The sequence below is a fragment of the Mus caroli genome, unplaced genomic scaffold, assembly GCF_978045245.1.
Source record: "Mus caroli unplaced genomic scaffold, Mus_caroli_1 scaffold_2, whole genome shotgun sequence".
Lineage (NCBI taxonomy): Eukaryota > Metazoa > Chordata > Mammalia > Rodentia > Muridae > Mus > Mus caroli.
Genome location: NW_028227257.1, coordinates 47,887,385 through 47,958,826, shown reverse-complemented (window position 1 = coordinate 47,958,826; position 71,442 = coordinate 47,887,385). Strand labels below are relative to the sequence as shown.

Below are 71,442 nucleotides of genomic sequence, written 5' to 3'. Positions count from 1 at the left end.
TTCTTAGTCACTACCTTGGCAGTTTCAGACTTGGTGGGAAAGGCCTCTACCCACCCTGAAAAAGTGTCTACAAATACCAGCAGGTACTTGTTACCATACATTCCTGGTTTAATTTCAGTAAAATCTACTTCCCAGTAAACTCCTGGGCGATCCCCCCGTTGTCTCTTTCCTTGTTCTTTATAAGGCCGGGCAGCATTAGTGAGCGCACAAGCTCGACAGGACTCTACTACCTGTTGCACCACCTTATTTAATTCTTGGACCTGATATCTAGAATTTTTAATAAGTCTCAAGAGTTTGTCAACCCCTAAATGGGTGAATTGATGCAGTTTCTGGACAAATTCTCTTCCTTCTCTGGCAGGTAGCTTGATACGCGCTTGGGAAAAATAGGGAAGCTGGTCCGCAGTCCAGATGAGCTCCCTGATATCATATTCTTCTTTTTGGTCCTGTCGTGCCTCTTGACGAGGTTCTGGCGTGGGCTCGCCTCCCTCTACCAAGACTGCTGTTTCTAGAGCAGCTTGCTTTTGACAGAATATACAATTGCAATTAGGATGAGTCACTGGTGAGGGTCCTGATGAAGGCCCACTCCTTCCTGTCAAAGCCATCACCCCCTGGGCTGCCTGCTTTGCTGCTACATCAGCCATCTGGTTTCCTTGGGCCACAGGATCCTGACCTTTTTGGTGTCCCGGACAATGGATAATGGCCACTTTCTTTGGCATATGTATAGCCTCTAAGAGGGCTAGAATCTCTTCTTTGTTTTTAATGTCTTTTCCTGCCGAGGTAAGTAGCCCCCTCTGTTGGTAGATGGCCCCATGGATATGAGCTGTAGCAAAAGCATATCGGCTGTCAGTGTAAATGTTAATTGCCTTACCTTCAGCCAACCGCAGGGCTTGGGTTAGTGCCATAAGTTCAGCCTTCTGAGCCGAAGTTCCTTCTGGAAGACTACTCGCCCAAATTACCTGTTTTCCATCTACTATCGCCGCTCCTGCTTTCCTTTTTCCCTCCACCACAAAGCTGCTGCCATCTGTGTACCAGGCAGGCACACCCGGCCAAGGCTGATCAGTTAGATCTCTCCTCGTTCCAGTTTCCTCAGCCAAGATATCAGCACATTGATGTACAGGAGTGGAGTCATCCGCCAAGGGGAGGAGGGTAGCAGGATTGAGGATAGCAGGTGGAGCAAAAGTTACTCGATCATTTAGCAACAAACTCTGGTAATGGGTCATCCGAGCATTAGTCATCCACCGGTCAGGGGGCTGACGTACAATACTCTCCAGAGCATGGGGGGCGATCACAGTCACATGCTGACCCAGAGTAAGTTTGTCAGCGTCTTTAACAAGCAGAGCCACTGCAGCAATGGCCTTCAGGCAAGAAGGCCAGCCGCTGGCAACTGGGTCGAGCTTTTTAGATAAATAGGCCACTGGCCGCTTCCAGGGCCCCAGAGTCTGAGCCAAAACCCCACGAGCTATTCCAGCCCGCTCATCAACATATAGGGTGAAAGGCTTAGTCAGATCTGGCAAAGCCAGAGCGGGGGCTGCAAGCAGGGCTGCCTTTATGCTGTCAAAGGCTTTTTGGTGTTCCTCAGTCCAAGTGAATGGGACTTTTTCTTTAGTAAGTGGATATAGAGGGGCTGCCAGTGTTGCGAACCCTGGTATCCAGAGTCTGCAGAAGCCCGCTGTCCCCAGAAACTCACGTACTTGGCGCGGGGTGGTAGGGGTTGGGATCAGCATCACAGTTTGTTTTCTGGCCTCAGTGAGCCACCGCTTTCCTTCCCGGAGAGTGTACCCTAAGTAGGTCACCTCAGTACGGCATAGCTGGGCTTTCTTTGCTGATACCCGATACCCCAACTCACCCAGTTCATTCAGGAGCCTCTTGGTTCCTTCAAGACACAGTTCCTGTGTTGAGGCTGCAATTAGCAAGTCATCTACATACTGTAAGAGAGAAATCTGAGGATTCTGCGCCCTGAAAGGTGCAAGGTCACGGTGAAGTGCTTCATCAAAAAGAGTGGGGGAGTTCTTGAATCCTTGGGGCAACCTTGTCCAGGTTAGCTGACCTGTATATCCTCCTTCTGGGTCCCTCCACTCAAAAGCGAACAGTGGCTGGCTATTAGGGTGTAATCGGAGGCAGAAAAAGGCATCTTTCAAGTCCAGAACAGTGTACCAAGTCCGCTCTGGTGGGAGGGAACTTAATAAGTTGTAAGGATTTGGAACAGTAGGGTGAATGTCCTGCACTCTCTTATTAACCTCTCTTAAATCTTGCACTGGTCGATAATCATTAGTCCCAGGCTTCCGCACTGGCAGGAGAGGAGTGTTCCAAGGAGATTGGCAAGGCACCAAAATTCCTTGCTCTATCAGTCTCTGAATATGCGGCCGGATGCCTTCTTTAGCTTCCTTACTCATAGGGTACTGCTTGATCGAGACGGGGGAGGCATCGGCTTTTAACTCTACCACGACCGGAGGCACTTGTTTAGCTAATCCCATTCCTGCCTGCTCAGCCCATACTTCAGAAAAAGCGGACAGCCATTCAGGGTCTGGTAACTGTTTAGGACCCTGCTCATGGAGGCGATATTCTTCTTCTAAATTTAAAACCAGGCATGCTATAGGGGTCTCTCCCCAGGTGACTTCTGGTCCCTTTGAGGTGAACTGGACTTGTGCTTTAAGTTTAGTCAACAGGTCTCGTCCCAGAAGGGGCGCAGGGCATTCAGGAATTACAAGAAAAGAGTGAGTTACTTGATTTTTTCCTACTTCCAAAACTCTCTTAGTAGTCCAGGGGTAAAATTTACTGCCAGTAGCTCCTATTACCATAGTCTTTTTGCTTCCTAATTGTCCTAACGGTTTAGTCAAAACTGAGTGTTCTGCTCCTGTGTCTATTAAAAAATTAACAGGAGTCCCCTCCACAGAAAGTGTCACCCTAGGCTCAGGGAGGGGATCCGAGCCCCGACTTCCCTAGTCTTCTTTCATAGCCAACACCTTGGGTTCTCTCGGCTTCTTTTTGGGGCAATCTTTAGCCCAATGTCCCTTTTCTCTACAGAATGCACACTGGTCTTTTTCAAGTGGAAGTTTCTGTTCTCTTGGAGGTCTTCTTGCCCTGTTGCCCAGGTACCCTAACTGTTCTTTTTCTGCCTTTTTTGCACCTACTACTGTGGCCAAAATTCTGGTTAAATTTCTCTCCTGGCAGCGATCACGCCGATTCTCTCTCTCTTCCATCTCTTTCTTTTCTCTCTCTTGCTTTTCTTCTTCTGTCTCTCTCTTATGATATACTTTTTCAGCTTCCTTTACTAAATCCTGCAAAGTATAATCTTGGAGCCCCTCTAGTCTCTGCAGCCTTTTCTTAATATCAGAGGCAGACTGACCAATGAAAGCCATAGCCACAGCTGCTTTTTGACCCTCTGAAGAGGGATCAAACGGTGTATATCTCCTGTAAGCCTCCATTAGTCGCTCTAAGAAAACAGAGGGCGGCTCCACTGGACCCTGAAGGACCTCTCTTACCTTGGCCAAATTAGTAGGTCGCCTTGCGGCCCCTTTGAGCCCCGCCACTAGAGTCCGGCGGTAGACCGTGAGACGCTCCCTACCTTCCGCAGTGTTATAGTCCCAATTAGGACGAGTCAAAGGAAAGGATTCATCTATGAGATTGGGGAGGTTAGTGGGGGTCCCGTCTTGTCCCAGGACATTCTTCCTGGCTTCCAGCAGAATTCTTTCTCTCTCTTCCGTGGTGAAAAGGACCTGCAAAAGCTGCTGACAATCATCCCAAGTGGGTTGATGGGAGAACATAAGTGATTCAAGGAGCCCAATAAGCCCAGAGGGGTTTTCTGAGAAAGGAGAGTGGTTAGTTTTCCAATTGTATAAATCCGCAGAGGAAAAAGGCCAGTATTGCAAAGGAATGAGATCATTAGGTCCTGGCGCTGGCCCCCCCACATGTGCTCTAAGTGGCAAGGCGACTGTTGAGTCCGGTCCTCCCTCCTCCCCGGGACTCCGGCCTCGGCGGCTCCTAGTTCCCCCCGCCGGTCCCTGAGCCCCTCTCACTATTGGTCCCTGCGGCGGGGCAGCCGCAGGCGGCTGCTGGGGAGGAGGGTAAGGGGGAGGTTGGGAATCCATCCAGAGGAGGTCGTCAACCTCCGGATAAATCTTGGGGGGTGCTGAGGGACTGGATTTTTCGGCTGCATCAGACTGAACAACTGCAGCTGTCAGTTTCGAAGAATTTGGAATCCAAGGCTTGACCCATGGAGGTGGTAACTGAACAAGATTCTGCCAAGTCACGATGTAGGGGATCTGATCAGGGTGACCTCCTTCTTCCTGAAAAAGCGATCAGTGACAAGTCAAAAGCACCCTCTGGTGGCCAGCCCACTCCAAATGTCGGCCACTCAGAGGTACAGAAAGTTTGCCAAGGACCCTTTTTAACCTCCACCGACTGGTTATGAGCTCTGACCCTCATCTCTCCCCAATGCTCCAGGGTTAGAGACAGGGGAGAGGAGGCAGATTGTCCCATTTCTAGAATAATAGCAAACACAACAAGAGCAGACGCAAGACTTGAGACACCACAGGCAACTTACAGAATCAGATTGGCCTCTCCAAGGCCGACAGATTGAGACCTTCCTGGTCTCCAGTGGGGTCCACCAAGCGTCCTTGGTCCTCCCCTATCTCACCTGGGACGTCTCCCAGGGGCAGATCGGACGGTGGACACCTGGGCACGTCTGCTCCTTATCCACTCCCGCTCTCCCTCCCGGAGTGCGGTCTCTGGTGCTCGTACTGAGCACAGAGCGTCACGCAAAACCAGAACAGCGATCGCTCATACAGAATGGCCTTCCTGGCCTCTCAGAAACTAACAGAACACAGACACCAGACCAAAGCAGAACAGTAAATCTTACTTCTGAGTGGGTCCAGGACTTCTGGGTGGACGCGCTGATTCCCGGCCAACGCACCAAATGAAAGACTCTAAAACTCCCAAAGGGAGACACTCACTCAAGCCCCGGGTCAGCCGCGCACCCAAGAAGACACTGGGACCGAACTCAGGATGTAGAGAGCAAGATTTTATGAAGCAGCAACAAGCAAGCACATGGACCGGAGGCCTCTGGGGTCGAAACTCATGCACTCAACAAGATGCAGAGGAGCTTCGACCCTTTGCCCAGATTTGTCACAGGCTTTTGTAGGAGAAGGGCAAGGGGAGAAGTACAAGTTTTACGTCACCAAGGTGTTCTGCCAAGGGGCTTTACATAACCAAGGGGTCGTGTCCTATATTTTAGCAATGTACTCGATCTATTGGAACATTCTGGGATAGTACCAGGAGGCCCCTATCTCAAAAATGTTCTTGGCATAGTCTTCAGTTAGGAGGGGTAGGACTAGGTTTTTTCCAGGAGACCCCTTATCTAAAAAATGTTCCTGGAGCAGTTTCCAATTGGGAGGGGGTACCTTGGGGTAAAAAGTTCAGGAGTGCTCCGGGAACAGTCTCCGGATGGGAGGGGTAAGAGAGTTCAGGAAAAGTTCAGGTGTTCAGTAATTTTACTCTTTCAACACCTTGAGCATCATATGGGGCCAGAAAATAAAAGAAGTGCCATGAACAAATAGACACAAACAAATGCATAGTGACAGCTTGGATCTTGGAAGTCCTCAGCCCATGGTGCCATTGAGAGGTAGTAATCTTTAGAGGCTGGTACCTAGTAGAAGGAAGTTAGGTCACTGCGGATGCGCCCTTGGAGGCAGTAACAGAATCCTGCCTATTTCTACCCTAGCCACCGTGAGAGGAATGGCATTCTCAGCCCTGTGCCTCCCTTCCCCATTGGTGGGCCCACAGGCCCAAGAGCAGTAGGGCCAACCTTCAAGGACTGAGAGACAAAACAAACCCTCTGACTTATAAATCAGTTATTTCAGGATGTTGTCATAGCAACGGAAAACTAGCACACCCATATTCACAGGTCTGTGCCAAAGAAACATTAAGGGGGCATCCCCAGTAACCAAACCAGAACAGCCTGAGCCATGAAACAAAGCAGTGCTGAGTGCAAACCCATCACAAACATGAGTGAGTCCCTAGTAATGTGAGCAAGTCAAGTCAGAAGGAGACAGGAATCTCCCAGGCAGAGGAACTGCAAGCATTCTACGCAAGTGCCTCTCCATCCTGAGGCTGGCACAAGTGCCTCTCCATCCTGAGGGTGGAGGTTCCCGAGACATTCACAGCTCCACTTAGGAAGTGTGGGACAAGCTGACGACAGAGGACAGAGCAGCTTCAGAGTGGAGGGACAGCCAGCAGGACCTCAGCAGGTGGTCAGGATCAAGAGCAGCAGCCATAAATCCTGCCCAGGTTCTCCTGGCACAGAGAACACTACCCGTCCCTGTGGCTTCTTCCTAAAAATCCACACTCCTGGTCTAAGAACACATCAGATAGCCAAGGAGAGAGTCACAAAGCTCTCCTCCAACCCCCTAAGCCATCTACAATGAGGAAAGCATCCAGGCTCAAAGGAGTCTGGGAAGACATGACAATAAGAACTGCATCATCCCTGGCTCCATCTGTAACCAGTTGCCTCATCAATGTGGGGGAGCCTGAGAGTATGGAAACTCTGTACTGTCTCTGATTTTTCTCCAAGTGTAAAATCATTCAAAGCAACAACAACAACAACAACAAAAATCCTCTAAACAACACAAGCAGTGGGGGTGGAGGGTGTGAGGAGATGCTAGAGAGCTAGCTCAGTGGTTAAGAGGACGCAAGTTCTGATCCCAACATCTATATTAGGTGTCTCACAACCACACGTAACTCAACTCCCAGAGAACCTGATGCCCTCAGCCTCCACTGGCACCTGCCTTCAAGTGCACACAGACATAAACATGCATACATAATTTTAAAAAGTAAAAAATACATCTTGGGGAAAAAAAAAGCAACCAACAAGGTAAGGAAATGCTTGCAGAACATGAAAGACAGCAGATGATTGTCCAGCCAGCAAAAGGAACTTCCATTACTGGGTTGGGTGGGCAGGGCAGTGTGTAAGGACACATGACAGTGTGTTTATACAAAGCTTGAACGATTAGATATAAGTCAACAAGGGTAAACTTTTAAGACAATTAGAGAAGGAGAAAGGCATACCTTTTGCTGTGGGGTAAAAGAAAATGCAAATAAAAGACGAGGAGAGATCCACACCCACAGTCCTCAAGACTCAAGAGACTGAGGCAGGAGGAACTAGAAAAACTCAGCCCCAAAAACAAATAATAAGAAAGCAGGCAGTGATTGGTGACTATCCCATGGCCAGTAAGCACACGAGAGGGCAGTCAGTCTCATTCAAAGACAAATTAAATCTACAATGAGTGCCACTACACACCAAAATGTCTGATACCGATACATGAGGAAGATGAAGGATATGTCATACACAGATATAAGAGTCACGACTACAAAAGACACATTAAAATGTTAAACTATGGGCTGGAGAGATAGCTCAGCGGTTAAGAGCACTGGCTGTTCTTCTAAAGGTCCTGAGTTCAATTCCCAGCAATCACATGGTGGCTCACAACCTTCTGTTATGGGATCTGATACCCTCTTCTGGTGTGTCTGAAGATAGTGACGGCGTACTCATATACATGCAATATATAAATTTTTTTTAAAATGTTGAACTATGCACAGTGGCCACAACATAGAAGTAGCCAAAAGACCCAGGCATAGAAGGATTACTGTAATGATTATGATAGATAGATAGATAGATAGATAGATAGATAGATGATAGATAGATAGATAGATAGATAGATAGATAGATAGATAGATAGATAATAGATATATAGATGGAAGATGGGTAGATGATAGATAGATAACAGTATCTTGTGTGGCAAGTGGAACTGTGTCACCAGACAGAAAAACTGGTAAGGTCGAACAGATTAAAGAACCCTGACAATTCTCACAATTGAGAACAATGGTAAGCATTTGCATCAGCTCCCAACCAGATTACTGTCCTGGAGCCACAACCCTCCACTAGGAAGACCATGACAACTGCTCACAGAGCACAGAGTCCAGAGTACTCTGTGTTAACGAGGTATCTAGACGCACCCCCCCCCATTCTTAGTCTACATTCAGCCTCCTCTGAAGTGTGTCTCACTGTCGCACGAGCTGGCACCCTATGGAAGCAAGGAAGAAACATATCCTAGTGCCCCGTGTTTTATCTTCCCGAGCACATCCCTGTACCTCAGCAGTGAGGCAGAATGCAGACCCACAGTAGGGTTACTGTTGCTATAATTAAAGATCAAGACCAAAGGCAACTCGGGGAAGAAAGGCTTCATTTCACTCACTGTTCCATAGAACAGTTCATCATCAAAAGCAGAGGGCAGGAACTCAAGCAGGACAGGAACCTGAAGGCAGGAGCTGATGCAGAAGCCATGGAGGGGTGCTGCTTACGGGCTTGCTCATCATGGCTTGCTCAGCCTGCTTTCTTGTAGATCCTATAGATGCCTAGGGGTGGCATCACCCACTGTGGTGGTTTGAATGAGACTGCCCCCCCATACGCTCATATAGTTGAATGCTTAGTCATCAGGGACTGACACTACTTAAAAGATGACGAGGTGTGGCCTCCTTGGAGTAGTTGTGGCCTTGTGGGAGGAAGTGTGTCACTGGGGGTGGGTTTGGGGGTTTCAAAAGCCCAAGCCTGTTTCCCAGTGTCTCTCTCTTCCTGCTGCCTGAGATTCAGATAAAGAACTCTCAGCACTTCTCCAGCACCGTGTTTGCCTGCCTACCGCTATGCTTCCCATTCTGATTAAGCCTCTGAAACTGTAAGCCAGCCCCAGTTAAATGTTTTCTTTTGTAAGAATTGCCATGGTCATGGTGTCTCTCTACAGTAACTTAGAAACCCTAAGTTAACCACAATGGGCTGGGCCCTCCCATCAATCACTAATTAAGAAAAATGCCATATATAACATCAGGATATCGGAGGGCAGTTCCAGCGAGGATTCTGTATTGATGGTGTAACAGAAGCCATAAGCCTCGAACTGGACCAATGACTCACTGAAGTGTGGACAAAGAGTATATTGTGGGACACACTGTGACACCGCTTCCGCAATAAGATGTTTTGTATGCTTTTTGTTTTGTTTTGTTTTTTATTTTCTTTGCGGGGTGGAGGGGTGTTACAAGGGCAGAGGGTAGGTGCAAAGGGACAGGCAGATGAGAGAGACTGGGGTGCATTTGTGAAATTCACAAAGAATCAATAAAAAGTCAAAAAAAAAAAAAAAGGAAAATGCCTTACAGTTGAATCTTTTTTTTTTTTTCAACTGTACAGTAGCTTTATTGGTTTTTCAAGACAGGGTTTCTCTGTGTAGCCTGAACTCAGAAATTCGCCTGCCTCTGCTTCCCAAGTGCTGGGATTAAAGGCGTGTGCCACCACTCCTCGGCTACAGCTGGATCTTATAAAGGCATTTTCTTAATTGAGACTCCCCTCTTCCTGATGACTCTAGATTGTGTCAGGTAGACATAAAACTAGCCAAGACAGACAGACAGACAGACAGATTTGATATATAGCATATAGATGGATAGATGGATAGATAGATAGATAGATAGATAGATAGATAGATAGATAGATAGATAGATAGTAGGGTCCATGTCTAAGAAGCTTAGGGGTAGACTTTCATTTTCTGACCCTGAATCCTCACTATGTAGTCCAAGCTGGCCTTGAACTAGGATCTCTGCCTCAGTCTCTCAAAGTTAGGATAACAGGTGTGGGCCAACGTGCCTGCCTAAGTGTAGGTACCAGTACCCTGAAATGACAGAAATGAGAACAGTCCCATAACATGATGGCGCAAACCTATAATACCAGCCCCAGGGAGGTAGAGGCAGGATTAGCAGCTCAAAGGCAGCCTGAGTTACTACACACACACACACACACACACACACACACACACACACAAAAGAAACAAAAAGGCAAGCAGAATAGTGGCTTCCTGCGGGGGTGGAGCATAACCTGTGAGAGGAGGACAAGCTTTGCCTCTGTGTGCTTACCCAGACAGAGACACAGAAAAACATAGCGACCTGAAGATGAACTTGCATTACGACCTGAAGCTTCACGCAGGCTGTAATTTAGATCTGGAATGTCCTGTGGAAGCCCTGTCAGAAGCTTGGTCCTTGTTAGATAAAGGAGAGGCAGCAAGAGGGTTAGTGTGGGGAAAGAACTGACACAAAATCCTTTTAGGAATGGGTTTTAAAACCTGGGAGGAGCTTCTTTAATGCAACAGCAGGAGGTGGCAGACTGCGGAAGGGAAACCCCTCTTGCTTTCTCTGTCTGGGCCTGAGAACCAGAGTCCATCTGGTGTTTAACCCTCCCACACTTAAAAATAAATAAGCTAAAGAGCAGTAGCCTGGGAGCAAGAGTCAGGGTGATGTGGTCCTGGGACACAGAAGTTCCTGTGTGGCTCTAAGGTCAACAGCTGAGGTCTACTGGAGACAGGGAACCTCTATAGAGAGGCTTACTACAGGGGGTCACCCCTAAACAAATCATTTCCATGCTGAATCTCCTCCTCCTCTGTCAGGTATTACATAGGAGCCACCATGACTCCCCAACACCCTTCAGCTCTAGACTATATAGAGATGAAAGGATGAAGGACCAAGGCTAAGGCACTGACTGTCCATCCATTGACTTTAAAACTATTAGCCAAAATTGTGAGGCATCAGCAAAGGCAAGGTCTCAACAGGTTCCACAAGCTTCCTCCAAGATCAGTGTATCTTGTTGCACAGTGCTGTTTATAAAAGTAACTTTTATTCACCAGATGTAATTGGCATCTCACAGGCTTACTGCTGAATAAACTCACCCTTTCTAGTCCTTTCTGAGCTAGAACTCTGGCTGGTTCAACTCTCCTATTCTGGATCAAACTCCTCTCCAAGCTGACTGATTCAAATTGGCTTCTCTCAGCTTCTGATTGAATTGCTCTGCCTGGAAGGACTACCTCTGAACTCTGAACTGAACTGCTCTGAACTCAGCTGCTTTGCCCCAAACTGAATGGAGTTCAACTGTACTCAACTGAACTGCCCTTCACACCTGACTCATTCAGCCCTGCTCTTAAGTAGCCTCTCTTTCCTGTCTGTTCTCATGAGAGTTGGGCATAGCCTATCTCTGACTCATTCTGTTAAATCTTTCTCTGATTCTTCACTTTGTCTGCCCCTCAATTAAACATCGCTTTCAAACATGGCTGCTTCCTTCTACTAACTAACTTTACCTTCATTGTTTGGGATTACAGATGTGTACGAAGGGAGTGTCTGTATTCCAACCAGTGGGATTAAAAGTGTGTCATTCCAGCCAAATCACACAGACAAAAAGGTCTATAGAGGTTCCCTGTTTGCCAGAGCAGCCCTGTTACTGGATTAAAATTCCTCTACAACTGTTGCTTCTGCTGAGGGCAAGGTCAGCCTTAAGCAGGTCCCAAAGCACCAAGCCACACTGCTTCATGCACTTGGCTTGCTTAAAGACACTGGTGGGTTATGGACGTGGCTCAGTGGGTAAAACAATTGTCATAAAAACAGGAAGACCTGGGTTCAAATACCCGGAAACATCTAAAAATCTGGCATGGTAGTGTGTGTCTGTCCCTGTTTCTCTACATGAGATAGAAGTGGGACCTTTCAGGAAGCGGGTGCAGCCACATGGGCCAAGATGGCGCCCTGGCCCATTGCCAGGCCCCGTGAATCCCACATGTTTACTGCCTTGCCCTAACATGTGCAGTGAAACTGCATGCATAAGCTGCCTGCCAAGTTAGATTATTCCTCGTGATCCGGATCTGTCAACCTATCTGTGACCGACCTGAGCTTGTGCCCGATTCATGCATGGAGTGTGTGTGATTCTGATTGGATGAGGTGGTGTGGAGGGAGATGAGGTCAGCTGCCACTACTTATAAGAATAATCTTTGCCCCAAGTAAAAGAAGAAGCTGCTGCATGAACCTGTCTTGGTGTTCGTGTCGTTCTTGTCTCAGTGGGTCGGAGACTGTGGCAGGACCTGAGAACCCCTGAGAACTCAAAAGCCAGCTAGTCAACCAGTTCAGATGTCAACCAGTTCAGAGGTTTAGTCCATGATCATCATAGTGGGAAGCATGGTGGCATACAGGCAGACATGGTGTGGGAGAGAGGTGCCGTTGAGTTCTACATCTTGATCTGCAGGCAACAGAAGTGAATGCCATGCTAGGCTTAGCTTGAGCATCTGAGAGTTCAAAATCCATTCCCACAATGACACACTTCCACCTACAAGGTCACACCCACTCCAAGGCCACATCTCCTAATAGTACCACCCCCATGGGCCTGAGGGAGTCATTTTCTTTCAAACCACACAGTCACATTCATATTTTACTACCACATTTTGTTTCCTCCTTTAAGTATCATTTACATTTATTTATTTATTTATTTATTTATTTATTTATTTATCGTGTGTATTATCATGTATAAGTGTGCATGCACATGACACATCCTGCATGTGGAGATAGGGACTCATGTTGAGGGAGTCATTCCTCTCCTTTCCTATTACAGGCTCTGGAGACTCAAACTCCTATCATCGGGATTGGAGACAAAGCACCTTTCATTGTTGAGCCATTTTACTTGCCCCTTGTTTCTTCTCTTTAATAAACTTTATTGCTTTCTACTCTCTACCAGGAAGGCTAAAAGATGTGCTGGAATTTCCCAGCAAGTGTGGGAAGTAGAGAGGGAAAGGAGATGCCCTCTGCCTGTGCACCTGCCCTCCCCCTCCTCAAATCAGGACAGTGAAGAAGGCAAGAGCCCTGACTGAAGGTCTGGAGATGCCAAATCTGCAAGGATGCTATCTGTCATAGGTAGTATGGCTGGTCTTTGTACTTGTTAAGCCTCTCTCTCTCTCTCTCTCTCTCTCTCTCTCTCTCTCTCTCTCTCTCTCTCTCTCTCTCTCTTTCACACACACACACACACACACACACACACACGCGCGCATGCGTGCCTCTCAGGGGAAACTGGACACCTTCTCTCTTGCAGGCTCTGCCAGTTGCATGAGACCTGACAGGCTAGCTGAAGAGTGGGCTGAGGTGTTTCACAAGCTCTGTTAATGGCCATGAATGGCTCTGAATGAAGAAGCATGGTTGGGGTTCCCAGGGATCATTCCAAATACAGTTCTGTTGCAACCACAATGGTTTCTTTCTTTGTTCAGCCCTACAAGTGTTCTCCATGTTTTTCAGTACATTTGTGTCATGAAATGAACCACCTTCTGTCCTTTATCACTTCGATTCAAAACCCAAACTTCCCAACAGCATCCATACAAGATGGGGTCCATCCCACAGCAAAGCCTGAGGCAGGATTCAAACACAAAATGCTCTGTGTGGGAGCACAGGGAGGAGGAGGAGGCAGGGATGGTATCAAGCTGCAGGAGGCCCCTTTGAGAGAATGCACAACATACCTCAGACTCCCCAGCCAGGAGCAAGAGAACTTTACTCACCAGCAAGCCTGCCACACAGGGTAGGGTGGCTCTGGCCTGCTTCAAGTGGCTCCAGACAGAGCAGGGGCAAACACAGAGACAAAGAGACAGAGACAGAGACAGAGACAGAGACAGAGACAGAGACAGAGACAGAGACAGAGACAGAGACAGGGACAGAGACAGGCAGGGGCTTCTCCTGTGGTCCCCAGGTAGGACTGGTGTGCTGAGGGAGATCTGACAGAGCTATTGGGTAGGGGTCCTTAGCTTCCTACAGATATGTAGAAGGAAGAGCAAGGTTTGGCTGGCCTTGAGCTCTGTCCTCTTATTTTGAAGAATGAAAAACCCTAAAACTACACAGAGAAATTCAAGTTCACAAGCTATCTCCCCAGTTCATAGCACAGAGTCCTTCTCCTATGCTTATATGGTAATATGGAGAAGCCTCATTTCTCAAGGCAAAAGTTCCAGTGGCCGGCCAGTCGCTTCTGCCAGGGAAACAGCTTCAGCCCAAACAGGAGGTGAGGATGAAGGTGTCCGTCCTGAGGAAACAGAAGGCAGACTTTCTCAAGCACCATTGTTCTTGAGTCTCCAGCACGCCAAGGCGATGTGGGGGCCAGCTGAAGGACACCCTGGCTCCGGCTTTTGTCACTGTTTCCTGATATTGGCAAGATTAGGGCTGGCGGGAAAGGAAACCCACCGAACACAGAGACAGAGGAAAGTCCGAGGCCCCCTGGGGAGAAGTTGCAGCTGGCCCAGCAGTTCCTGTACTGTGCAGAGGAATGACAACTATGAGAGCAAGCCTTTGCCTGGGAATGTAGTAAAGGTGACATCACTGTCAAAGTAGGCACCAGCTCAGAAGGCAAGGGCTGAGTTCCGCAGATGGGCGTTTCCCACATGTCTTTAAAACTCTTGTCTAAAACCCTGTTCAGAACTTCTGGATAGGCGGATGTGGGGGCACCCACTCCCCCACTGCTTCTTAATACATTTCACTACTCCCAGCTCCTCTAAAGGAGAGTGTTTGGAGGCCAGGTCCACACAGGTAGGATAATATGAAACTGTCAGGATGAGCCTAGATCCAACATCAGGATCCTTTCAAGAGAACAGTCTGTGCTTCGGTGTCCCCGCAGAGAAGGATATTGAGGTTCTCAAAGCCAAAGAGCAGTTAAGGGAGTTAGAGATTGACAAGACAGAGCCCACGTCCCCAGCCATCTCAGAACCCAGCATCCACACTGAAAGCATTCTTCATGGGTACCGGTGCTTACTCATAAATGAGCAGTATCATTAACTTGTGGGGTGTGTGTGTGTGTGTGTGTTGGTATGTGCATGTGCACGTATGTGAGTACTCACGTGTGCAAGTCTGTGCATATGAAGGCCAGAGGACAACCCCACGTGTCCTTCCTTAAGCTTTCCTTGGAAGCCATCCACTGTTTTGTTTAAGACAGTGTCTGTCTCTCACTGGTCTGGACCTCACCAAGTAGGCTCAGCTGGCTGGCCAATAAGTCACAGAGGTTCACTGCTCTCTGCCTGACCAGCACAGGGATTGCAAGCATTGACCACCAACCCCAGCATTGTCTGTACAGGTTTTGGTGATTGAACTCAGGACTTCATGTTTTCCTGACCAACTGAGCTATCTCCTCAGCCTTCGGGGGGAGGGGGGGTTGCGATAATTCTTGAGTCTTTTCAGGGTTGTGAGGATTTTAGTCTAAAACCAATAATGAGAGCAGTAGTTGCTGCCAGTTGAGGAAAACAGCATGAAGAGTCTCCGCATAGCCCTCACGAGACGAGAATAAATTCTGCATACATTAGGTCAGTGAAGAAAGGGAGGTGGGCAGCATAGGTCACAGCCTCACATTAAAGGAATCAAGATTTGAGCCTGAGAATTCAGACTCAGGAAACACCAAAAGAACTGAGAGACTTAGCACGCACGCCTTTAATCCCGTGCTTAGGCAGAGGCAGGCGGATCGCTGAGAGTACAAAATCACCTGGTCTGTATAGTGACTTCCACACCATCCAAGGTGACCTTGTTTCAAATTAAAAAAAAAAAAAAAAAAAAAAAAAGAAGCAAGGAAGGAAAAGATGGCAGGAGAAGGAGGAAAGAATGAACAAATGAACGAATGAACAAAAGAAGAAAGGGAAAATACCGAAGTGCAAAATGCACCAGAAATACGTCAAAAACTATGTCCAAACCCACTGAACTCAGGAAAGCATAGTTCAAGGTGGGAAGCTATCACATTTTCCCCCTCACCTTATGCAAAATAGTATGGGACAAATAGACAAACCAAGTAAGGACATCAGGGTAAAAGACATGGTCTACCTAGGCTACAATCATGAGTATGAGAGCCTAGAATCCACGTCAATTTGGGCTACATAATGAAAAATCACACACAAACACACAAACACACGCACATGCACACACGGGCGCGCGTACAGGCTAACCTTGCCCATCACTGGTAGAGCTAGGAAGCAGATGTTATGCAGTCATCGTCACCACCAGAGGGCATCCTAACATCAACCAGGACAGGCAAGGGTCCATCTCTAGTCCCTCTCACAGAAAGATGCAGGGAGTTTTTGTTTGTTTGTTTGTTTGTTTGTTTGTGTTTTCATAAGCCACTGCCTAGCCAGACTGAAGAGAGGCCAATCTTCCCTTAGTTCCTTCCGGGAGAGACAATGACCTTGAAACTCTCCTAGAGCTTCTGTCTCGTGTCCTGCCTCCACAGGTGCCCTCTGGAGATGAGTTATTTAGGACCTCCCCTAATGCATGCTGGGAGAACCTCAGCCCAAGGCTCTGCCTGAACAGAAGTTGATGTTGAAATGTGCCCCGGAGACACATAAACTGACTCACACTCATCCTTCATCCAGAACTCCAGACAGAACAAGAAAGATGTTTGGTCTTTCTACTGTGTGCCATCTCCCGAGGGAAGTGCTCCAAGATGTCACAATTTAGCATAATGATGTCACAATACAGTATTATCATGGAACACTGTTGCACTGTGATGTCACAATGACACACTGGTGCACTTTAATGTCAAAGGATAGCATGATAATAGCACAAAGGAGCAGTGTGACAACTCAATACCACATTATGATGTCACAGTAGCACACTGTTATAGAACAATAAACGCTGTGATGTCACTATCCAGCAATGCTGTCTGGGTGGGATGTTGTGGTGGCAAAAATGCAGCAGTGTGATGGCACAGTTCATTATTGTGAATTCACATGGAGCATTGTGATGTCACAGTCTAGCCCTTTGATGTCGCCATAGAGCACTGAGACACTGCACTAAAGCACCAGGATGGTATAGTGGAACTGAGCTGGGTGATACAGGTGTGATGGGGTGAAGATCATAAGAAAGAACTCTGGTAAATTCTTACCCAGAAGCCAAAGGAAGAGATCTGGCACTCCACCCCAGGGTAACATATAACTTGAATTCCATCCCACCAAGGGAAGCTCGTTTCTTATCCCACTGATCCTTGGATGAATTACCAGAGATATGTAGCCATACACTCATTCTATTGGGAAAACCTGTCATTCCTTCAGCACAGGCAAGAAAGGTGTCTTGAACAGAAGGAATACAGCCACGAGCGAAACAGAGAGAGCTGTGTTTTCTGGAAACTTCCACTATAGAGAAAGGAGCTGACAGTGAGCAAAGTGCTAGAGCTGTTGTGCATGGGTAAAGTGAACCAATGAGAAAGTGCTAGAGCTGTGTGCATGACTGAGGTGAACCAATGAGAAAGTGCTAGAGCTGTGCGCACGGCTGAAGAGAACCAATGAGAAAGTGCTAGAGCTGTGTGCATGACTGAGGTGAACCAATGAGAAAGTGCTAGAGCTGTGTGCACAGCTGAGGTGAACCTATGAGAAAGTGCTAGAGCTGTGTGCATGGCTGAGGTGAACCAATGAGAAAGTGCTAGAGCTGTGTGCACAGCTGAGGTGAACCTATGAGAAAGTGCTAGAGCTGTGTGCATGGCTGAGGTGAACCAATGAGAAAGTGCTAGAGCTGTGTGCATGGCTGAGGTGAACCAATGAGAAAGTGCTAGAGCTGTGTGCATGGCTGAGGTGAACCAATGAGAAAGTGCTAGAGCTGTGTGCATGGCTGAGGTGAACCAATGAGAAAGTGCTAGAGCTGTGTGCATGGCTGAGGTGAACCAATGAGAAAGTGCTAGAGCTGTGTGCATGGGTGAACTGAACCAATGAGAAAGTGCTAGAGCTGTGTGCATGGGTGAACTGAACCAATGAGAAAGTGCTAGAGCTGTGTGCATGGGTGAACTGAACCAATGAGAAAGTGCTAGAGCTGTGTGCATGGGTGAACTGAACCAATGAGAAAGATGATTGAGAAAAGGCTGGGTTTGGTACTGAAGTGTTGACTACATGGGGGTTTGTTCTGGTTGCCTGAGATAGTCTCACAATGAGTGTTGGGCTAGCCTCAAAACTCTATGTAACCTAGTCTCACTATCTCATACCTCGCATCCCAAGTGCAAGGATTATAGGTACTTGCCACTATTGTGGCAAACCCAGATATATCGTGAGCAGAGTACCTGGGGTAAGATGTCAAGATAGCTGAGTCCTGGACAGTGAGAATGAATTAGAATAAGTTGGCCGTGCCAATATCTGCTATCTCCTCCTGCAGTGGGGGTGTGGATAGACAGAGGAGCAAAATCACAGGTATGCAAGATGGGTTGAGGATCTGGGGAGGGGCTAAAATGAGGGTCCTGAAGACCACCTAGGAGTTCTAAGTTCATTCTAAGTACAGCTGGAGGCCACTGGGATTCAAGATGAAAGAAAGGTAGAAAGATTCCTTCCATGATCAATCTTGGGACTATATCCAGGCAGGGATGAAAGAAAGGCAAGGAAGCAGCCACAAAGTAGTAGTCTGGTCTGACCAAGCAATACCTTAGCCACAGGTAGGAAACACGACAGGGACCAGAGGGAACCAGAAAAGTAAGGAAATACAAGGCTTACTGAAAGCACCCCAAGGTCTGGGCTGCTCAGCAGGTAAACAGCAAGGTGTGCTCCCAAAATGATTCCCTGAGGCACCCCTAAAAAGTGAGTCAGAAGAAAAGGGGTAAGGTTGCAATCCATGAGATGGAAGGACACTGCCAGGGCCTGTGCTCTGTGAATGTCCCCCTCCTAGGGCTCCACAGAATGCTTTAAGGAGGCCTGGCAAACCAGAGCCCAGACACTGGGTTGGCCCCTACAGCACAAGGTGAAGGCAGCTTTTAGCAGCCACAGCCCATGCTGCAGACATAGTCCACCCTCACTGTGCTTAGAGGAAGGAAAGCTGCAGTGAGGTAGGATCGTCTTCATCAGGAGCATCCGGCTTATGCTATCCTAATGCTATGTTATGTGTTGTGCAAAGTTTATGGTTAATTCTAAGCTCACTAGGACTTAAGCCCTTGGGATCAGAGTCAAGACGTTAGGTATGCCTTGGGCATCTTTGTGACTCTTCTTCTGCCATTAGAATTCTTTATGAGGGAGAGCTGTCATTTGGAAGGGCAATGTAGGTTAGGGCTCACAGCAGGGTGTAAGTGGGCTTATGGAATTTGGAGCTTAGTAATTAGCTCATGGTTAATTATGCTTTAAATTTGTTGGTATTGGGAAGAGTTGAGGTTGAATCAATCATACATTAAATCATCATTATTAGGAAGTCAGGGCCTTCTGGTACAGGGGCAGTAGATCCCCAAGCAGATTTAAAGTCAAAGTATATAATCAGAGTTTTGCTTGAAGGGGCATGACTGTGTTAAACCACTAGTTAGTGATGCAGTCGGGATAGGATGTCGCCCATATGTCTGCTCCATTGCCTGTTGGGGCAATGCTAGGGTTATTGAGTCGTTAAAGTTTTTGAAGTTATTAGCTTTAACAACTTTGAGACTGAAAAATCTGTTGTTGGTCACTATGGCAACATTCCCATGAGAAACAGCCGAAAATGATGAAATTGTTATTTGGGCTCACGGTTTCAGAGGAGTCAATTGATGGTTGATTGGTTCCACTGCTCTGAGGCCTGTGATGAGACAGAACACCATAGCAGAAAGTGCATTGTGGAACAACTGCTCACCGTGTGATGGTCAGGGTTTCAACATCCCCTTCAAGCAGATATTGACCTGCCTGCTCCAGCCCTTCCCAATAGGGCCACAACCCTTTAGTATGGGAGTCTTTGGAGTGTGTTTAAGAACCAAATCACAGACCAGGCAGTAGTGATCCATATCTTTAATCCCAGCACCTGGTGGCAGAGGCCACCCTGGTCTACAGAGTTCTAGGACATCCAGGGATGCACAGAAAATCCCTCTCTGGAAAACAAAACACACGCTTGCGCACGCGCACACACACACACACACACAAGCATGTGCACATGCACACACACAAACAAAAACAAAACAAAAAACCCAAAGCAAAAAACAAACAAACAAACAGAAACAAATCAAATCATAACAGCTGAGCTCATTTAGAGTCTAGTTACATCAAAACTACATAAAGTCATTGGGGTTTAGGGAAATTTTGAACAATTAAAACAGTTCTGGTGTTTTAGTTGCTTAATGTTAAGTGTGAGAATTTTAGGCTCTTTTAGGATCTGTGGCCTCTGGGAATCTTTTCGGTTGTTAGATTACAGTCATTCACATAACGCTGAAATTTATGGACAGGTGTAATATATGATCTGGTAGAGTCTACTAGGACCCTTAGGATTCAGGGCTGTTCCTGGTAGTTTAGGGTCATGTGGAATAAGTTTGAGCTGAAGGATCTGAAATTAGATTGTTTGGAGATGGCTTAAGGTTCCTTTTAAAAGTTTTTTTAGATTTTCTTAAATGGGCATCTTGTATGAGTGTTTTGCCTGCATGCATGTTTGTGCACCATTAACATGCCTGTTGCCTGTGGAGGTCAGCAGAGAGTATCAGATCGCCTAGGACATAGAAGATGGGTGTGAACCACTACATGAAATCTGGGAAGTAAACCTGGCTCTCCTTCAAGAGTAAGTGTTCTTGACTGCTAAGCCATCCTTCCAGTATCATTGAAGGTCACTTTAGTGGGGACTACATTTACAATGTCAAAGTCTTTGTGCTTAAGGTGTGTTGCAGATGGCCCTGGGGAATTGTATTTGATGTTAATTCTGTTCTCCTATGAGGGGTTGTGAACAGAAATGAGTCAGCACTCCAGTGATTTCCTGTAAACCTGCTTCCCACCTAAATTTATAAATAAAGGCTAGAGCTGGTGATTGGGCGGAGAAAGGGGGGAAGGTGGAACTGAAGGTTTTGGAAGAGAGAGAGAGAGAGAGAGAGATGACTGGGGAGGAGGAAGAAGGAAAGTACCTGGTCTGGAGAAACTGCAAGTTCTAAGGGGTCTCTTATATGGGGAAGATGATAATGTCGTGGTAGATCTGCCTAATCTGGGCGCACAGCATGTATTCATATTGAGTTGTATTTTCATTGCCTGGGCTGATTTGGGTTGGAGATTTACTGCAACAAATATACATCTGGATATTCATTCATTCCTTATGCAAATATCACAGTTCCTACCCAAGGCCAGGTACTGCTCAAGGTATTTAGGACACCCTCATGAGTCTAGATGTTTAGCAGAAAGTGCATTTTCTGTCATTCACAAAGCTAGATGGAACTGATGACTGTGCTCAATCTAGAAACATCACGAGCAAGGGTTGAGCCCCATCAGAAAGGAGAGCTTGTGATGAGCTGGGAAAGATTGTTCCAGAAAGAAGGAGTGACAAGTTTGAATCTGGGAAGCAGGGGGTGTTGGGAGTGTTTGAGGGACAGCAAGCCCAGAGCGATGACACCACAATGGCTGTCTAGGAGGTGAGAAGGAACAGGGTGAGAAGGACAGGAGCTGGTGTTTAACGATTTAGATAGAATTGACTAGAGAACTTGGTTTCCTTCCTTCCTTCCTTCCTTCCTTCCTTCCTTCCTTCCTTCCTTCCTTCCTTCCTTCCTTCCTTCCTTCCCTCCTTCCTTACTCTCTCTTTCTTTCTTTCTTTCTTTCTTTCTTTCTTTCTTTCTTTATTTATTTATTTATTTATTTTGAGACCATTTAGGATACTGAATGTCACTAGGTTCTTAATATTTAGAATTGGTTTGTTTAAGGTTTGGGTGCCACTAAGACTTTTTGGGATGTTTGGTGTCATTTAGAAGGTTGCTACAGCAGAGGATTCTGGAATTCATCTGAGATTATTTAGAGCTATCAGTGTTAAGGACTTAAGGTCTTAAATTTTTAAGTTTTACAGTTAGGAGCTCTCCAGGACCTATATTGTTTTTTATTTTTTTATTCTTTTGTTTTTGTTTTTATTTTGTTTTGTTTTGTTTTGTTCTGTTTTGTTTTTTGAGACAGGGTTTCTCTGTATAGTCCTGGCTGTCCTGGAACTCACTCTGTAGACCAGGCTGGCCTCAAACTCAGAAATTCGCCTGCCTCTGCCTCCCAAGTGACTAGCTAGATTCTGTTCTGCTTTGGAGTATTGAGGTGCTGAACTCAGAGCCTCATGCAAGCACTCTACATTGAACTTCATCTCTAACCCAAAGTACTCATTAGAGGGATAGAGTCTTCTGTGTTGCCCAGGATAGCCTCAAAGTCATGGACTTAAGCAAACCTCCCACCTCAGCAGTAGTCAGGAACCACAGGCTGTGCCAGGTAGAGCTTCACACTGTATTTTACTTCTCTAAGGCTATTTAGGATATTTTTCAATTGTTGTGGGTTTTTCAAAGTTTTCCTTAAAAGAACTTTGGCCACTAGGGGTCATTTAGAGTCTCTTGGGGTTCTTTTGGACCATATAGGGTGGGATAATAGCATGCAGGCAGCTCAGTTTTCTTCGGTATACAATGTCTCAGTGTTCTGCATGAATTATGTGTCTTTGCTTAGGACTGTCTGAATCTGGATTTGTCTGAGAGGATTGTGTGGTGATGTGGTTCTTAAGTTTAGTGCATACAGAAAGGTACACAGGCAAGAACAAAGCTTGCCAGGAACTGTATTAGGAAGCCTACTGCAAAGACCCTGACCATCCTCCTTTGACACGGGCATAGGCATACACCTGCACACACACAAGAGCCTATGCCATATACACACAGACACCACACTTATACTCTACAGACATACAGAACATGCACAGGAACACACATGCGCACATACACACACATACACTCACACTCACACACTAATTTTAATCAAAGAAAAAAAATGAAAGCCAGCTTTAGGAGTTACATTCAAAACACCCTGAATCTGATGGCAATGTGTGCCTCAGGTTCATGGAGAGAAGCACGGGACTGTGCTGACCTAAACATCAGCATCTAGACAGAACTCTGAGAGAAATCTCCACCACCCTCTGCAGAATGAGGAGCCACCACAGCCCAGCAGGGTAGGGGCCAAGTTTCTGTTGTTTTTGTTACTCACTAAAGCTCAAAAACAGACATGAGGATCTGTGTGGAGTTTTATTTTTTCCCCAGAGTCCTTGAGGTTTTGAGGGTGGAAAATTCTAAGATCAGCTGGGTGACCCTCTGGCTATTTGTTGTTGGTTTAGTGTGCCCATCCAGAGTAAGCATCAGAAGGCATCCGAGTCGGCTATCAGATTCTATCTGGTAACTATGTGAGCCAGACCAGAAGTGATACCACAGCCTCTATCTCTCAGCTCTCTCCCAGTTCTTGAACTCATGACTCAGGTGCTCATGCAGGATGGGAGCATGGCCTATGTGCAAGGTCCATATTAGCGAGAATTGCCCACAAGAGGGCTTAGTCAGTTGGCATTACCTATGTGCCTAGTTCTCTTTTAATTTTTAATAGATTGGGGGGCGAGGGAAGAAAGAGATCTGCACCTTTGGACTTATAAACAGAAATTTTTATGTTAAAGCCTGTTGAATCAAAGCATAAAACATAACCCCAGCATTAGGTAATTGTTTTCATGGGCTTTTACATATCTGCCTACATTGATAGCAAGCATGATCTCATCACTTTATATAATAAGTGTTCTGGTTTCATTTCTGTTGCTGTGACAGAGACCCAAGTGAAAAGCAACTTAGGGGAGAAAAGGGTTACTTCACCATACAATTCTGGGCCACAGCTCTTCATTGTCAAGACAGGAGCCCAGTGTTGGATCTTGAAGGCAGACCTGCTTGCCATCCCATAGAGCATCATTTCTGACCAAAGGATGCAGCAGGAAAGAAGGAGAAAGCTGCTTATTAGCTGGCTCAGAAACTGCCTTATGCCGGGCGGTGGTGGCACACGCCTTTAATCCCAGCACTTGGGAGGCAGAGGCAGGCGGATTTCTGAGTTCGAGGCCAGCCTGGTCTACAAAATGAGTTCCAGGACAGCCAGGGCTATACAGAGAAACCCTGTCTCAAAAAAAACCAAAAAAAAAAAAAAAAAAAAGAAACTGCCTTATATTCAGGTACCTTTCTTATACAGCTCAGGACCACTTGCCTAGGGATGGGACCTCCCAGAGTGGGCTGGGCCTTCCTACATCAATTAACAATCAGAGAAATCCTGAACAGACACAACTGTAGATCATCTGATCCAGGCAATTCCTCAGTTGATGCTGTCCTCTCAGATAACTCTAAGATGTATTAGGTTGACAGTTAAAGTTCACCAGCACAATATTCTAACATCAATTTTTAAAATATGGTTGAATAGCTTTATAGTTTAATGTTAGGTGAACCATTATCATAAAAGTCATGAAAAACCTACTTGGTGTATTGAGATTACCTGAGTCTACAGATAGATGTAGGAAGCCTGCAACATTTCTAATCTATGGATAAAGTATAGATAAAGTATGGATAAAGTATAGATTCCCATTTTTTCAATTTAATTTTCTAATCTTTTATTAAAGTTTATACTTAGAAATATAATATTGTATACACTCTCATTGTTTTAGCAACTTTGAAGAATCATCTAGTGTTGACTCTGGTTCATCTCTAGCCTATTCATGAGCATTTTAAATTCAGCCTTTCCTTTCTGCTCTTCTTTTTAATGGATCAGAGATGTTGTTGGCGTTTCTAGTCTTATTTGTTCAAGAGCTTTGGACCAAACTGCTTCATTTTTGTGGCAATTTGTGTTATTGCCAAAATTTGGTTTAAGAACTTTAACCAAAAACCAAAATGATATTTTTTATATATAGTCCTTATCTTTAGGATCTTTACCTAGGATCATTTTGGATTAAAGAATGTACCAGACATTTATTTGGTATGTGTGGGAGTTCTCAAAAGTTTCTTCCCAAAATTATACCCCAGACATCTCCAAGACATAATTATCTTCCATTAGTTGGGCACACCCACGCTGTCCTGCTCATTCTGCCCCAATTTTGGCATCAGTTATCCTCCTAGAGCCCTGGTGCTGCTAACTCCAGAGTGTTATGTAGGTATGGGTAGGAACCATGACAACTCAAGAGGGGATTGGTGACTGGCAGGGGACATTCAGAGTCATGAGTTGCAGAATGACACTAATCTCTTATGTGATACGTGTTTGCCAAGTCTCCACTCATCCCGTGGGAGATCCTTTTATTTCGCTGTGGAGAAGAAGCTTTTCAGCCCATGTAGTCACACATAATTCCAGGTATTTGCTTTTGTTGTGCACACCTATTAGTGTCACTTCCAAAGGAGCTATCATTTAGAGGATCAACCAAATGGGAGAGAGATGGCTCCGTGGTTAAGAGCACTGGCTGCTCTTCCAAAGGGTCTGGGTTGGACTCTAAAGACCCCCACACCGCAGCTCACAGAAATCTATAACTCTGCTTCCAGCAGATCCAGTACCCTTTACTGGCCTCTGAAGGTACCAGGTATGCACATGATGTACATATATAAATGCAGATAAAATGCCCATACCCATAAAATTAATTGATATGTTAACAAATGCATCAATTCTAGAACTCAGTGTGATGGGTGTGGCTGCCAATACTATATTGTTTACTTGAAAATTTCCAGGAAAGTAGAGCTGAAGTGGTCTTCAACCCAGCCCCAAGACTGTTGGCATGTTAACTGCACAGGATCGGTGTGTTAATTCATCTTACTGTGGCAACCATTTCATGCTGGATATAAAATCAGTTTTATTGAGGTATAATTGATAGAAGTCGTATTCACTCACCCATGACTGGGATACTAGGCATGGCTGCTAATTCCCTGTGAAGTTCCTACCAGTGTGCTTTCAGTTTTAGAACTTATAAAGTTGACTTACACATTTATAAAGTATGTATTAGTAATGTGTAGCTTATGGAGAGTGAGTGTCTATACATGTAACTTACATGTGGTTTTGAATCATAAGTGATGACAGTTTGGGGCGGGGTTACGTGTTTTGGTTTTGGATCACTTTACAGGGAAATAGCAGTGGCGATTTTACTCAAGCTCATTTTTTGGGTAGCGTTTGCTTATACTCATAGATCACCGCAGTGACTCGCTCAGGAGCATCATAGACTTGCAGATAGAGTCTTGTACTCCACCTAGTGAGAACTGTAGCATGAAAAACAGACAGCACTAAATCAAACCCATTTCCACAAAGTACAGCACGAGCTGCCAGTTCCCTTACAGCTTGCTAATATTTGTTGGGTAATCTACACATTCTGACTTTCTGAGACCTACTGCCTGCCTGGACCCCAAAGAAACCATTTGTCTCTTGTCTATGTCACACACCTCTGTGACATACGATATAAAAGTCTGCTGCATTTGGGGGAAACATCATTAAAAATCTTGTCTTGGTTGTTTTCTTGTTCTAGGGAATAAATTATGGTAATTATTTATCCTTTGTGGCCAGGTTTCCAGGAAGACAACTGTTGATTGCATGTTTAAGCTTTATAAACCAACCATTCTCCTCCTTTGCGTTAGTCAGGGATCTCCAAATTGTGTGTGTGTGTGTGTGTGTGTGTGTGTGTGTGTGTGTGTGTAAGAGAGAGAGAGAAAGAGAGAGAGAGAATTCACAAGATATTAGGTGAGTAAGACACAAGTCAAACAATGTTGAAATGAGTGCTGGAGCAGACAGAGGAACTGGGAAGCAGGGTGGTAACAGGCTACATCTACAGCCACTACATTCGTGCAGCCTCTGTAGAGCATGTGGCAAATTCAAGATTGCCTTTGGGAAATTTGTGGGTTCAAATTTCCCACAGTTGGTTGAATCCAGTGATGTGGAATCTGTAGATAGAGAGGTCTGACTAATATTTACACATGCACACACACGCGTGTGCACACACACACACACACACTGATGAGGCCCACCCTCACTGTGAAGGGCAATCTACTCAAAGTCTACTGATTTAAGTATTAATTTCATCTAAAACAAACAAACACCTCAAAACAACATCTAGCATTTGACCAAACGTCTTGGACCACAGCCTAACCAAGTTGACAGTAGCCGCCAGCCACCCTGCACTCACACATTCAGCAGAGTGGAATTCAGATGTTAGACTGAAAGCCAAGCTCTGGGAGACCACTAAGTGGGTGCCACCAATGAAGTAGGACCAGGTTCCCACATCCTAGTTTATAGTTGAGAAAAATTAAGCATAGAAATAGATTCATGGACTTAACAGAATGGACTCATTCAGCATCCGAATGAGCCAGAGTGGACCTCAGGGTGACATCTAGTGCCACTCTGGCAGGTCTCAGCTCCTTCTACCATCAGAAACAGTTGGTGGTTTGAATGTGTCCCCCCAAGTTCACATGTTAGAACCTTGGTCCCCAGTGGCAGAAGGGCCTGGAGGGAACCGGGCCATTAGAACTCTGCCGTGGTGAGTATAATAAACTGCTCGTGGGATCATGGGATACTGTAGGAGCAGCTTAATTGTCAACACAAGCTCTCAAGCTCAGGAGCATCGTGTGCACTTGGCATGCACAGGGCCAAGTTCATCCCTGCTACCAACGAAACAGAACAGACATGTAAAACCAAGCTCTCTCCACTGTGCTTTTTACTATGGGGCTCCCCAAAGGCCCCACCAGCCACTAACTCCATGCTGGTAGACTTTACAGTCTCCAGTGCTTGAGCTAGATATAAACCTTCAACTCTTTGTACATTTCCTGTTCTCTGCTACTTTGTTATATAATACTAAATAGACTAAAAACATTACAGCTAATTCTGGGCACATTCAAACCCTAAACCCTGGGGGAAGGAAACAGGCTTGAGGTTTCTCAGCCTTCACCTTCCAACTGACGCCAGGAAGCAGAGCTCCCCTCCAAAGGCTCACGGAGCAGATCCACAGGGGCTCGCTTCCAAAAGTGCTTTATTTAAATAAGGTCTAAAACAGGTACATTACAAAAAAAATTAAAAGGCTACAAAACCATGGCTACCCATCAAGGTCCCATCCAATCATGTTAAGATTCCTAAGCACATCCGATTTTCAGTTCATAACCGACAGTTGAACCAAGTCATGTACCATTCCTAACAGGCAAGTTATGATGAAAAAAAAAAAAAAAAAAAAAAAAAAGACTCCACTCAACTAAGAGAAAAAAACTGAAGAAACACTAGTGGTAACCCCAGAACCCAGCAACCCTAGAACCCAGCAACCTGGAGACTGAGGCTTCTCCTAAGGCTTCTCAAAAGCTCACAGCTCAAGCACCTCTGTACTCAGGTTAATGGGAGCAGGAGCAAGGGGGAAAGGTGTACCCCAAGGTATGGCAACCACTGTCAATTATGTCTGAAGGAAGGGATGTCACATCCGGTTCATAGATGCTCTCTCATCTGGCCGAAGCCAGGCTTTACAGAAAACAACCTAGGTGATATGCTTTAAGATAGGCAGTGCTGTGGGGGTGAGCTAAGGGCAGCCTCCTGCCTCCTCCCTCACCAGGGCAAAGCTGACTCCTGTGGGACATTAAAACTCCTTTGGTCACTGGACATATTTCTTTCTTGGAAATGTATCCCTAACCCCAAACTTTCCATGTTACAAAGCTGCGTTTGTCCACGGTGTTAGCTGTGTGCCCTTCACCAGTAGCACAGGCATGACTGGTGTTTGTGCTTTGGGCCCCTTTCCAATTAACACCCCTACCCACTGTGAGGCATCTGCTCCCCACTAACAAGGTCACAGAGAAAGTCAACCTGTGCTTGGCCTCACCACCTCACTCAGGCAGAGGCTGGTGTTCTCGTCACTTGGTCACCTTGTAAAATAAGCCTCTGTGGGGGTGGGGGAGGGGAAGAGTCCAGAGGCAGCCAAGCCACTTTTCACATGCTGGATTAGCACCCCCACCACCGCCTTATGCGTTAGTCTTTTATTTCTCAGGATTTCAGGTCCATTGCACCCAATTACATAAGCCCACACTAATCGGTCTTGGAGTTCAAAGCTGTGAAGTGAGACCAGTGAGAAAATCCAGTCGCCACTGTTGAGGTCTGTGCTGCTGCGGCTATGTCAAAGGCTTCTAAAGTGCACGGGGTAGTGTGGTGCTTGGTGCAGGCGTCGGGAACCAGCCTCTGACACTCTAAGCAATCCCTCTATCACTGGGCTACACCACTGCTGCTTGCGTGTGTGTGTGTGTGTGTGTGTGTGTGTGTGTGTGTGTGTGTGTGTGTGTGTTTCTAGAGATTGAAGTCGGCTTTTCACACACACTAAGAAAATGTTCCACCACTGAGTCTCATCCCCGGCCAATTTCCTAAAACTCCTGCCCAGTTCTTGGGACATAAGACATGATCTCTAGGGAATGTGCCAAGATGGATTAGTGAACATGTACCCCAACTCCCTTTCAGAACCCCAGTCTTTAAAAGCTGTCTATCTTGGCACCACCATCTTGGAGAGCCTGGCAACCTGATGCCCAGCAACAGTCACATATTGACACTTACACAATGAGCTTTCATAAATCAGAAATAACTTCCCAGTTCGTGTGCTCCATGGAAAGCCCCCAGGCTCCCAAGGGAGAATTGTGGACCAACATAGGCTCTGAACATTCAAGATAAAGATAACAGGAAGAGAAATTATCCAAACCAAATTTTCTCAAGTATTTGCATTCACAAAGCTGTTCTTTGTCTGTCATAAAGGGACCCCCACCCCAGCTGCCCACTGCGTTCCGAGTTTACTGAAGTGTGCACTCATAAAGATACAGTCAGTATCTGTGCTCGGTTCTGTGCTTTGCTGTCTTTTGAGTCTAAGATAAAGACTCAGAACCACGGGTTTCCATCCCACTGCTCATGGGATGGATTGTGCTGTCCTAGAAGAAGAGCAAGGTTGCTAAGTGATACCCAGCAAAATGGCTGGCCACAAGCCATCTGTTTGAAAGCCCACAATGATATCACAGCTGTGAGCCTCTGAGGAGGGCAAAGGACAGTAACATTCCTACACTAGAACAGATCTGCTGCAGAGGTCCACCTTCCTTACAAGGCTCACTGGTCGGGGCCCCTCAGTCCCTCCACTGCTAGGGGCACTGGTCGGGACCCCTCAGTCCCTCCGCTGCTGTGCTTCTAGAGCTTTCTTGAGAGCAGGTAGGCGAGAACATCCTGTTGTAGCAAAACTCAGAGATGCTTGAGATATGGGCTGCTCCCCTTGCTTGGCTGAGTTTCATAGACCAGCAGCAAGCCCATCCATCCGTCCAAACTCAAATGGTACAAGCCACACAGGTGACCAGCTACATGACAGCATCCCGAATGGAGGGGTTACAGGATCATCCCTGCCCTTTCTGCCAATGAGGCTGGTTCTAAAAATCAGGAGCATGGCTTCTCAAAGGCTAAGCAAGCACCGTCCTCTCTGCCCACCCTCATGGAATACCCCAAAGAGCTTCCTGACTCCCTGTGTTGACTGAGCAACAGGACAGGTCTCCATTCTTGGAATCCATCTCCGTGTATCAGGTAAAGGAGCTTGCAAGTGTGCAGAGACCAGAAAGAAAGACATGCGACTTCAAACACACTGCTCCAACTCCACGTGGGAGATACTCTCACTAATGTGATGGTGGGCTAGGCTTAAAGGCGCCTGTCATCTCAGCTGGTGGCTTAAAAACTTTCCAGTGCCGTTATCCCAGCATACACCTGGCCCAGGCACATGAGCAGGTCAGGGTGAACTGAAGTGGCAGCTGGAGAGCAGAAACACCCAGAAGCCTCCACAAAGCCAAGAACGAAGGCAGAATCCATTCTTTCTAGGTTTCCATCCAGGACGGGGACGTTAATTGTGCTTTCTACATTGATAACCTTTCCAGTGCAAAAACTCATAGATTCATCATTGCATCCGCCCTGAGGTGATCTTGCTTTTTCCATTTCATTGGATTTGCCCCAAGGGCATGGGGCCACCCCTTGGCAAATGAGAAGAATCTCTGCTGTAAACCTTCAGACATTCCAAACGGTGAGCCTGCTGCCTCCTCTTCCCTGTCAAGCATGGCAGATCCGTGAGGCTGCCGTTGGCACTGGAGGAAGCCAAAAGCCTCAGTCACTCCCCTGTTCTTCCCACATAGGAGCAGCATGTGCGCCCACCTTGTGACACCTGCTGGCTGCTGGGAATTTAACCAAATGTAAGAACATCAGGGAGGCACGTGGACATGGTAAGTACATATACGCACGCTTGCATATGTGCACACATACACACACTCATGTATGCTCGCATACACATTGTGGGTCCTCCTTAGAACAAAAGTCCTTGAGAATGAGACAAAGAAGATCAGGGGCCCAGAGGTGGGGAGCTGTCTGCTGCTTCTGTGTCCTGCTGTAGGGAGCAGTGCTGGCTTTTGGAGGGCTGCAAGGTTCGTGTGAAAACGTTTCTGTGGAAGGATGCCTAGCTTCCCGTGGGTCTCCTCAGGTCAGCCTCGGCCCCTGGAGTGTCTGGACTGTCTTCATTCCCGTGGCTCAGATAGTCTCGGGGGTCTCTGCTATTTCCTCGAGCCTTTGCCGAATCATTAGCCGGAGCACGGTGTACCTGGGGACAAAGCATCCTGAAGTAGATGGCAGTCTGCAATATAACTCCTGTGCCTCTGCTGCCACCCATGCATCACTGGGACCAACCATCCTGCCCCTTAGCTGTCATCCTTAGCCACTCCCACCCACTTCGCATATCCTTCCATGCTAGGACGGCAGGAACTAAAGAGGTCAATTCCAAATGAGACTCTTATACACTAAGAGTTACAAAGAGTGGCAAACAGCGACTAGACACATGAGGTCACCAGCAACAGAGCCAGGTTCAGTGAGTGCTTACTATGCTGGAGATACTGAGCACAGTACTCTATGGAGGCACTGTGCACAGTACTCCACATGCAGGGAATCTCATGGACCTTCATCAAGGCTGGAACACACAATTACCAGTATTTCATCTTTTGGGGAAGCCTATTAAAATGGCATCCTCTTATGGGTCTGCCTACACCAGTGCCTGCTTTTGCAGAAGAGGCTCTAACAACCACAGAACACACAGCTTCCTATCTAATGGGAGAATTCATTTTCTGCCCAGAGTTTGTGAGCTGTGGCACTGCAGATGCCAGAGTGGGCATCATGGTACAGGCCCAGGCGGCAGACTCCCCATGCTCTGAGTTTACTACACAGCAAACGCTGTGTTCAATAATAGCTACTGCCATACTAAGTACTGATGGGAGCAAGTACAGATCTGGATTTATTCTCCAGCACCAGATTAACAGCTTCCCATTATCTCCACAAAAGAAGGCCTATTCTGTGACGAAAATGAAATATCAATCCCTCCCCAGAAAAAAGTTTTGCTAAATTCTTGAACTCAAAGGAAATTTCCAGAAGAGACACATCTAAAGGAAGGGAGGATGGGAATTTTTTTAGAGTGGACAGCTCAGGCAGTCACCACGATGCAGAACACCTCCCTACGATTCCCAGAACCTCTGTGTCTGAGCATTCTTTGCCTGAACTCCTTTGTCAGGTGTCCCAGGACCTGTGTTAACCCTCAAATGACCTCTAGACTTTGTCTTCAAATAACCTCAGACTCTGAACGTCTGAGGGAAAGGCAGCTTCCTGCTGGGGGCCTCATCACATTGATTGTCACATGGTTGAGATGGCACCCTGCCATCCTGTGAACAATGTGTGCCTTCTTCCAAAGGTTTGTGTGTGTGGAGCCTGGTGTCCATGTGGGGGTGCCTGGTAATAGTTAAATTAATATAGGCTCACAAGACTCCAGTTAGTTCTTAAAATAACAAGTTGTTCTCAAAAGCTCAGCCCAAGTCCCTCTCTTGGAGAGCTTCCTGCTTCGTATGTGGTTATCACAGTCTTGCCATCTGCCTTAAGGCCCTCACCAAAGCCAAGCAGACGTGGGCTGTGCGTGCTCTTGAACTGTGAGCACAACTTTCATTATGTGCTAAATAAACCTCTTTTCTTTTTCAATTACCCAGCCCCAAGTGTTTGGTTACAGAACAGACAATAGACTAGTATGTAGGAGAAAGTGAATTTCCTGTCTCTAAATCCAGATTCCAAAGAGATCTTAAGCCAACACATTCTTTTCCCAGAGTTCTTTCATAAAAGATATTTTGATATCTCATATCCAAATAAGCAGCTAACACAAGAAGCAGGGAAAAAGAAAACCGGTGTTCATGCCCTGTCTGAGATCTGGGTCTGTCAGTGGGCACACCCCCCAGCCCCGCTCCACCCGGACACCAGTCCCCACCAGCCAGCTCAATAATGGTGCTCGCTCACTTCTCGCTGGGACCCTGAAATCAGCCTGCACCCAGACACCATGCTCACTCACTTGCGCATCAGCTTTTCCACCTCCCGGTCTTCCTCCTCCTGGAGTTTCTGAATGAAGCTTTTAAGGACTGGCATCTCGAACTTTATATACTGGGCCACCTGGGGAGGGAGAGCAAATCCCGTTGTTACAAAATGTCTTTGCTATCACTCTCTTCAAGGTCACAAAGCCATCGGAAATCTATTTTCCCATTAACCCAGGATTTCCTTAGACAAGGGCCAGGCCTCTGTCTGTCCCAGGCTGGTCACATCTGCATGAGGAGGTCGGCATTTGCAGGACTCCACCTTCTTAGTTCTCAATTTCCCTTTCACTGTGGTGATCCTCAGCTCTAGTGACTTCAAACAGAGAAGTTTCCTTTCACACAGGGATTCAGAACCGAGGAAGAGCTGCTGGGACTGGGAGTGTAGCTGGTGGGCTCTAGGTTTGCCCCTGGGGCTGGGAGTGTAGCTGGTGGGCTCTAGGTCCCCCCCTCCTGCTGCCCGGGGCTGGTGGGGGGAGGCTCTAGGTTCCCTCCTGGGGTTGGGAGGATGGAGGTGGGCTCTAAGTTCCATCCCCAGAGCTGCAACAAAACAAAGACCAAAAGAAAAAAGAAAACAGAAAACAGAAAACAGAAAAAGAAAAAGAAAAAGAAAAAGAAAAAGAAAAAGAAAAAGAAAAAGAAAAAGAAAAAGAAAAAGAAAAAGAAAAAGAAAAAGAAAACGACTTTAATAATCTGCTTTGTTCTGCCCAGAGGGAATGTGATGAGTCATCATAGCCCAGCTTCAAGTCCCCAGTCTCTGGGCATTCAAATTGGCACTTGCTTCAGTGAAGTGACTGTCTCTGGCGAGTTGAAGAAACTCTTTCTCTATCCCCCACCCCCACCCCCAATCAGATCCTAGACTTACTCTCTCCACTTGTTAAGGGTGGGTTTTCTACTCTACCAGTGCTGAGTGTCACTAGGTGGCTTGCGAGGCCAGTGGAACTTCTGCAGACTTCACACTCTAAATCTGAGTGGAGGTTTCAAATGCATTTCCATGGTTAGGACTGGTTTCTTCTTTTAAAAACTGTTTACAGATTAATCAAGTGTGTGCATGTAATAATGCGTGTACATTTACATGTGAATGTGTACATGTGTGTTAACACAGGCACTCAAGTACTTGCATGGACCTTGGTGTGCAGGTCAGAAGAAAACCTTATCTTTCATCTTGTTTGAGACCGCCTCTTTGCTGTTTGCCACTGCATGTGACAGGCTAGGTGGCCCAAGAGAGGAGACTCCCTTGGAGTCTCCTGCCTCTACCTCCCATCATACTAGAGCACTGAAATTACAGATGCACGCTACTATATCTCATATATACCATATAGGTCCCAGGGATTCAAACTCAGGTCCTCACACAGGTGTAACTCTTTACACACTGAGCCATCTCCCAGCCCCTGTACTAGTTTTTTCTATGCTCCAACCAGCTGCCCAGGAAGCCACTGCTCTCCAGCCTGGATCTGAATACGATACAAATTCGTTCAGAGTCTGACATGGGGCTGCTGCTACCAGATAACAGAATCATGAGAAAAACCATGACTGTTAGAAGTTATTTGGATTTTGGGATGCATGTTACTGTATGAACTAACACCCGAGAAAAGAAACTCGCTGTTGAGTTCTTGGTGTGGAGAGCATGCATCCGAAGTCCTCAGAGACCCAGCATTCTCCGGAGGCTCAAGAAAGTTATTCTTCTAACCATCCCCACCAGGCCCACCCTCAACTGGTATCAAAAGAACCTGGTATTGAAGAATGGTGGTCATTGGGGACAAAGCTCTGGTCAAGTCGCTCTGTAACCTAGTAGGTCTCCTCCCGCACCGTCGCTTCCCACCCCGACTGCTGAGGAAAGACCACCAAGCAAAGGGGCTCACGTCATAGGTGACCTCCTCCACCTGGTCCTTCTCCATCAGGAAAACTTTGGAGATCTGTTCACATGGGCCCTGGAGGATGCGGGCGATCAGAGGGTAGTCGGAGTTCTTCAGTTTCTGCTTTTCTGAAACACAACCAGGGTAGCCTGAGCTCAGCCCAAGACCTTTCTCCCCAAGAGTGATGGCCAATTCAGGGGTCAAAATGGGCCAGGTACCTCAGGAGACGCAGCTGCACAGTTAGACTGTGTTAGAATAAACTATTCAACATCTGTTGTTAAAAGTACCCCCCCACACACACACACGAGTATACACACACACACACACACACACACACACACTAACACAGCTCAGACCTTCTAGAAGAGGCCTCTTGGGAAAAATATGGCATCTACCTCTAGAGGAAGTCCAGGTCCTTCCTTCCTTCCTTCTTTCCTTCCTTCCTTCCTTCCTTCCTTCCTTCCTTCCTTCCTTCCTTCCTTCCTTCCTCTCTCTTTCTCTTTCTTTTTTATTTAATTTTTAACTTTTTTATTGGATATTTTCTTTATTTACATTTCAAATGTTATCCCCTTTCCCAGTACCCCCATTCCCCCCCCAAATCCTCTATCTCCTCCTCCCTCCTACCCACTCCCACCTCTCCGCCCTCAGTTCCCCTACACTGGGGCATCTATTGAGCCTTCACAGGGCCAAGGATCTCTCCTCCCACTGATGCATAATAAGGCCATCCTCTGCTACATACGCAGCTGGAGCCATGTGTACTACTTTATTGATGGCTTAGTCCCTGGGAGTTCTGGGGGGGGGGTCGCCTGGTTGTTTGACATTGTTGTTCTTCTTATGGGGTTGCAATCCCCTTCAACTCCTTTGGCCCCTTCTCTAACTCCTCTATTGGAGACCCCACACTCAGTCTAATGGTTGGCTGCAAGCATCCACCTCTGTATTTGTAAGATTCTGGCAGGGCCTCTCAGGAGACAGCCATATCAGGCTCCTGTCAGCATGCACTTCTTGGCATCCACAATAGTTTCTAATAGGCAGTTAAGTTTGGGGACTTAGTGTTGTTGCCCGCATGGCATTCCCCTGGGGAACTTGTCACGAAAGCCCACCAAGCTTGGGGACAAATAACGTTTGGAATTTTAGGAAATCTCAACAACAAAATAGAGGGTGTTGTTGTTGTTGTTTGCTGCTGTTGTTTTTAAAACTTGCTATTTTGAGTTAATTGAAGGATTTGAAAGTGTACCGTGTGCTCTTCAGACTTACCACCGCTGGTGTGGACCACGTACAGCGCAAACTCCTCTGCAGAGTTCTCAATCTGAATCAGGAGCAAAAGAAACTCAGTAAAACACCCCAGGCTGGAGCCATCCCTCTGCCTCCACAGTGCAAAGCCAGACTCTAGGCTTCTGCAAAGTGAAGGGCCATTTAGTTACGACCGACAGAGAAGGTCAGGCAGCAGGCAGGGGAGTGAGCTATCAATCACGCCAGATAACAGCAGCCAAGCATCCTTCATCTGCAATGTTCGGGAGAAGGCATATTTCAGGTTTCAGAGTTTTTCAGGTTTGGGAATTTGGGCAAATTTTGGCTTTTCCAGCTAATCTTCTCTTCTACACAAACCTGAGACCTGAGATGGTGGCTGGGTCACACCATTGCTTAAGTTCCTGAGGTTGGTGCAATTCAGATTTCGCGCTTTTGGACTGGAGTAGTTAACACATTCCGGAACGTAGAGCCCACATACTTAACGTCTGTTTATTTATCCCATAGCACATGGGCACCGCCCTCCTACCACACATAAGAAAGCTGGAGCCCAGAGTGGTGAAGGCAACTTGTCCCCCTCAACCATCTAGTGTGAGGACTCAAACTTAGAGCCTTGCGCCCTAGGTTGCACTGGCTTCCATAAAAAATAAGAAAGCTCAAGCCAGTGAGACAGCTAATGGGGCAAGGGTGTCAGCCTGCCGAACTGAGCTTGATTGCTTGATATCTGGAACCCACACAAAGGTAGAGGGAGGAAATCAACTTTACAAGGTTCCCCTGCCTTCTGCATATGCCCCGTGGCACATACACATGAACATACACACATACAAATAGTAAATAAAAAATTATGAACACAGGAATACAAGAGCTGAGGGTGTTGTTGCTCGGTATGAGGACTTGGGTTTGAGTTCTTTTTTTTTTTAAAAGATTTATTTATTTATTATATGTAAGTACACTATAGCTGTCTTCAGACACACCAGAAGAGGGAGTCAGATCTCATTACGGATGGTTGTGAGCCACCATGTGGTTGCTGGGATTTGAACTCAGGACCTTTGGAAGAGCAGTCGGGTGCTCTTACCTGCTGAGCCATCTCACCAGCCCCGGGTTTGAGTTCTAGTAGCAAAAAAAAAAAAAAAAAAAAAAAAAAAAAAAGCAAAAAAAAAAAAAAAACCTAAACATATAGATAAAACCATTTGGGGGAAAAAATAATACTATAGTCAGGAGGCTGAAGGCATTTGAGCCCAGGAGTTTGACACCAATCTAAACATAGTGAGGTCTCACTTTAAAATAAAAATGTGAATAAATAATGTTTGGTGGGTTCTTAAAATTATTTATTTATTTACTGTATGTGAGAGCACACTGTCGTGCTCTTCAGACACACCAGAAGAGGTCATCAGATCCCATTACAGATGGGTGTGAGCTACCATCTGGTTGCTGGAACTTGAACTCAGGCCCTCTGGAAGAATAGTCGGTGCTCTTAACCACTAAGCCAACTCTCCAGTCCACCCCTACCCCCTTGTACTTGGTATTTTTTAATTGTCATCTTGACACAATCTAGAATCACTGGGAAAGGAGCTTCACAGATGGATGTCTAGAGTCTGTTGACCTGGGGGAGTTAGCTTGATGATGTTGATTGAGGTGGGAAGGTCTGTTCCCTGTGGATGGTACCATTCACTAGCAATGGATCACAGGAGGGAGGGAGATCACTGGGGGAAACTCGAGGCAAGCTCTACCCCACCCCCTCAGCCTGAGAGCACAGAGGCTCACTGCCCATGGAGAGAACTTGCCTTAAACTTGTTGAGCAACAACTTCAGGACCTGCGGAGTGGTCATGGTGCTGTTGATGCGGACGTTGGTGACAGAGCCATAGGCTGGTGTGAACACTGATGTCTGTCAACAGAGGAGTCTGGTTAGGAGGGGAGTGGGGACAAGGACTGAGTATCAAAACCCAAGGGAGTAAGGGGAACAGCAACAGTACTCAAAACGTGCTCAAAGAGAGCCCTTGGCAGTCTGGCCAGCATTAGCCTTCAATGTAGATGAAGTGGTCCTCAGGGTTTAGCCAGCTCACACTCTGCTCCCTTGAGAAGTTTGGGTCTGAGCTCCAAAGAGCAGGATTAGAGAGACGATGATGAGATTAGACAAGCAAAACATTCACAAACACGCTTCCCTTAAGAGACCAGCATCCCACCATACCCTTGTGCATTAGGCAGTCTCTGGTCACCCTCCCACCATGTACTTGCTTCTGGTGAGATTTAAGCAACAGAAAGGAGGAGTTGGCTAGTTTGGGATCCCTAAGGTGGCAGTGTCCTGAGCTGAGTCCAGCAGCCTTGCTCAAAAGCAGTCATTAGCTCAGGGGTCAGACAGCAGCCGAGAAAGAAATAAACCATTATGGCCCACTTTCAGCGGGTGCATTTGCAGTTTGTCAGAGAACATGGAGAAGCAGGAGAGTCCAGCCCCATGTCAGTGCTCCCTCGACGGAACACTCTCAGTTTGTCCATCTGCAGCCACTCTGCTACATGACTGAGTCCAGGGACCAGAAAAGGAGGGAAATTCAAGCCCAGGACAGAAATCAGAAAAGTTTGCATCTTGGGCCAGTAGGATAGGAAATCTGGGGAGGGAGCAATGCTAGACCCAAGGGAGATTGATTGTACCTCCCTAAAGAACTCAGCCAATTAGGAATTTAAGGGGTCAGTTAAATGAGGAATATAAAAAGTGCTGTTTGTACCAAATGGCATGCCAGCCTTCTTGCCTTTTCTCTAGGATACTATTGACTTTGAAAATTCATAAAATATATCGATTTTACTACTGAGCCAGGGCTCTTATTATGAAGTGAGGATCTTCTCACTCCAGGGAGGGAAGCACAAGGTGCTGGGTGCTGGGGGAGATCAGGGGTGGGACCAGGAATTTACTACACAGTTGACCTGCCAAGGCGGGGGTGGGAGGGAGCTCATAGAACTTGGAAGGCTAAATCTGCTTTAAACCTTCAACACCTAGTGCAAACCATTCCTCACCCAAAGCTCCATATCTCTCAAGCCGATGAAGCCTCCATGACAGAACACCCTCAAACTGAACTGAAAATGCCTGCCTTCCCAGATACATCCCCAGGGACCACGTGGCACTGAAACTGCAGACCCCAGGAAGTGGTGATGTCCCCGAGGTTTGTCCTCCACGAGCCCTCTACCTTGTGGTTATAGAAATGGCCATTGATGGAGAAACGATGGCGTCTGATCCGTCGCTGGTCACTGGATGTCCTCACATTGCCACGGCGACGCACCCCAACATCGCTGCGTGTGCGCATCAACTGTGGGGTGTCCTCCTGCACAGGCTTCAGGCCTCTGGAATCTTGGAAGAAAGAGGAACATGGGCTGTTTACCTGAGCCCAGTTATCTTTGAGGCCAACTCTTTGGCACTTACTGTCTCCCCAGTAACACATTTTATAAAAATAATTTTCTGCTGGAGGAGACACAATGTGTGATTTACTGAGAGTAACAGTGCACAGGTTTCAAGCACGGGCCTCGCAGCTGGCTCCCAAGTTCAGATTTCAGCTCTATCCCCTGGCTTCTCTTGCCTCCGTTTTCCAGAGGGGTTACAAAAGCCTCTGCCTTGTGGGATCAGAGTGAGGCTGTAAGTAAGTTAACGCACATAACAGGGCGGAGAAAAGTACCTGGCTTAGGCTCAGCATGACCTACGGGGCTTGCAGGACGCTGCAAACAAGCTGCCTCGTGACCAACCTTGAGGCCTTACCCTGAGTTGAAACTAGTCATAAAATAAGTACTTTGTGAGTCAACTCCCAAGAGGTGCTCACAGCAAAGTCACAGAGACAGGAAGTCAAGTGGTGGCTGCCACTGGTGAGGGGACTGGGGGACTAGAGCTACTGCAAAAGCTGCCACTTGTCTGGGGAGAGGACCAGAAGGAGCTGCACCCACTCCGGGTGGTGGCAGCAGGCCTTCTCCTTGGCGTCATTTGGATTTGCATGCATTTGCTTGTTTCATCTCAAAGGACATTTTGCAGGTTGCTTTGAAGGGAGGAAACTGAAGGGAGAGGAGGTGGGAGAATTTAAAGTCTTTCCTTTTAACTTTTTAAAAAGCTATTGATCCATGTGCATTTTATAGATGTAGACAAGAAGTCACAGGTTCAAACACAGCTGTCACCCCGTGGGCCTCTAGCAGGAGGCTCTTTCTACTGCTCACCTGTTGGGCTGTGTGTCTCGAGGCCTTCAACTGGCATATCCACTTCTGAGATCTGAACAGTGGGCATGGTGAGGGGCTTCAGTGTGGTGCTGCGGGGGGTCGGGGGGAGGCAAACAAACAGCATGAGCTTGTTCAGACCTTAAGAGGACAGGTCCCAATTTCACACACCCCTTCCTGCAATGGGAACTTTTATACATGCCATGTAGAGAAACTCAAGTACTTGACAGGCAAGCAAGAGGCAGGCAAGATGTGCTGAGCATCCAGGAGCCTGGCCCAGATCCCATTCTAAGTGCTGAAGGGGGCAGGGAGCTCAGGAGAAACATGTTCTGTTTCTACCTCTGCAAGAACCCAGTTCATTAGACCCAGAAGGGAGAACCCAGAGCCAAGTCCATGCACTGAGTCTCAAAGCACATGTGGGGGCCTATGGCCCATTTTCTAGGGACATGATTCCAAGCTGGGTTTCTTTCTGTTGGAGGAACATCTCAGAAACTGCCTCTGGCTTCTACGGCTCAGGAGTGATGATGCTCTCGGGGTTGCCACCAGGAGAAGGGACCACAAAAGGTCACCTGAACTACGCGACCTGGGTTTGCTGTGGTAACTGGGAATATTTCCTGAAAGCCCCAAAGAGCCATGGAGGCAGCTCAGAAAAACACATCCAAAACCAACAGGGAATACAGTCTGAAGGGAGAATCGAGTTTCATAGGAAGGACCAGAATAAGAAGAGGGGAGGGGCTCCCTAAGGCATACATTCTTAGAATAATGGCTTTAAGGAAAGAAAAGTAAAATTGACAAACTGGAAGAATTTTTCCTCATAACCGTCTAAGTCTCAGTCTGTGCCCTTCCGAGAAATGCAGGCACTGGGTCCAGGTGGCACCCCGTCGCCACTGTCCAATGCAGAAACTGGTCTGAGCATCTCAAACACACTCCTGCGGGCAACATTTAAGTTTGGCTGGCATTTGGGACATGCTTCTGAAAACCCTTAAAAATATTTACAGGCTTCAAGGACCAGGTTGTCACTGGAGAATGCAGAAAAACCAGGAGTGCAGACGGAAGGACCCTTAGGCATCACAGGAAAATGGGATCTTTAACATCATCTCACTTGGAGAACAGAATGTAACAATCTAGAGGTCAAAGCTGGGCACGGACAGGGTCTGGCCCACCGGAACTGTGGATGTGCTGAGAGCAAGCCCAAGAGCCCTGACCAGGCTTCCCTGTGCCCAGTGGGCAGGGCAACAACTTCCCTCCTTAGCCCCAAGGTTGGTTCCAGGGTTTGGCTGTTCTGTGGATATTTCTCAACTTAGGACACTGATCCACTTGGCCGTGGAATGTAACAACATTCCAGGCAGCCAGCAGGGAGGGAGGGCTCAGTTCCCCTTTAAACTTGAAAGCACGTCACTGTGGTTTTGGCTGAGTGGCCAGCACACTCCACCCAAGCTCTGGCCCGAATGCCGCCCACCTCAGCAAGTTTCGAGGGGAACAAGGCTAGTTAGTCACTTGATCTCAAGACTGAAGTCCCAGAGAGAACAAGATCGGCCCCGTGCCAGCATCCAGCTTCTCATTCAGTCACAGAAGGTGGGAGAGCAGATATGCTGCTCTTCGCTGACCTTGCAATGAGGTCCAATAGAGGACCTCCTAGACTCCTGCCTCCTGCCATGACCTGTTCCAGGTGTACAGGAGCTCGCTGGCTGACCTCACTTGGCTGGCTCAGACAGAACATTCCTTTCTCTTCTATTAGGTTCCACCAAGAGAGAGAGAGCTTTGATCAGTGAGTTCAAATCCTAGATGTCCCTGGACATCTAGGCCCATTCCAGTTGGGAGGATATATGTGGGTTGGCACCCTGTCGGAAGCCTCAGGCTTGGCTAGGGATCCTGGAGAGAGGACCCTCTGCTGCACATAACCCTGTACTCCCCCTTGCTGACTCAGAACCACCCCTCTTCACTCTGTGCCTGTGGAGTCAGGCAGGTGAGAGGTCCCTTTGTCCCCATCCCAAACCTGTGGCAGGTAGCAGTTGGGGTGCTGGGAACTGGACCAGGAGCCCCCAGATACCCTCAAATTCATCTCCCTTCACTCACCCCTGTGCGCCCAGGTTACAGCCGGAGTGCCAGGAGGAGGAGGATGGAGGGGGACGAATGCGTTCGTGGTCATCCTGCATCTGCAGCCGAATGGGCCTGCGCAGCCCCCAGGAGATGTTCAGTAACCCCTCCACAATGAACTCATCTTCCTCCTGCCATGAAACAACCGAGGGTGCTGAGCCCAGAGTGGATCCATAGGATGCGAGGGAGGGAGCGAGCAGTGAGCAAATCCTAGCTCTAAAGCATGCTCTGCTGGGAAGTTCCGGCTCTGGCTCCTCGCAGATGACCTCAAAGGTCAACAGCACAAACGTTTCTGGAGGGAAGGTTCTCAGCAGCATGTGGGAGATCCCCAACAAGACCCTGTTTCTTTAAAACTGAGACACACATGGGCAATTCATCAAACCATTTTTATTGCCTTCATCTTAATGACTTTAAGGAAATCAGAGTACAATAAGAGGTGTGATAGCTCCTATCTATAGTGTCAGGACTCAGGAAGTGGAGGTAGGAGGATTGCCAACAGCTCCAGGCCAGGATGAGCTTCAGAATGAGCACATGACCAAAATCAACAAGGAAGGAAGGAAGGAAAGGAAGGGACAGAGGGAAGAAGGGAGGGAGAGAGGGAGGGAGGGAGGGAGGGAAAGAGAGGGAGGGAAGGAGGAAGGGATAGAGAGGGAGGGAGGAAGGGAGGAAGAGAGGGAGAAAGGGAGGAGAGAGGAAAACAATTAAGATGGAAGGAAGGAGAGAGAAACAGAGAGAGGGTCAGAACCTCTCTTAAAATAACAGAGACTGGCCTAATTAGAAGCAAGGACAAAACCCTAGAACTGGCTGTTTCCCCTTGCGTTTAGCAATCTGACCTGACTTTGGGTAACGGAGATTCAAAGCTTCCCCCAAGTTTACTTACAGAGCAGAAGTGTTGCCTTAAAAGGTGTCAAGTGTCTGCTAGCTGGGAGCCGCAGTCCTGATCTAATTATTTTTTAAAGAAGAACTAACTCCCCCAGTGTTTTTCATAATCTAACACACCACTACACCTCCCAAGAGGCGAATAAATCCTTCGGGAATTCCAAAGTTACACTCAGAGATTGCTGACTAACAAGAAGCTCAACATAAAACCCTCCCAGATGCAGCCCCTCCAATCCTGTTTTGACCGTGAGGTCTCAGAGAGAGTTGACGACAGGATTGTTTTAGTTTGATTACAAGATGTTCCCGCAGGCTACATGCTAAATGTTTGCTTCCCCGCTTGTGGAAACCTTAGGAAGGAGGGCCTAGCTGGAAGAAGTGGCCCACCTGGTCTCTAGTACCTTTCTGTGTGCCTCTACTTCCTTCCTATCCACCATGAGGTAAAGAACTCCCCTGCCACACACTCCCACCACCAGCATCTTCTGCCTGGGCACATGAAGCCAAGTGTCCACAGGCCAAGCCCTCTGACACTGTGAGCTCAAATAAATCCTCTCTCCTTTCAAGTTGTCTGTCAGGCCGTGCATTCATAGCTGCACAAAGTAATCCAAAGACAGGAGCAGGACAGCTATGCCAGGCCCTGGTTCTTGCCCACAGCTCAGCCACCAGTTAAGGACCAGGCTCTTCCTCTCCCTTCTGAACCCAAGCTTTCACGGGTGTCAGAGAGGAACCATGAAGATCTTCAGGATGCCTGTTTAATGATCAACAACTGGCCTGGGCCAAAGGATCCACTCTGTGAAGAGGGTAATACAAAACAAGATGGGAGAGGAACACAATGACGTCACGGCATTTTGGTGGTCTTAAGGAGAAAGGTTTTATGTAGGTAGGGCTGTTTCTATGGTTTCCAGATGGCCAGGGCTGGTGTTGCTCCTTGATATTGTCCAATGGCAGGATGGGATTTAACCCACAATAGGACAGAGACAGAGGAAGGTCACTGCACCTTATATTCTATTCCCCAAAGGCCTGCCTCTCTTTCTATGAACTAAATCACAAGGGACTGATCCCCTGGAAATGTATTCTAGCTAACCAAGAACACTTGAGTCTAAGTCAAGCTTCTTCATAGTTTACAGAAACAGATATAGGATGAATGAACTTGGCTTTGAGATGGAACCTGGGCAATGTCTGCTATAGCGATGTCTCTAGAACAGAACACCCATCCTTTCTGGATCAAAACTGGAACAGAGAAACCTTCCAAAGAATCTGAAGGACATCATCCATCATCGTCCTAAATACTAGGGCCATCTCCCATTGCAGGAGGAATGATTAAGAGTCTGGGCCCTTCCAGGGAGGCCTCCATACCTCCTTTGGGAATGCCTTACCTCTCGGTGTCGGAGTTGCAGGTTTTGGCCTTCATAGTACAAGTTGTAGGTCTTCAGATGTAGGAGAAGTTCACTCCTTGGAAGAGAAATACATTGCCAGCTGAAGCCACCACAGAGCAATCATTCCCTCTCTTGTTTACCCTACACCTGGCCTCAGTGGTCCTTTGAGTGTGTATATTTAATTCACATGTGTGTGCACACATGAACACCCACATGTAGATACCCAGGCACACACGCATGCAGAGTTCTGAACCAACCACCTCATCAACACCTTTACAGGATCAAGGTCAGCTGGGCAGTAGTAGCTGGGTGCACGCCTTTAATCCCAGCACTTGGGAGGCAGAGGCAGGCGGATTTCTGAGTTCGAGGCCAGCCTGGTCTACAGAGTGAGTTCCAGGGCAGCCAGGGCTACACAGAGAAACCCTGTCTCAAAAAAACAAACAAACAAACCAAAAAACCAAAAAACAAACAAAAACAAACAAACAAACAAAAAAGAACCTCCCCCCCCAAAAAAACAAAAAAACAAGATCAAGACAAACATTAGCTAGTAGCCTGGGAATATCATGGCAGCCTAGAGACAAAAGGCCTGGTGGGGGCTCTCCTGCCTCTCTGTGGCCTTCAATGGAAGGAAATGGGTGACCTAGTCACCTGGAACACCGGAATGAAAGGTGGTCAGTCAACCTGGTGACTCTTTGCTTTTCTATTAGGAGCCAGCCTCCACCTGAAACCCCCAATACCCTGAGCATCGTTGGGCCCTGATCCTGCAGTGAATAGAACACGTGTCCTATGTAAGAAGTTCCATGGACTTTGCATCCTCCAATAGAATCTGTCCTTACGTTTATCACAGACTCTAACCCTAAGCTCTGGTTATCAGCCAGTAGGATTCATTCTTATTGTAAAGGTCCCAGGCCACAAATCTACTATGTTTAAATATGTGAGGAAAGTTAAACACCAGGTCAGTCCTTGGAGGACTTGACTCAGTACCCACAAAGATGGCTCTATCCATGGGCTGACAAACAGCTCAGGACTAGAATCTGTGATAAACATAGGGTAGATTCTATTGTGGAGGCTGCCAAGTACATGGAGTTTCATTCTTCACCTCTCTCTTGAATTGTCCCCCACTCCCCAGCAGGCCATGAGATTTGTGTGTGGGGGTCCCCAACATTAGACAACATTAGACTTTATTGGCAAACTCCTGTTGTGTGTAGCAAACTCTCACTCAACAGACTAGATGAATAAAGGAAGTTATGTAGCGATGCAGCAATGGATATGTGTGTGTGTGTGTGTGTGTGTGTGTGTGTGTGTGTGTGTGTGTGTATGAATGTATCACATACCACACTAATGAATCTCATGTGTCTTATGTTAAGTGGAGGTTGCCAAACTTCTTGAACAACAGTGAGAGAGGCAGGAGGAGCCTTCAGGACCTTGGCCATCTACTACTCTTGACACAAGTGCCTGCTGTCTATCGCTGCTCCAGGAGGGACACCAGGTGACAGCTTGGGAAGCTGCCTATCTTGTGTGTCTGCCTGCTTTCCAGAGAAGAGGGGACAGAACTCAGCCCTTTTAAGCCCAGCTGGACAATGCAGAGATTTTTTTTTTGGCTTCCGAGAGAGGTCAAACCCACTGCAACGTCCTCAAATCTCAGACAAGTTAAACCTTGATAAAGGAATCCTTCAGCACAAGCTGGGCTGAGTTCGAGACTCCACAGAACTCCAGCAAAACTGTGCTATTCAAAAGTCCCGCTCACTAGCAGTCTCCAGGGAAACACTTCGGTGAAGGTTTAAGAATGTTCTGGATCTCGTACAACAGGCATCTCTAAGTGACCAAGGGTTGTGTAGTGCCTAAAACAATTTAGTCTCCAATAAGCCAAATAATTTTTAAAAGTGGGGGACATCAAAAGGGTAAAAAGGATCTGGTCAGACTTGCAGTGGACGGGCTGGAGGCACAGCTTAGTGTGAAGTGCTTATCTTTCCATGAGGCCCTAGATTTGATCTCAGGGGGATCAGAATTAATGTCCCCTCAACCTCTGTCGCCAAATCAATGAAGCCTGCTGCAGAGACTTTAGCAAAGAGGAAGACATGGCTCAGTCCCCTCCTTCTCCGTGTTCCTCTCTCATGGTATGGAATGAACTAGGGGGTGGTAGGCAATACTCTATCTCTGAGCTACATGCCCAGCTCATTCTTTTTTTAAATTTTGAGATAGAGTTTTACTAAATGACTCTGACTGGCTTTGAACTCACCACAGCCCAGGCTAGCTTTGAATTGGCAATCCTCCTGCCTCAGCCTCCCAAGTTACTGGGATTATAGGTGTGTGTTACCATACCCCACTGGCCCTGCCTCTTTTATCTAGAGGGTACCTGCGCCTATTTTACTCAGAGCCATGGCAATCCAGGGCGCACTATTTCAGCCTGGTCTTTCCCTAGCAACACCACAGTAGGGGCAGAGAGCCGTGTTTGTGTCCATTTATGGTAACTATGACAAAATACTTGAGACTGGGAGCCTCAAAATACAGGATTTCACCTCTCAGCTAAAGCTGCAGCTGATTCAGTGTTTAGTGAGGGCTGGTTCCTCTCTGTCTCCTCCCTGCTTCCCCACATGGCAGAGGGATCAGCCAACACCCTCATATCTCAATCCATCACCTTAGGCTTCAGACTTCAGAGGGAATTTGGAGGCACAAACATTCAGAGCATAGCAAGCAGCCACCAGCCAACTCCTTTTTCTAGAAGTCGTGTTTGAGTTCCCAAAGGCGCTGTGTCCTGTTACCCACTTTACTGGTCAGATGAGGCTCACTGGAGCATGTTTTCATCTATGGCTGCTATTTATCATGCCATGGCTCTCATTAGTCCACCTGTAGCTGCTTAGCTGCTCACAGAGATGAAACCCCTCCCCCTTTGGCTTCCATCTACCATCGTCAGAGTCCCAGCCTGGTGTGGACCACTGCCTGACACTATAAGACATCTTACTTGGGCATGTACTTGTCTTGTCCGCATGGGATTAGGGCAGGTTGGTGAGTGTAGTCCATCCTTCCCTCCTCTTTTCATCAGAAGGAGAGGCCTGTAATTGAAAGGAGAAGGCAGAGTTTAGAGCTTGGTTGTGATCTTGGTAGATCCAGCAGAAGACAGGAGGAGACAAAAGCAGCCAGCCTGGCTCTCCTTCCCCCAGATCCACAGCCAGAGCTGCCCAGAGTAAGCTGATGAGGGCCATACTGCTCCTGCTGGTCTCAGCCTCTAGGAAAAAATACCCACAGGAAAGAGCATGACTCCGCCCCAGCCAAGGAAAATACAGAAAACCAAGCCGGTTCCAAGCATGGCCAATGAGTCTCCTCTCTAAAAGGACATTTGCCACACAGAGGAAAGTCTCGTCTGTCAGAAACTTCCCAACCAACATCTATTGAAGTTGACCAAGGACAGGAAAGCACCTGAAATGTCCAAAAAAAGCCATGCTCAGCAGTGCAGCCTAGCTCTGTGCGGGTCATTGGAGCGCAGTGTGTAAAGGAAATTCATTGCTTGGGGAAAACAAGTAATGGGTTAGGAAACTAGGAGTCTCATTTTGTTTAGTTTTATGTTGTAGCAATGTATGCATATGTCTACACAGCCAAGTATAAGAAAGCATATATTCAAATCTTCTACCTAATATGCCAGGGCTCTTCCACTTTGCCCACTGAAATGTGCAGCTGGGCTGGGCTCAGTTGTGGGTCTGCCCTCTGCATTGGAAGATGCTTGCCAGCCTCCCTGACCTCTTCCTGCTCAAAACCAGTAGCCCTGCCTATGTCGTGACAGTTGCAAAGGTGTCTAACACTGAGCCAAGTATAAGAAAGCATATATTCAAATCTTCTACCTAATATGCCAGGGCTCTTCCACTTTGCCCACTGAAATGTGCAGCTGGGCTGGGAGCACTTGGAAGACAGAAGCAGGAGGATCATGAGTTTGAGGCCAGTTCCAGACAAGCTTAGACTATAGTGAGATTATGTCCACAAAAGAAAACTCATGTCTCCAGATATTACTTAGTGCCTTACTGGGCCAAAACTGCCCCTGGTTTGGAGCCCTGGCCCTTACAAAGACTTGGACAAAGATAAAAGGTTTTCTCTAGCAGTGACCTCAGTAGCCTACCCTCAACCTCCCAATATGTTATTAAGTGAATTCTCAGGGCTAGAGAGATGTCTCTGTAGTTAAGAGCATGGACTCTCTTCCAGAAGACCCAAATTAGATTCTCAGCACCCACACAGCAGCTCACACCTGGATGTAACTCCAGTCCCAGGGGGAATCCAATCCCCTCTTCTGGTCTCTGTGGTTACTGTACACACTCGGTGCACAAACACACAAGCAGGCAAAGCACAGCTACACATCAAATAAAAATAGATAAATGTCAAAAACAGGAAAGACATTAAAAACAGAGTTATAAAATGTGCAAGTGACATAAAACACAAAAATGACAGCAAATAGGGCTCACTACTCAGCTGGTAGCAAGGCCATCCTCGACACTTTACCGTGCTTAATCTGCCAGGCATCTAGGTCAGCCTTCCTGACAGTTATCAGCCCCTGCTCCTTCTGAAGCACCTCCAGCCCCAGATACCTTTTGTGACATACTTCAACAAGTATATCATTTTACGGAATCCACTGTGTTTGTGGGGACAGAAGGGACCTGTCCTGATCGTACCTTGAAGTTTGACCCTATGAGAACAGAGCCAGATCTCTGACTGGCAGAAATGTCAGACAATAAATCTACGTGGTTTCAAGGCTCTGAGTTTTGGTGGTTTGTTCTCACAACCTTGGGAAGTGAATAAAAGTTTTCCTCGGCCAGGATGAGACTCATACAACATCTATGTATCCAATAATGGGACCCTAAGAAGCTCTAGGTTCTAAATATTTGTATTTTCCCAAAAAACCCAGCATAATCTGACTATAAAACCAGAGTAAATGTGTGCTGTACAAAAAGAAGAAAAAAATAGGACAGGCAGGCTGGTTTGAAGCTTTTTTTCCCTCCTTTCTAAGTAGCAGTTACTTGTGTCTAGCAAATACCCTAGAAGGCCTCTTTCTATGTACTTGCATGTTTTCATAGTCTGTAAGTGTTCACCATGTGTCTAGCTGTGCAAAGCCAACTGTTTCCTGCCCTCGGTGTGCAGGTTTCGTAGGAGTGGACAGGAGTAGTTCTATCATGGGATAGATAGTCCTATCATGGGAGGGCCAGGCCATGGTAGCCCACAGGTCCACAGGAAGGACACTGCATCTGAGTTTAGGTCGGGTCCTAGGGATGAACTGGACTTAGTGACCCCCTAAGTAAGGTGTCAATGTAAGATAGTGGTGACAACGTGCAGGGTAGATGTGTCCAGGCAGAAGCACACCCTTTGTACAAGAGGGAGTGTGAGCCTCCAGGTCAGAACAGATAGTGTCACAATGAGAATGGAGAGGGTTAGGGCAAACTTCCAGGTAGCCCAGCCAAGAGAGTGGGCAGAGGGGAAGGAGTCTCTCGAGAAGAGAAAGGAAACAAGAGACGAAGTGTTCTTAAAAGCTTTTATAACAAGGCACCCAAGACAGAGGTGATAGTGGAGGCAGAAGCTGGTGGTAAAGCCCAGGGAATGCACGATGCCTGGAGCCAACTGGAACTACATGAAGGTCATAGGGGACCTTAATTAGAGTTGTTCAATAGCTGGGCTCCGATGAAAATCAGATTAGTGGTAAAGACTGAGCCTGGCCACTGGCTCTTTTTTCACCTCAAACACAAGGGAAATTATATTCTTCCTTTCTCTCTCTCTCTCTCTCTCTCTATCTATCTTTCTTTCTTTGTCTTTTTCTTTCTTTCTTAATCACTCTCTTCCATTATTGGTTCTTCTGAACACTCTTATGCTCTCTATCTAGTACAATCCATCCATATTTCCCTCTTGCTATTCATCCATCTTCCCATACATGCATTCCCCAACCACCCATTATCCTTCTACTCTTCCTTCCATTATCATCTCATCCATCTATCTCCCATTCATCCTTCCATCTTCCATCCACCTTCCTCCATTCATCCATCTACCCATCCATTCATCCATCTACCCATCCATTCATTCAGTCATCCAGCTGTCATCTGTCATTCATCCATCCATCCATTTTTCATTCGTCCATCCATCTCCCATCCACCCATCCATCTCCCACCCATCTCCAATCCATCCATCTCCTGTCTATCCATCCATCCATCCATCTTCCATCCACCCATCCATCCACCCACCCATCCATCCATTTCCCATTCATCCATGCATCCATGCATCTTCCAAGCCTCATATTATTTTCATTCACAATCTCCATCCCCTATTTTCTTCAGAATTATTTAGCTAGTCTCAAATAAACCTAGTGTATTTTTCTCTAAAGCTCCCTTTGTTCACTGCCTCTATCATAGCCTATAATTTAGTAATTTTGTTTTTCATCTGAAAGCAATCTACCCAGCTCTTCAGACAGTTCTCTTTTGATACCACATCCTCTTAAACCTACTGGGAATACCAATTAGAGACCAGGAGCTTTCCATGTAGTTATTAACATCTACTTGATACTAGTGCTTAAATAGGCAGATCAATGAAACAATAGAATCCAGAATTAGACCCAAATATATCCGGAAACACATAATGTGAGCAGCATCACTAAATAGCAGAGAAAAGACATATTAGCCAAAAAAACGTCACTAGAGGGCTGACTGCTTTTGTAAAGGGAAGATGAGGAGATGGGAAACAAATCACCTTTTATGTCATCTATCAAAAGATCATACATGCATTGAATTTAAATATTAAAAAATAAAATTACAAAAGAATTTATGGTGTCTGTGTATGTCTGTGTGTGTGTTAAACCAGATGACAAAACAAAACACAACCACCATCACCACCAAACCCTATTAATGTTTTCAACTTTTGTTTAGAAAAAAAAAATTGTCCATAGAAAGTCAAAAGGCAAATATTTACAACACAATGACAAAGAGCTAATGTCCTTAATATATAAAGAATTTTCTCAACAAGGAAGTTCAAGTCACTAGTAAATCTTTGAAAATGTTTCCACCTTTCTTCCAACCATCTTTACTTGTCAGACTAGAAATCAAGTCATTTGGCAGCTCCAGTTGTAGGGATTCTCCAGGGCCTCACACTCTTTCTAGTTACTGGGCAATCCTACCAAGTGTACAACCAGAAATGGGCTGCTACTCTACGCTCATGAAAGTCTGCCCTGTAGACTATGCTACCCTGTTTTCTCTGACCTGCCTCCTCCTCACCTTTTCTCCTTATTTTTACAGCTCTGGAGAAGAATGTAAGAAGAATATTTCTACCGTGTAAGAAGAATACTCCCACCATGTTGCTGCACTGACAGGCCAGGTTGGTGGTTGTAGGACCTACCCATCCTCTCCTCCCCAGGTTTCCAGGACACCTCTTCACAGACTTTCCAACCATCTCTACAGATCCCTAACTATCCCAACCAGCTAGACAAATGAAGCTCAAATCCATTGCAAGGCAAGCTCAAGAGACATCCTAACAGTGAGATAGAATTTAGAATTAAGTTCCTCACAGAAGGAGGGTCGAAGGAGGATGATTTGTGTCGTTGGAATGTGGTTCAATGGAAGACTTCCTCCAAGGCGACCCACAGCTTCTGCCGCTGCTGGCTGTAACCGTCCTGGCTTCCCTGTTATTAACTAGGATTTGTAGGTTGCTGTTACTCCAAATGCCTTGGGCGGATCATTTACAAGCATCATGTCCCACAATGCCTTGGCCATGTCTTTGTCGAAAAGACAGGAAAAATAAACCAGAGGCCACACCAATGAGCATCTAGGCACAGGACCGCAACTAACTCCCTTTGGTTTATCACACTGACATGAAGGAGAACCTGGTCTCAAGGGGAGGCAATTTGTAGGAGCAGAGCCCGAGTAGAGAGAACAACTCCTGCACCTGCGGGTTCTCCATAATGTCTTCTGGAGAAAAATGTAACAGGCTGGCAGGGGAGGGAGCTAGATAGTGGTGCTGGCTCCTCTGGAGCAGCTGTTGCCCGCTCCCAATCAGCACCATCACTAGCCGAAAGGCCCCGCCCCCTTCCACTGGGAGGAAGAGTGACCTCACAGGCATTCCTTACAAGAGCCATTCTCAGGATAAGGACAGCAGCTAAGATTCATGTGTGGGCAATACTTACAACACGCAAGAGTAAAGTGAGTCTAGGTGTGTACCAGCAATATCCACCACACCCGAACAGGCACCAAGAAACAGCTTGAGACCATTAAGTTACAAAGTACTGTGTAAAAGCTGGCATTTCTGCCTTCTGTGTGTTTAACTTTGAGTCAAATTCACTCTAGACTCTGCACAGACCTGCAGTCGAGGAGTTGGTGGTCTACCTTGCTCACCCTTCTTCAAGGCTGAAGGCACAGGGGTAAGTCTCTGTTCTAAACTTGCAGTCAGTGTGGATTGTAAGAACAGCAAAAGCCTCTCAGAATGGGTTACCCTAGAAGGGTGACAGCCATCAGTGGGAGAAGTATCTTAAAGGAACAGCTCTGATCCCCTCAAGTCATGACCAGAACCGAGACAGTGGTCAGTCCGACAGCAGATTGCTTGATTTTGCAAATATTTGCCACTACTGGTCTCGTGAGGAGGCATAGTGGATAGTGGCTGACTCATCATGGCTGCAGAGTCAGGTCTTTGTCCCAAAACTCTGGTTACAACACCAACTCTGTGCCTGGAATTAAAGACTGCTGGCTTGATCATGGTAAAACAGCTGCCCACCCAAGGCAGGCCTCGTGTTTTGAGCATCTGGGTGAAAGGATGGAGACAGACCTGCCAATGAAGGCATGGTCACTGACTGACTTTCCAAGAAGCCTCCCTCTTCCTTCCCACCAGCCTGGTGCAAGGCGTTCCTGGCCTCTCATACCTGGCACCACAGAATCAGGGGAGGGCTGTTCAAACCTGGCAGGGGCTGCTCTCCTCAGTTTCTCATGAGAACAAAGGCCAGGCCTCGAGAAACTCCTGGAGGGGAGAGAGGCCACAGCTCCCTCCAAACAGCAGAATATCTCTCATCCTAGGCCTTTGCTTCCTTCCAATGCTGGCACCCTTACTTCCTGTGGTGAGGGAACCCAGAAGCTAGTGCTGGGTCTGTCCTAGCCCTGAGACTGTCTTTCCTGTTGCCTACTGGAAAGGCCCAAGGGATAGAAGTAGGTACAGGAGAGAAGGCAGGATCCTGGCTGGACAGCCCACGGGGAGGCAGGTAGAGAGTCCCCTTCAATAGCTGTTGCTGTTTTTCTTTCCTAACCTGTCTTCCTGAGTGTGGTAGGACCTGATCACCCCCACCTCAGCAACCATGAAGGGACAGGGTAGGGTAGCATTCAGCACCCATGGGTCAGTAAATAGGACAGTGAAGGGATCATTTCAAAAACTCTATGATACCCAGGCCACTGTGAAAATCAATGGTTAGCAGCACCCTTGGGAGCCTCTCCCTGTTAGGCCAGTGTAGATCCAGGGCAAGAGCCACTGTAAAACCTGACAAGGATCTGTGTAGACCCAGGACAACACCAAATGTGTTACAAAGCAGGCAGGATTATCTAAAAGAGAACTGAGTTGGTCTTTAGCATCCCTTCCTCTGACTTACGCTTCCAAAGAGGACAGAGACGACAACACATCTCTAGGGATCGTGATGTGCCTGCAGAGAGCTGGTACAAAACCCCTGTTTTGCAAACCAGAAGCAGGAAGTCTGCAAAGGAAATGCTTGCCAGAGGCCCCAGCTTCCCCTTTGGGGCTAGTCTCTATTTCTTCTCTGTACCCCTCATCCCTAGCCCAGAGCACTTGCTTCATATTTTAGAGTGAATGAAAGACTAATTAGTCTGGTCGCCCTAGAGAATAGCCTTTGTGGAGGAGCTGTGATGGAGAGGAGACAGTACCAGGCCATACATATATGTGCTTCAGTCCCCTCAGAATGGCAGGAAGAAGGGCTGATGGCAAGCAGGAAGCACTAGCCCCCATTGCACCACACAAGGAAGGAGATTTGAGCTGTGGGCCTGCCCTGCCGAGATCTACCGATGACAAGAGCCCACACAGCGGCTCACAATGTTGCATGAGTGAATTCGGGTTTTCAATGCTTCGACTTTATCTAAATGCCTTGATCAGTGGAGGGACCACTTCCTGGCCACGCTGTGTCCTTGATGACCTGCTTACTCTCCCTTTCCTCAGATGATCTCCATCCTTTGCACCTGATACCAGAGATCCCGGGCAGCACCCAGGACTACAAGGGAGCCTGGGGCTGAGCATCAATAAAAGTATCCCTCACAAAGCTTTACTCTCTTTATTCTCTAAACATTTTAAAATCTGCTTTATTAGGAGAGAGTGCCTTGAAGCTGGGCAGTGGTGGTGGCTCACACCTTTGATCCCAGCACTTGGGAGGCAGAGGCAGGTGGATCTCTATGAGTTCCAGGTCAGCCTGGTCTACAGAGTGAGTTCCAGGACAGCCAGGGCTACACAGAGAAACCCTAATGAGGAGAGAAAAAGTAAGTAAGTAAGTAAATAAATAAATTTTTAAAAAGGAGAAAGCACTTTTGAGACTTGGGGGATTACTGATCAGACCTTGGGGTGGGAGCATATCAGGAGGTACATCCTAGCCATATGTAAGTTCATACACATCATACCAGCCAAAATCGGGTCTTAAAGAGGTGGGCGTTTGAAGCATTGTGAATGTTAGAAGAGACGGAATAAAAGTAGAAAAGTAGGAAAGTTAGTCACCGAGGACAACACTGGGGTGTGTGGAGGCAGGAGGTAGAGAGAAAGCGTGCAACTCTGACTATGAGGGAAATGCCTTGACCCCACACACCATAGAAGAAGCATCAGAGAAGAAATGAAAGCCACAAGGTCGGGTGACTGCCCCAGGTCCCACACAGAGCCCAGTGTTCCTGGCTGGGATGGGCTCAGCAAATGGATTAGACACCAGTCAACAGAGGCTGGGAGTCTTAGGATATGGGAGCATGGAAGGGAGTGGTCCATCAAACAGGCTATAAAAAAAGGCCGACCCGTAAGAGCCAGGCCCAGGGCAGAGCAGGGAGGGTGCTGTCCAGGCTAAGGCTGGCAGTCACAGCCACCAATCTGCAATCATAGCAACCTGTCAAGAGAATAAACAATTTTCTCCATCACAGGCCTCACCATCAGCCCCTCCCCTTATTCCGACTCTCAGATAAAAGCCTCCATTACTGACAAATGCACAGGCCCTATCCCAGCCACCTCACTCCTATGGGCCACTGGGCAGATGCAGAACTGAGCTACAGCAAAGGGCTGGGCTGGGATTCCCCCAGCAGTTGGGTCTGCAAAGACCAGCTCCTTCCACCCACCTGGGCCTCTGACTCCGGTCCTGCACATTCAGGTCTGAATTCCCCAACACAGCTACAGCAGAAGAACTCAGGAAGCAGCTCTGAGGCAACTGCCCCAAACACCTGCTTCCTGCTCCACACCAGCACCAGCGGGGGTTGGCTAAGTGAGTGGCTGGGGCCAGGCCCGCCCAAGACACCAAAACAGTCAGCCTGACCAGAAGAGCCACTTGTTTATAGAGGGACATCCCTCAGGCATCCCAAAGGCTTCGGGCCTTTTCAATGGATGTTTATAAAAGGAAGCTCAAAGGCCCTTTATCTCTTGTGAGAAAACAACAGCCAGGGTCTGTACTAAAAATGGCACAGAAGGAAGCAAAAAACTCTTTCTGCAAAAGTTACGCGTGAGTGCAGGTATTGGTGTGTATGAGAGGGAGTGTCTAAAGATAGGCATGGCTGTGGGAAAGCGTGTAGAGTGTTTTGAGATGTAGAAGGAGGGTGGGAGGAGCTGTGTATAGCGTGTGTGTGTGTGTGATTGTGTGTGTGTGTATGGCTATATGTATACGGAGGGGGATGGTCAAGGGTAATGTGTGTCAGGAGAACATGCCAATGTTTTTTTTCTTGACATATTACATTCAACACAGAAGCCTTGTAACACTGGAACTTCTGCCCCCTAGTAAGTACCAATCAGTTCTGCAGTGGACATCCAGTGTCCTCTAATCCGGTTAAGTTCTGACACTTGCTCTCTAGAGAAAGCATCAGATTCCATGAATTGGACACTCAAACCCCTAGACCATCCCTCTCTTCATATGCCAGTCACAAGACCCAGCTAGTAACCTGTGCTTCTGATCAACTGGCTAGCTGCCAATCAAGATCCTACAACCTCTCCACCACTTGAGCTTTTTTTGCTAGGCAGCTCAGGGCAGTACTTACACTCTCGGGTTTACTATAAAGCATATCACAGAGGTTCCAGGAGCTGCACAGTGTGAGGTCTAGAAACTTCCATGCCCTCTGTTGGTGCAAGGCCCTGGTGATGCTCTCTAAATCCTATCTTTTTGAGCATGAAGAGCTCCCTACACAGGTATGCTTGAAGCATCAACAGCCGCGTTGAAATGTGATTGAACAAAGAGGGTACCATCCAATGCTTGAGCCATGGGTGAGTAAAGCCATCAAGGCTTCATGTATCTTAGCCTCTCTGCTCAGCAGTCCCCTTCCTAGTACATGGGGCAAGACCAGTCTGGAACAAGGAGAATCACACTGCTCACTATAAGACAAGGTAGATAACAGAATTCAGACTGGCTCAATCAGAGTCTTAGGCTGCTGGCTCTCATCCTCCCGTTATATACAGACCCTGAGAGGAAGACCTCAGTCACAGCTCTGTGAAGCAGCCTCTGTTGCCATGCAAAGGGGCCCCTGTGAACTAAAATCCAACTGTGATAGAAATTTCGCCAGATCGGTTTGTCTCAAAGTGGTGAGGGGGTCCTGGGAGACAGTACAGACCCAGAATGAGTGAAAAAGAGAATACACTCCAAACCTGCATTTCTCAGAAGCAAGGGCGATTTTAATAGGGTAGTATAGAAGTGTTCCCTGGAAAGACAGCTAAACCTCCTTCTGACTCAGTATTTGCTCCTACATATGTTGAGTCCTCCCTGCCTGTCTACAGGCTGGTCTCCCAGCTCAGCAGACTTGCCAACAGCAGGTAAGAAAGGGCTGCCTCTGGTTTCCTCCCATGACAGGTTTCTGTGAGGGCCACGCGTCCTGTTTACAGAATGGTTTCCAAGTCACTGGCCACGCCGAGACTCAGGTCTGACTTCACATCCTCTTCCTGAAGGGAACCCCCACAAGCCTTCCTTTTTTGGTGCTATAAGCTGAGAATCTGAACTTTGTACGCTGGAATCTTGGGGTTTCCTCGACTTCTGAGATCAGGGTTGGAAGTCAAAAGCCAGCATGTCTGACTCCCTTTCTCCCCAGAACCCACAGGGTCTTTGGGCTAGAGGCAAGGGTCTCCAGGCAATCAGCCATACCAGGGTGTCTTTTCCACCTCTCTTGACATAATGCCCAACCATCAAAGGAGGAAAATTCAGTCTCATCCAGTCGGTCTCCCAGCACCAGAAGAGACTGCACATCTGGGGGTTTCCATGGCATTTCAAGGGAAGTTCTCCACAGCATCATAGTCACACCAGCTCAGCTTGCCCTAGCTGACCAGCCCTACAAGGAAAACCAGTGCCATGAAAAACTGAGTCCCTTCAAGGTCCCCCAAGCCTGTTTGTATAGAATCTGCTTCGTGTTTCCTAAGTGCCTGGGATTTGAAGGTCAGCTTCCCACTGGGCAAATGAAAAGGCAGAACCAGGTACAGAGCCACTCAGAGGCTTCCTAGATCTACCTCTGATCAGGGCACTGAACACTCATGGGCCTAGCAGAACTTCTCTCAGCAAGGATCTTAAAGCTTTCATCCTAGAACATGGCACCCTATAAAAGCACCCTGACCTGTTCAGTGACCCTGGAATACCTGAAAAGATCCACAAGACCTGGCTTCCCAGTCCTGAGTCCCAGGACCCCAGCTTCTGATCACCTTCACCTCAGTTTCAATTCAAAGAACACACTTTTTTTTTTTACTGGACCTGCTGGACCTGCTCCACATGCACAGCAGAGTGAGTCTCATCTTGAATGTCCCCATGGTCAAGAAGACCAGACACACAACTTCATAAAGAGGGTACCTATTATCTTCCACTATTATTTAACTTCTCAGAATACCTGAAGCTTCAAGGACCCTACCAACCAAAGCCCCCATTTGCCCCAGGCCATCTTGTGAACAAAGTGTCAACATACATAGCCATGGTCACCATGAGGGGCACTCAGCAAGTCCTGGTCAGCCACAGGGTTCTGGGACACACACACAAAAAATTCTTAAAATAGAAAAGTTGAGAGTCCATATTTAAAGAAGTTAATCTAACAACCCACAACCGAATCTCACTCACCGCAAGAGCGCTACTAACCCACCTTCCCAAACTCAGCACCCACACAGAGTCCTTGGGTGAAATGGTTCAGCAGCAAGGGGCTGAGGCTCAGCAGCCAGACAGAAGCCATCAAACCCAGCTACAATCAGCTCCTAGCCAGCATGGCTGTACATTGCCACCCCAACCATCTATCTCCATCCTGCTATGGAGGTTGAAGCTCTGCACCTGTCCTAGGGCCGGGAGAACGGTCAGGGCCCTGTGGCCTGGCATAAAATAAACCACAAACACCAAATACCACACTTCTCGACCAAGCTTTTCCTTTTTTAATGTACAAATAGCATACACATTTTATGTGTTTGTTTTTTAAAATACAAATAAGCAAAAAGTATAGTCATAGAATGACAAATATAGAATGATCTCACTTATCTAGGGGCTTTCTAGAATAGGCAAATTCATAAAAACAGTATGTAGAACAGCAGTAGCCAAGGGCTGGGGAGAGGAGAGAATAGGAAGGACTGTTAAGGGGTACACAGTATCTGTTCAGAGTGACATATATTCTGGAAATACATAGCGGCAATGGTCCTACAAGATTGCAAGTAAGTTTGCTCACACTGAGCTGTACACTTAAAAATGATCAAAGAAATAGTTTTTATGGTTTTCAACGGGGCATTAAAAATGTAAAGTTATTAAATGTAGAGGAAAAAAAGAGATGAGAATCAAACTCTCCCCAAATTCTGCCACCTAGAGATACAGGCCATCAGCTCTTGGCATCCATCCTTGCAGACACATAGCTAAATGCTTGGCATGGTTCACAGAAGTAGTACCCTGCCTGGTAACTTCCTTCTTACAAGTACACAGTATCCGTCCATGTTTACAGACATGCATCTGTAACCTTTACTTTCGAAGCCAGGTGATATTCTATACCATAATTAACTAACTGGAGAGTGTACGCATCGTAAACAATGACTCAAGGGACATCCCCAAACACCTGCCCAATTATATCCTTAGTGGAGTGCTGAGTCAGGGGCTCCCTCAGGAAGGCTGTCCAGAGAGCAGAGAGAATAAGCTACTCTAAGGGGGCTAAGTTGACTTACCAACACTCTGCTCTCTACACGGATCTTCCTTCGACTCCACTTGGGATCCTAACAAATCACATAGTGCTCAGAAAGTGAAACTGTCTTTCCCACAGAAGCCACCCTAACCTCCATCCCCAGGGCTTCCCTGAGGTCACATCCTCACGGGCCATGAAAATCCGGCCAACTGGGACCTAACAAGGCAGGCAAGGTTATCCTGGTTTAATGGTCACTGAACTTCTTATCCAGCAGGAAACCCTAGCACCACTTTGAGGGTGCCCAGGGATGCAGGCTTTTGAAAGGCTTTTTGTTGTTCAAGATTTCAGTCTTGAGTAGACATTTAAATATTTCCTTAAAATTCCAATAGACCCTTCCTAAAGAAACCGAGGACTAAAGATGAAACCACCAACCCCTTGCCTTTGAAATGGGGAAATAAGGCTCAGAAAGGTTTGGCATAAATGTCTCAATAACCACCCTAGAGCCCCAGGACTGTCTCAAATGGCGAGTCAACCAAGTCAGAGCAAAAATTTGGATACCTAGTGCAATCCTTATCCTCCTTTGCTGGGGCATAAAATTGACATCGAGATCACTGGGGTCATATCCCAGCTCAGCTGTGGCCAGAGGGTTCACACAACTGATGTCCTGCCAACTCAGTGTTCAGTGACACCATCTGATAGCTAGAAAAAAAATCAGCAACAAGAGGAATATTTATACAACAGAAACAGGCGAACACCCCAAGCTAAGGCTTCCCCATTCCACCTTCTGAGAGCCAGCTGTTATGATGCCACAGGATATCCCTGGTCACAACCTAGCTATACACTCCTGAGCTGCTGAGCTCCATTTTCTCACCTAACAGTCTCTGTTTCCAAATCCAGTTCTCCATGTTCCATCAAAATACACACTCTCAGATCTATCACACCCTTCCTCACATTAACCAAAGAACTAGAAAATGTCTTCCTGAACACAGAGACAAGAAGCCAAGTTCAAGTGGAAAGGGAATGGGGATGTAAAACAAGAAGGGGAAAACAGAGTGATGTCTCATCGATTAAGAGCACTGGCTGCTCTGGAGACCAGGTTTGGTTCCTACCACCTACACAAAGGTTCACAACCATCTGTAACTCCAGTTCCAGGGCATCTGATGGCCTTCTCTGAGCTCTGCAGGTACCAAGCACTCACAGATTACACATACCATACATGTAGGCATTTACCTATCTTCATACAATAAATCTTTAAAAGAGGGAGTCATTCCTGTGAGAAGTTGGAAAACTGTCCCAAGAAGGAACTCTAGAGACAGCACAGAACATGTCCCAAAATAATCCCTTCGGAGTGAGGGAACTGGGGTGTATTTATAAAATTTCTTCCATCACTGGCTGGTAGAAGCCTACGATACATAAGGAGGGCATTGACCAGTCTAGTACATGACCTATATCCCACAGAGGAAAAAAAGGGAAAAAAGAAGACAGACTCCAAACCCATTATACCAATAGAAAGGAAGAGTTAACCAAACAAACACAACTGAGTGCCAACCATTGGTAAGACCACATTGTGATGGAATATGTCTACTTTGCCAATCACTTTGGGTTGACATAGCCAAAGAAAGCACAGGGGATCTTTCTGTCAGCTGTTAGAAAGAGTTGGGAATGAGGGGGCACTTGGAAATCATTAGAGTCAGCCAAATGCCCTTCACTCTCTAGTTTAGCCACAGTTGCCTTGAACAGGAGTCTACAGGTGCCCCAAATTATTAGCCAAACAACTGCATCAAGTTGTGGCATCTTCATCCAGGGAGGATCTGCAGTGACCCACTCAATGGAATCTAAGCATGCCCATCTTTACTGTACCCACTGCTCTGTCTACGACCCCACAGCCATATCCTCTGTGGAAACGCAGAAGCAAACTGGCAGGCTTAAGTGGGGAACTTACCCCTCCTCAAGGACTTTAAAAAATTCTTCTAGGAATTAGCCGGGCAATGGTGGCACATGCCTTTAATCCTAGCAGGCAAAGGCAGAAGATCAAGGCTAACCTGACCTACATAGTGAGTTCCAGGACAGCCAAGACTACACAGAGAAACCCTGTCTCAAAAAAAAAAAAAAAAATCCTTTAGGAATCAGAGAGGTGTTTATATGTGGCAATGCGTCACTGGGGTAAATAAATGGATCGCACTGTAAGGGGTCAGGAATAGTGGAGAGCGATATGAAGGACTGTCGCCCTGGCATTATAAGCACAGCTAGGGCAGCTCTCAGCATCTAAGACTTGAGATCAGAGACGGGACATGTTTTTTATTCCAAGCACACAGACTTGAGCAGTTTTTCACTGGAGGAGAGGAAAGGAGGCTTGGGCAGGCCCTGAGGCTGTTCTTAGGGCTCCCCTCCCCCATTCCCTCTCAGCCTTTCCTTAGGACTCTGGCAGCTACACTCCTCACTATCTGCCTCCATCTCCTCCCAAGCTGCGAGGACACTTCCTCTCTAAGAATCCCAAAGAGGACAATCAGCTCAGGCTCTCTTGTGATTGGACAGTAGGTCTCCTTTCTGGCAAGCCCCAGAGTTCAGCCCAAAAGAGAAGCAGAAGTGTCAAAAGTACACCCCTGACCATACCTCTAGCTGGGATCCTTAGCCATCTAAGTGCATCCCTAAGTGGCACGCACACAGGGCCAGACAAGAAGCCTTGCTGCGAGGCACCAGGAAAGAAGTCAAAGGGAAAACAGTCAGCCTCTAAGACCCTAACAAACGGACCCTAACACCTGAGAGAGGAAGTAAACTGAAAACAAGGGATGGCGTTTATTGCCCTCCCCCTAAAAGACCACAAAATAGAGAGAAAGCAGGCACCTCCAAAGACAAGACACAGTGAGCTGGAGAGAAGTATGCTGTGGAAGTCAGAGCCTGGAGACACTGCCCTCGGGGAAGGGATGGGGGGCGGGATGGAAGGTTGCAGAAACCAAGGGTGCAAGAACAGAGCATGCGCTGACCAACATGGCCCTTCCCATGGATGCTGGTGTGGGGATCTTGGATACCCTGGTCTCCTTTTAGCTGGGTTTCTCAAGTCTACCCTCATCATCTGTGCATGTATCCTATGTTTTGTTGTGTTTCTGCAGTACTCTTCTATTTGTTAAAGAAAAATGGGTGTGGCTTCCCATGATCCCCCACCCCCACCCCACCCCGCCCCAAATACTACCAGTCCACACCTCCAAGTGGCCAGGCAGACTATACACAGCCCCCCTTTGGTACTAAGGCAAGAAACATGCTTCTTTGCAAACAAAGGTCATCTCTCACTCCGCCATCATTTGATGGTCCTCTCTACCTTCCTGAATCCCGCTGGACTGCAGCAGGTTCTAGGAATCGGGCTTTAGTCCGGAAGAGGAACAGCCCATACGCAACAGCTCAAATGAGCATCGCTCAGGAAGATAGCACAGTTAGTCCCCTAGGACAGAAAGGGAGAATGAGAACAAGGGGAGGAAGGGGTGGCACTCTTCTCAAATCCAGTATAGCTTAGCCACAGAGGTTTCTTTAACCCCCAGACCACCTGTAGGAAAAGCTTCCACTTAATAAACGTGGATTGAAAGTATGGCAAATCAACCTTAGATTCCTCATTCACGTGTTCTTCAAAAATATCCCCTGGCTGAATCTGCCGGCTGTTTTTGAGAACCGAGACCCTAATTTTTTTCTTCCCACTGTCCCAGGACCATTTACAGAGCCGGCTCTGACAAATTGTCATTTGTCCACCGCTTCCTCTTACAGGAATCCTCCACTTGCTTACCGTAACCCCTGGCCTCTGCTCTCAGGAAGAATCGTTTCTAATGCCCTGGTTTTCCAGACTCTTGGGACTAAAGCGCGCGCAGCATTGAGAAGCCTCGTGCTGAGCTTGCCACTGAAGCACAGTGGCTATCTGTCCAGTGGCTGTTCCAAATCTGTCCCTGCCTCCTCCCAGGGCGCACTCGGAGATAAAGCTGGGTGCAGAGTAAGCGCTCTAATACACGAGTGGCCAGGCCGTCTTTGAAAGCACCTGCCTAGCTGGGTCTCCAGCGACCTCAGGCACAAGCTCCGGAAGGGACAAGAAACCCGGGAGGGGGAAGTGCGCCGAGCACCGCGCGCTCTTAAACTCTGAAACCCAAAGGGAACTGGGTTAGCCGCCGGTTGGCGACGTGGTCCCCGCCCGGGGAGTCAGAGTGAGCACAACAGTCCGACCCTCCCCTAAGCTCTCCAGGCCTGCACCTGCTATCTCGCTTCACCTCTCCAGGGAGTTCGGGGACACCCTGCTCCGGGGAACAGGGCAATTTCCTGCCACTGCACTTAGCGTCGACCTCAGAAAAGATCTTAAGGGGTCAGAGCCGCAGCATGAGCTCCAGGCCACAACTTTCTACCCGAGGAAAAGGAGTGGGCTGGGGCGCCCGCCTGCGCTGCTTCTGGGGCAGCCCGCATAGCTAAGCCCACCTTGTGGCTTGGGTGGCAAAATGGGACAGGGAAGACTCAGGGACCGGACCAGGCTGGCCACGGGCCACTGAGGGAAAACTTTGAGCTGGGTAGAGGGAGACAGGACCACCGGCACCTTGCGCCCGCATCCTGTGCCAGTACCCGGCTCTTCGAGCCCCGCGCCCTGTGTCTTGCCTGTCTCCCGGACCATCTGCATCCGCTCTCGCCGCAGGGGTTGGAAAGTGGGGGCGCCGCTGCGGGGGTGGGGGGTGCTCCAGCGTGCTTGGCCAGTGATCCGCGGGACCCGCTCGCTTGGGCCGGCCTGGGCGGCGACAGTGCGGTTGAGGGCGGGCGCCCCGCCCACCTGGCCCCTCCGCCCCGCCTCCCCAAGCTCTGCCTTTATCTGCCGATCCTTGACCAACCCACCCGCCACCCTGCAGTTCTCTCCCCACCCCTCTTCTCTTGCCTTTCTTTCTCTTCTCCCCCTCCCTCCCCTCTTAGGGGGCGGAGCTTCTCCCCTCCCTTCAAGACAGACAATGCTGTGGCTTCGCGTCGCCTCCTCCCTTCATCTCTACCCCCCCTCCCCGCGTACCCCGACCCTAGCTCGCGCGGGCTGCCAGCGTTTCTTCTCCGCAGGCCAGAGTGCATGAGGAGGAGGAGGCGGAGAGCGCGGGTGGAGGGAATAAGGTGCTGCCTCTCACCCCATCGCGCCTGCCCTCTCCAAGCCACGCCGAGATTTGGCCCAAGCTCTTCAGTTCGCCTGGCACTGTGACAGTCACTCCCAGGGAGCAGTCCGCCTAGAGAATGCAGATTTCCTAGCAGAGGATGTGCAGTTGGTGGAGTTGGGTGGTGGTTCTTTCTAACACCCGGGTTTGTTCCCAAAAGGGTTTGAGTTGCCAAAGGGCTAAGTGGGCCCCTTCGACTTGGCAGGCCGGCAGACGTGACAGCAATGTGAAGGAAGTCAAGTTTCTTTGTCCATCCCTCACCTCCTCCTCCTCTCCATCCTTAGACCTCCGGGAAACTAGTGTATAGGAGGGAGCACCCAGCTACGGATTCTATACCCTCTAACCATAATTCTTCGTCTATATATGCCCGACCTTGCAGTCGGTCCCCAAACCGAAGGGGAAGGGAATCTAACGGTTAAAGAAAGGGCAGCCAAGCCTCCAAAGTGCATCCCATCTGCCTGGAAGCCAGATATTCTCTTCTAAACTCATTGTTTGGATCTTGGAATGTGTCTCCCATAGAAACAATGTTATAAACGGCTATCCGTTCCCAGACCAGCCAGCCTCAAATGTGCGGAGGCCAAAGCGCAGCTGCCGGGTTGTGCTGGAAATGTCCCACAACACTGAACAAGAAGGCTACTGATCGCCTTTTTCTACTGTGAAAGGGGAGGGGGGTGTTAGGGAGATAAATGCATCTAGTTCTTTTCCCTTGAGCTATAAACACAAACCGGGTCCATTAATTTCTCTCACTGGAGTCATTACTGTGTTTCAGGTAAGCTGCTTTCCTTCGCAGCCTTTCTCAAGCTAGAACTGCAGGGTGAGCTGAGGAAATCTCCAGGAAACCTTCTCCAAGGGAATCTTTCTTCTCTTCTAACCTGGCCTTCCGTGACCTCAGAAACAGGACAAAGGGCAGCCATGACTCCTAACAGCAGGGCTTTGGTTTTGCTTTTGAAGAAGTCTGTGAGATGCTGCTAGAATTCTTCAGTTCTACCCCAGCCTCTCAGGAGAGCCGCTCCCTGGCTCCCCTGGCTCCTGTTGAGTCAAATGGTCATCTTATAACCAATCATCTGGCTTCCTGCCAATGAGGGTACACTCCTAATGCCCGAAATACTGGTCCTTGGCCCTGTTAAATCCAAACCGGGCAAGGCCTGATGACGTGCACACATAATTGCTCAGGAGGCTGAGACAAGAAGAGTGTGAATTTGAGACTATTCCTTGCACATAGTGAGACCTTTAAAAAGCACCTCCATGAATACAGTGAGTGGTAATCTGAGTCACTGGAAAACACCGTTCTAATGGTCTGTTTCCTCATATCGAGGCTGTGGGAGAGGAGAGTGGTCCTTCATCCTTTCAGAGAAGACAAAGATGATGCATCTGGGCTGGAGATGCTGTTTCTCAATAGGAAACACACATTGAATTTTCTTTTCTTTTTTTTTTTTTTCTTTCGAATACTGTATAGTCCTAGCTGTCCTAGAACTCACTCTGTAGACCAGGCTGCCCTCGAACTCAGAAATCCGCCTGCCTCTGCCTCTCGAGTGCTGGAATCAAAGGTGTGTGCCACCACTGCCCAGGAGAAACACACTTTGAGTTTTACCTTTCAACACTGCAGACTTTCTCATGCAGACTGCACAGGAAGGTCCACTGTCTTACGAGAGCAGCGAAGGAGCTCCGTCTAAAAGAAACTGCTCAATAAAAAAATGATACCAAATACTGGGGCAGTAACTCAGAAGAAAAGGGTGGGGCCCTGGGTTCCTCACAAAAGCTATGTTATGCATTTAAAATTTCTAGTAGCCACGTTAACAGTAGTTGGAGAAAGCCAGGCATGATAGCACACACCTATAATCCCAGCATTTGGAAGACAGAGGCAAGAGGACTGTGGGTTCAAGGCCAGCCTAGGGTATAGGGAAACTCTTGTCTCAGAGGTGGTGGTGGAGGAGAAAGAGGAAAATAAATCACGTAAAATTAAGTTTTATAATATTTCTGTTTAGCCTGGTGTGATAAAAACAAAATTTTAACGTTATCAATATAAAAGTAGTTTGCTGGGCATGGTGGCACTTGCCTTTAATCCCAGCAGTTGCAAGGCATAAGCAGGATATCTGTGAGTTCCAGGCCATCCAGGGTTACATAGTCAGACCCTATTTTAAAAACACATAAATAAATCTTAAATATATATAAAGAAATTACTCATGAAGTATTTTACATTTGATACTATATATTTAGTATATTTTTGCACAAAGGATGAAATGGGTACATGTTTAAACTTAAGTGCATCATAATTCAGATGTTAAATTTTTATCAAAAATTTCTCAATGTGATTCATGTATTTAGGAATATATGTATGTATATGTATATACATGTAATAGTGATTTATTTTTAAAAGAGGCCATGAGTTTGAAAGAGAGGAAGAAATTATATGGGAGGGTTAACATGGAGGATAGGGAAGGAGGAAATGATATAATTATATAATCTCAAAAGATAAAAGAAGAAAAAAATTCTCAATCTATAGTTACATTTTCAAAAGTTCTAGTTGGACAAGTAGACTCACATACCTAAGTGGATCAAACAGACTTCAGACTTACTTAGTAATTGTATTGGGAAGCAATATCTAATTTTAATTTGAGTTTTGAGTAAATAAACTTAAAATTCTGTTCCTAAAGAGCCCAAGTATGGTATTACCATACCAGCCAGGTATGGTAATGTACTCCTCCAGCATTCAAAAGGCAGAGGCAGGCAGATCTAAGTGTTCAAGGCTAGTCTATTCTACAGAGTGAGTTCCAAGCCAGCCAAGGATGTGTAGTGAGACTCAGTCAAAAGAAAAAAGAAAAGAACGGAAAGGAAGGAAGGAGGAAAGAAAACAACAGCAAAAAGAACTCGAGTTAACCAATTCAGTAACTACACATGACCAACAGCCTCCACAGGAGGATGACCCCGACTAATGGCTTCCAGATTGGGTTGAAGAAGCCCTCTGATTCTCATTAGCAAAACACAGGCAGAAATGTAGAACACCCACAGAAAGTGATTTTCCCACTTCCTTTATCTCTCACTGTTGCATCTGGAGAGGTCTGTGCTGGGAAGTAGAAGGATATGCCCCCCATGATTATACAGAGGGAAGGCCTGTGTTTAGCTTACTAGGGTCACCATATATCCTGGGGTACTACAAGGCATGCAGAAGTTTAAGAAAAGCTAAATTGTGAGGCACAGGCTAGACTTGGATGCAGGCCATCTGCTTAGGACCCAGAAAGCAAGAATGAAGGAAGGAAGGACATTAAGAGTGTAGAGAAGAGAGTTGTCTGGTATGTTAATAGACAAGCTACTGCTATGAGCATCTAGGGCTGTGGTCCTCAGGGTCCCCTCTGAGGAACTACATAAGTGCACCTCAGAGCTGTCTTCTCCAAGGCTGGGGAACTGCACGGCTTATGGAAACCTGACCATTTGAGTATTGCTTCCAGCCTATTGCTCAGCCCTTCTGAAGGGTGTGGCCTTCTCTGGCCTCAGGGAAACATCTGAGAGGAAAAAAAGAGCTGTGGCTGCTGTCCCTGTGACACAGGGACAGAAGAGACAGGGGGAAATTAAGGGGACACAAGAGGGGACGATGCCTCTTCCCATGGAATCTGGGTGTGAGTCAGAAACTCAGCTAGTATATTGCAACTGCCTCTCAAGCCGGCGTTTGACTTCCCAAAGACATTTCAATTGAGGGCATCCCTAAGTCTGAACAACACACCTCACAAGATTGCCAGCAGTTCCTTCAGAGGAGATTCTTGAAGATAAAGAAAATAAGTGGGGGCTGGAGAGATGGCTCAGTGGTTAAGAGAACTGACTGCTTTTCCAAAGATCCTGAGTTCAAATCCCAGCAACCACATGGTGGCTCACAAGCATCCGTAATGAGATCCGATGCCCTTTTCTGGTGCATCTGAAGACAGCTACAGTATACTTACATATAATAATAAATAAATCTTAAAAAAAAAGAAAAGAAATAAACTTTCTCACTTTAAAAAAACTTTTAAGCTTTTCTTCATCTTTAAACTTTATTATAAATCATATTTATTATAACTTGGAGCTATGTAACATAAGTCACAGAAACACGTGTGCCGTCACTGTGGGGCACCTAAGGACACACTGCTCTAAAGGCACACCTGCCTGAATCCCAAGTACACTCTCTCCTGTCTCTTAAAACCTCACTGACTTTGCTTCCTCTGAGTCCTTCTGGAACTCTGTCCCAAAGCATAGGCAGAGATGTCACTTCACCTGAGCAGAGGTCCCAGTGTGGTCATGTTCTCTGCCACACCATTGTGACTGGTGGTCCGAGAAGATGTGACTCAGCACACACAGGTCATCTGCTGTAAGACTTCACCAGAGCTCTAGAGTCTGGTCAGGGCTGCCAGGAAGGCAGATGATCTCTCAGTGATCCAAAGCCAAGGTCAGTGGTGCTGAGTCCTGAAAGGGTGTGGGGCACCCAGACCGTGAGTCCCATAACTACAGACTTAAGCAAGCAAATGTCAACTAGCCCCTCAAGGTTGGGTCTACCGTTCCTTGGCACTCTGCTTTCAAGATATCTGTCAAAGCAGGGCCTCTGGGGGGCTGGTGTGGATAGGGAGAGTCTGGTGCTGTTATCTACCTGCTAACAGGCTTTCATATGCTACCACAAAAGAAAAGACATACTTTCCCCAGGACCCACCTTGAAGACAGCCAGCCGGAAAGGAAAGGAGAACTCTTAAGAGAATTTTAGCCTACAGAGACCAACTGTTTAAATGATTGCACTAAACTGCATTTACCACCTACCCCATTCTATCCTGGACGTAAAATCTACAGGAAGATACCGAGAAATAAGGAAGTCAAAACAAGTTCTACCCTGAGGACCCAACCACATCTGGATGTGCCTGGAACTCTGGCAAGGAAAGCTGGCTGGAAATCTGTTTGAGAGATGAAAAAGGGCCCCTCTGGGAGCTTACTCTCACACTAAGAACAAAACAAGTTGGGCCCAGAAACAAAGCCTTAGTTGACAGGAGTTGAATGGCCCACAGAGCCTCGCTTTGTGGACTTTCCTGCTGAGTAATACTAAAGGGACCACAGGCTGCCATCCGGCTTGGTATTCCCAGGAAAAAGAAGGTGGACTGTGCAGTGGCCACAGCGACTCCCCCCACCCCTAGGCAGCCGTGTTCTGCCCTCTGAAACTGGCTGCAGCACTTCCGGGAGTTGCTCCCCGATGGACTCATGTCTTTCATGGGTGAGCTCTTTTTCTCAGGGGCCCGGATGGAGATTTAGTTTAAAACGCCGCCCACGGGCTTATATTTTGAGCCTTTGGTCTCCAGCTAGGGGTACTATTTTGAGGAAGTTCTAAGGTAGAGGCTCTTTGCAGGAAGTAGGCCAGTGAAGGAGTGCTTTTGAACTTTAGGAGGACCCTGTCTGCTTTTCTGTCTGCTTCCTGTCTTGCAAGAGCTGCAGAATTTCCTCTGCCACTGCCGCCATGTTTTCTTGGTGCAGCTCGCTCCTCCCTTAAGCTTCTAGTATCAGGCATTTGGTCACAGAGATGAGTAACTGATACAGAAGGTGCTTTCAGTTGTTTCTTTTGAATGATCTGCTTATCTTTCTACCTTTGGGGGGGGGGGGGGTTAGAGACAGAGTTTCTCTGTGTGGTCCTGGCTGTCCTTGAACTCACTTTGTAGACCAGGCTGGCCTCAAACTCAGAAATCTGCCTGCTTTTGCCTCCCAAGTGCTGGGATTAAAGGCCTGGGCCACCACTGCCTGGCCATCTTTCCACTTTTGATTGACTAGATGTAGCCCCCCAACTTCAAACCATGAGACAAAGAAACCTTTTTTTCTTCACAAATTATCCAGTCTCAGGTACTCTGTTATAGCAAACCGGAACTGGGGTAAGATGCTGACTCAGGGGCTAGAGAGATGGTCCCCCTGTAAAGTGCTGACTGTGGAAAAATGAGGTCCTAAGTTCAGACCGTATGGATTTGTTTAGGAGCTTGTCCAAGGGACCTTTGGGACTCTTCACCCTGCCTTCCTTAGGCACACCCCCACCCCAGAATCCCACCCACACAGCATAGTGGTATTTTCACACGGCTCAAGTCTGAAGGAGCTGGCAGAATTTAGATTCACAGCTGTTAATCTGACCCCATTTGTTCCTCCAAGCTGGAGAGAGGCGGAGAAATCCGAGAAGTGAAGATTTTGTCAGGGAACTCACCCAGTGTGCCTTTCACGAAGAAGGGCTATCTTAACCAGGAGCCCACGTCATCCACAGGTGACAGGTCTGTCGAGTCTGAAATATTTATATGGCTCAGTATCTGGAGTCAGCCTTGACGATAGAAATGCAGAGCAGCTCGGAACTCTTACACAGCCCCATGGAGTGGGCCTATCTTTCCAAGCATCTGGTAAGAATTGAAGAAGAAGGCAAAGGGTCCTGGGTAGATTGTCTGGAATTGTTTATCACACACACACACACACACACA

At 47.3% G+C, this 71,442-nt stretch overlaps 1 protein-coding gene across 3 annotated transcripts; it reads right to left on the bottom strand.

Moving 5' to 3' along the window:
* Positions 1–27,269: 27,269 nt before the first annotated feature.
* On the bottom strand, positions 27,270–64,581 carry Rassf2 (Ras association domain family member 2). 3 transcript variants are annotated; one of them, XM_029474637.2, is made up of 11 exons: positions 64,461–64,581; positions 47,519–47,609; positions 44,557–44,632; positions 42,284–42,435; positions 40,211–40,299; positions 39,202–39,362; positions 37,809–37,910; positions 36,034–36,085; positions 34,786–34,907; positions 32,908–33,005; positions 27,270–31,131 (listed from the first exon to the last, which is right to left on the bottom strand). In XM_029474637.2, the coding sequence occupies exons 2-11, from the start codon at positions 47,575–47,577 to the stop codon at positions 31,062–31,064; spliced, it is 981 nt and encodes a 326-aa protein (XP_029330497.1). In that variant the 5' UTR covers positions 47,578–47,609; positions 64,461–64,581; the 3' UTR covers positions 27,270–31,061. The 3 variants fall into 3 exon arrangements, with proteins under 3 accessions (XP_029330497.1, XP_021009979.1, XP_029330498.1); XM_021154320.3 differs by lacking the exon at positions 64,461–64,581 and adding an exon at positions 63,613–64,406; XM_029474638.2 differs by lacking the exon at positions 64,461–64,581 and adding an exon at positions 55,860–55,903.
* Between the last annotated feature and the right edge of the window lie 6,861 nt (positions 64,582–71,442).

Bases quoted from the DNA above. Each gene is read 5' to 3' on its own strand.
- Rassf2 (XM_029474637.2), bottom strand. From the start codon at position 47,577: ATGGACTACACTCACCAACCTGCCCTAATCCCATGCGGACAAGACAAG. The intron at 44,633-47,518 runs GTAAGATGTCTT...TTCTCTTCCAAG, and splicing joins CAAGACAAGTACATGCCCAA to GAGTGAACTTCTCCTACATC. The intron at 39,363-40,210 runs GTGAGCAGTAGA...CTTTCTTCCAAG, and splicing joins CGAGACACACAGCCCAACAG to ATTCCAGAGGCCTGAAGCCT.